The 71,629-nt window shown below is 45.4% G+C and overlaps 1 protein-coding gene across 3 annotated transcripts; it reads left to right on the top strand.

Moving 5' to 3' along the window:
* The first annotated feature begins 11,292 nt into the window (after window positions 1-11,292).
* SCML4 (Scm polycomb group protein like 4) lies at window positions 11,293-53,963 on the top strand. Of its 3 annotated transcripts, XM_060030141.1 has the most exons (7): window positions 11,293-11,422; window positions 13,608-13,808; window positions 16,187-16,318; window positions 18,372-18,566; window positions 38,052-38,339; window positions 47,366-47,511; window positions 50,032-53,963. In XM_060030141.1, the coding sequence occupies exons 1-7, from the start codon at window positions 11,311-11,313 to the stop codon at window positions 50,155-50,157; spliced, it is 1,200 nt and encodes a 399-aa protein (XP_059886124.1). In that variant the 5' UTR covers window positions 11,293-11,310; the 3' UTR covers window positions 50,158-53,963. The 3 variants fall into 3 exon arrangements, with proteins under 3 accessions (XP_059886124.1, XP_059886126.1, XP_059886125.1); XM_060030143.1 differs by lacking the exons at window positions 11,293-11,422; window positions 13,608-13,808; window positions 16,187-16,318; window positions 18,372-18,566 and adding exons at window positions 27,840-28,279; window positions 30,727-30,981 and having other exon boundaries at window positions 50,032-53,960; XM_060030142.1 differs by lacking the exons at window positions 11,293-11,422; window positions 13,608-13,808; window positions 16,187-16,318; window positions 18,372-18,566 and adding an exon at window positions 27,841-28,279 and having other exon boundaries at window positions 50,032-53,960.
* The last annotated feature ends 17,666 nt before the right edge of the window (window positions 53,964-71,629 follow it).

Below are 71,629 nucleotides of genomic sequence, written 5' to 3' on the forward strand. Positions count from 1 at the left end.
TTTTTGTTTTGTACAGTTATTTTCATTTAGATTCACCTGCTTATTTACCACTTAAAAAAATTCTTCATTTCTTTTTGCATTTCATACATTCTACCTGAAATCACTTTCCATTTCCTGTAGTACATCTTTTAGAAGTCCCTTTAATATAGATCCTCTAGTGATGAATTCTCTAGCTTTTGTTGTCTGGAAGTACGTTTATTTCATCTTCACTTTTGGAAAAAAATATTTTTGCTGGGTGTAGAATTCTAGGTTGTTATTTTCCTTGTAGCACATTGAAGGTATTATTCCATTTATCTTCTGGGGCCCATTGTTGTAAAGAACTCAGCTCTCCATCTGGTTCATGTGAGGGTTCCCTGGCAGGTTTTGTATTTTTAAGCTAATTTTAAGATTTTTTTCTTTGTCTTCAGTGTTCTACAATTTCATTCTGTTGTGTCTACTTGTGGATTTCTTTTTTATTCATCTTATTTAGAGTTTGGTGGGCTTCCTGAATCTGTGGATTAGAACTTTCATCAGATCTGGAAAATTCTTAGCCATTCTCTTTTTAAATATAACCTCTGTTCCATTCTTTCTGAAACTCTAATGTTAAAACTTCTCATATTCGCATTGTCTTTTAACCTTCCCTCAATAGTTTTTATCTATTTGTCTCTATGCTACTTTTTGGTGAATTTCTTCTGACATATCTTCTGGCACACTAATTCTTTCTTTAGCTATATTTAGTATGCTGTTAAATCTGTATATTTAGTTTTTAATTTTAGTTATTGTATAGAAGTTAAATTTGGTTCTTTTACATTTTGCTATGCTATTTTTTATAGTTTTCTGTTCTCCAGAGATATTTTCAAACTTGTTCTTTATATCTTTATACATAGTATCACACTTGCTTTTAGAATCTAAGTCTGATAATTGAAATATCTTAAGTATTTTATTTTATTTATTTATTTTATTTTATTTATTTATTTTTGGCTGCATTGGGTCTTTGTTGCTGTGCGCAGGCTTTCTCTAGTTGCGGCAAGCAGAGGCTACTCTTCGCTGTGGTGCGCGGGCTTCTCATAAGAAGAAAGAAGCGGTGGCTTCTCTTATTGTGGAACACAGGCTTTAGTCGCACGCGGGCTTCAGTAGTTGTGGCGCATGAGCTCAGTAGTTGTAGCGCACAGGCTTAGTTGCTCCACGGCATGTAGGATCTTCCCGGACCAGGGCTTGAACCCGTGTCCCCTGTACTTGCAGGTGGATTCTTAACCACTGTGCCACCAGAGAAGCCCAGTTTCTGGGGTTTTACTGCTGTGTGTTTTTATTGCCCATTCTTTTTTTTTTTTTTTTTTTTTTTTGCGGTACGCGGGCCTCTCACTGTTGTGGCCTCTCGCGTTGTGGAGCACAGGCTCCAGACGCGCAGGCTCAGCGGCCATGGCTCACGGACCCAGCCGCTCCGCGGCATGTGGGATCTTCCCGAACCGGGGCACGAACCCGTGTCCCCTGCATCGGCAGGCGGATTCTCAACCACTGCGCCACCAGGGAAGCCCTTATTGCCCATTCTTGCTTTGGTTCCTTGCTTCCTTGTGTGTTTGAGCTGTGTTATTCACTGACTTTGAAAAATTATTTTGGGGACTTCTTTGAGACCTTTCTCCAGAGATGATTTGTGTTTGTTTTTCCAGGTAACCTGGGAGCACTGCCAGATTGGGTAATTTTTTTTTTTTTTTTTTTTTTGCAGTATGTGGGTCTCTCACTGTTGTGGCCTCTCCCATTGCGGAGCACAGGCTCCGGACGCGCAGGCTCAACGGCCATGGCTCCCGGGCCTAGCCGCTCTGCGGCATGTGGGATCTTCCCGGACCGGGGCACGAACCTGTGTCCCCTGCATCGGCAGGCGGACTCTCAACAACTGCGCCACCAGGGAAGCCCAGATTGGGTAATTTTTAAACTAACTTCACAGCCTGAAGTTTTCCTGGTTGCCCAAGTTCTGTGAATTTGAGCTACAAATCTGTGTGAGCTCTGGCTTGTGGCAATATCTTCCCAGGAATTCTGCACACCCCCTCCCCCAGTGTCAAGGCAACTTTCCTTAGAGTCAGTTATGGGTTGGGTAGGGCAGGACAAGTTTATAGCTAGCTTACCCTTACCCTGAGGTTGTAGCCCTTTGGGTGAGCTCTGACCCATGGCAATTCCAAGGCCTAGATTTCACCTATATTTGGGCCCAATTATCCTTTATATATTGTTAGCGCCTCCATACTTTTACTAATCTTACATTTTATCCATTGTTGGTGGTTGTTTTCAGTTGATCCACATAACATAGTTTTCTATATTCCCAGAAACAAAACTCCGAAGAAATTTAGGATGCCACCTTTCTTCTAATCAACATTCAAAATATGGCACTGACACTGGTTTTATCTCAAACTCTTTAATGTTTTCAGAAATAGTCTAATGCAAGGTACATACACACATTACGAGTTGGAATAGAACTTAGAAACCAACAAGCTGGGATTTCGCAGATGGTCCAGTGGTTAAGACTCCATGCTTCCACTGCAGGGGGCACGGGTTCGATCCCTGGTCTGGGAACTAAGATCCTGTATGCTGAGTAGCAAGGCCAAAAAAAAAAAAAAAAAAAAAGCCAACAACCCTACCTACCCGCATTAATGGCTTTGGAAGATGAAGCCCAGAGGCACTGAATGGGTTGCTCAGAGTCCCACGTGAGTCAGGGGCAGAACCAGGATTAGAACCCCAGCCCTCTCTGAGTCCTGTGTTCTCACCACTCCCCTGCAGCTCTTTGGGCAATGTGAAATCATGTCAGTTCTCAGTGTTCATTTTCCAGATGAGGAAATGTGGATGCTCGACTTCTTTTTCACGTCCTCTCCCAGAAGTTCCGCATAGAATGTTTCCTGTCGTATTCTGAAATTTTACTGCTTGAGTATTAGAGGAGGAATGTTTTGAACCTTAGACACAAGCCAGTGTTATGGCTTCCCCAAAGTTAACTAAATGAGCAACAAGTAAAATGCTAATGTTTTAAACTAATGTAATAAAAGTATACTATCAAACAAAGTTTATGTGAATAAATCTAGAAGTTATCTTTGATTTTGCACTTTCTCTAATCACCTTAATTTCACCTCCAAAGTACACCTGAATCCAACCAATTCTTTCTGTTTTCACTACTTTCACCCTAGTTCAGCCACCTATGCGTCTTGCCTGGACCATATGATAACCTCCTCACTAGTATTCTTTTCTCTATTTGCCTCTCCCCATCCATTCTCTGTATAGCAGCCATACTTAATTTTATAAAATAAAAACTGGGTTGTGTCTTTCTCTGCTTAAAATTCTCTAATTGTTTCCATAACTCATAGAATAAAATCCAAACTTTTTAATCTGACTGTACTTATTTACTAGGAGTGCTATAACGAAGTACCACAAACTGGGTGTCTTAAAACAACAGTTCTGGAGGCTAGAAGTCCAAAATCAAGGTGTTGGAAGGGCCATGCTCTCTCTGAAGGTTCTAGGGTAGGATCCTTCCTTGACTCTTCCTAGCTTCTAGTGGTTGCCTGCAATCCTTGGTGTTCCTTGGTTGTAGACATATCACTCCAATTTCTGCCTCCATTGTCACATGGGATTCTCCCTGTGTGTCTGTGTCTGTGTCCAAATTTCCCTCTTCTTATAAGGACACCAGTCATTGGCATTAGGGCCCACTCTAATCCAGTATGGCCTCATCTTAACTTGATTACATCTGCAAATACCCTATTTCCAAGTCAAGTCCCATTCACAGGTACTGGGAGTTAGGACTTGAACAAGTCTTTTTTGAGAGGGACACGATTCAATCTACAACACTGACTTAGAAAACCCTCATGATTGGGCCCTGACCACCTAGCTAACCTCATCTTGCATCCTTCTGCCTCTTGCTCATAATTCCAGCCACTCTGGCTTCCTGGTTCTTTGAAGAAGCCAAGCTTTAGGAGGCTTACACTGATCACTCTGTCTCCTTCGAAAGTTCTTTCCTCAGCCTCCCTCTTTTTTTAAAAAATAATTTTATTTATTTAATTTTTTGCCTCATTGAGTCTTTGTTGCTGCATGTAGGCTTTCTCTAGTTGTGGCGAGCGGGGGCTACTCTTCATTGCGGTGCGCAGGCTTCTCATTGCGGTGGCTTCTCTTGTTGCAGAGCACGGGCTCTAGGCGTGCGGGCTTCAGTAGTTGTGGCATGCAGGATCAGTAGCTGTGGCTCGTGAGCTCTAGAGCTCAGGCTCAGTAGTTGTGTCACACAGGCTTAGTTGCTCCGCAGCAGGTAGGATCTTCCCGCACCAAGGCTAGAACCCGTGTCCCCTGCATTGGCAGGCGGATTCTTAACCACGGAGCCACCAAGGAAGCCCTCAGCCTCCCTCTTGTCATTCAGATCTTGATGTAGGTGTCACCTCCTTATCAGCCTACCCTAGTCACCTGGTCCCTTTTTATCACATCCCCATATTTTACTTCTCAGAGTAGTACTTATCACAATTTGACATTTTTGTTGTGTTTCTTATTTGTTTCCTCCACTATGCTATTACCTCATCAAGAACAATGACCTTATCTTCCCCATTTACAGATGTATCCTCAGCACTTACAACAGTTTCCTGCACACAATAGGTGCTCAATAAATATTTGTTGAGTAAATGACTGCCTCATGGAATGAATTTTTTTCCCTTTTTATACTTAGCTTAAATGATACAACTTGGAAAGGGCAGCTTCTGCCTAAGCAGTACTTAACGTACTGGGAACATTTCTTAAAGGGGATCGTGTGCAATGTGTAAGGTAGGAGAGTGGGTCTTCAAAGATTTGGGAAGATGTGATCCCAAGTGGGTAAGTGTAGAAAATGTAGATGGGTCCTAGAAGAAAGATGGGCAATTTCCCTTTCCTGCCATGGCTACATGAACAAGAAACTTGGAACTCATTTGTATTTCTGGTATTTCTAATAATAATATTATAATACTAGCAGCAATAATGATCAGAAATACTTACTGAGTTCTCACTTTGCACTAGCCCTATGCTAAATGTTTACACTTCATTCTTGTCACATCCTTGTGATGAGAAGGTGCTGTTATCCTTACCTTACAGATGAGGAAAGGTAGGCTCTGAAAGGCTAAGTAGCGAGACTGAGGACAGGGTTAGTGAGGCTCCATTGTATGTGCCTACTGTTATCCTGAACTTATTTTAGTTTTGCATTGCTGTTTCATCCTCTGCTGATGTGCAGGCAGGCTCTACACATCTTCATACTTCCCCCGACCACAGTCTGTATCCTTCATTTACCAACCTCTTCTTGTCAATCTAACAAATATTCTTTAGTCAGTACTTCTGTTTCTCCACACTTGCATATTTCTGGAAAAATACTTGAATTTTACATCAGCTGATCCCTTCTTTTTTAGTGTGCCCTGGCCATACATCTCAGTTTGCAGACAAATCCCCTCCCAACTCTTTGCAGTGATTTTCTAGCAAGCGTCTTAGAGAAGGTCTTCCCCTGAAGACAGCGGGAGCAAGAAACTCTCCAGGCCCATATCTTGGATCTGTGGATGGAAAAGAAAGATGAGCTGATCCCAGATTCCCCAGACCCTTTGGTGGAGACTCCAGCTGGCAGGGGCCGCCTCTACCCCTCTGCTTCACCCCACCATGATGCTTTAAGAAGGCAAAGCACAGCCACTGGCACCCATGCCCTGGATGAGGAGTCGCCATACCCATTTGATCGAGGTTTTGAATTTCAGGTAAAGGTGCCAACTTTGCCAGCATCTGTACAGGCTGTTGGCTTCGAAGGCCAAGGATTAGCTCCTGCATGTCAGAGCAAGGCATCCTGGGCAGCAAATCTTCTTCCAGTCTTATGCAGCCAAGAAAGAGGCCTCTCCTCCCTCCTTCCTCTTTATTTTCCCCATTTATTCTGCCAGATTCTGTTTTGAACATTTTTAAAATAAACTATATTTTAGAACAGTTTTAGGTTTAGAGAAGGGTTGCAAATACACAGAGGATTCTCATATACCCGACACCTAGTTCCTCCTGTAGCTAACATCTTACATTTTTATGGTACATTTGTCACAGCTAGTGAACAAATAACAATACATTATTGTTAAATAAGGTCCATATTTTATTGAAATTCATTAGTTTTCCCCTATTTTGTTCCAGAATACATCCAGGATACCTCATCACATTTAGTCATCATGTCTCCTTAGGCTCCTCTGGGCTGTGAAAATCTCTTAGACTTTTCTTGTTTTTGATGACATTGGCAGTTTTGAGGAGTATTGGTCAAGTATTCTACAAAATGTTCTGCAACTTGGGTTTTTTGAAGTTTATCCCATGATTAGATGGGAGTTATGGATTTTTGGAAAGAAGATCTCAGAGGTAAGGTGCCATTCCCATGACGGCCTGTCAAGGGTGCGAACTATCGACATGGTTTATCACTGTGGGTGGTGATCTGGATCCCCTGGCTGAGGTGGTGTGTGACCAGTTTCTCCACTGTAAAGTTACTATTCCCCCCATTCCCATGCTGTCCTCTTTGGAAGGAAGTCACTTTGTGTGGCCCACACTTAAGGAGGAGGAGTTATACTCCACGATAAAATGTTTGGAATTTTTATACATGGGAGATCTGTCGATTCTCCCCATGTGTTTACTTAGTCAGTCACTCATTTATGTGAGTATGGAGTCATGGATATTCACTGTATACTTTGAATTATAACCCACTACTACCTTCTTTATCTGTTGCTCGTGTTGCTCCAGGTTTGGCCATTGAAAGCTCTTTCAGTTGACTCCCGTGTCCCTATGACCTACCCCTCTCCCTTTGCTAGGTTACCTTACTTTTGATTCATTCTTTATATTAAGCAATGAGATAGAAATTTCAGAATGCTGAGTCAAAGGATATTCCTACTGATGATTTATCCTCTTACCAAAAGGATATTTTTTAAAAGTCATATACCACCCACAGTTGCATGAGATTCCTTCTTTGTTCAAAAGTCCCAGAAGTTGTTTTACAGGTTGAATGAATATGTAAGGTTTTTCCTGCAACCAGCTGACTTATTCTAATCACCTGGGCAGGTGCTTCACCTGGGCAGAAATGATGGGCAGAGGTAACAGCCAACTATATTATTTAATTGCTTCACCTGGGCAGAAATGATGGGCAGAGGTAACAGCCAACTATATTATTTCATTGGCGGTGGGTTCAATGGACAGATTCCCCCTCTAATAAATATTAAAATAGTGAGCAAGTATTAAGGTTAGGCTCATTATGAAGTTTACATGAACAGTAAACAGTGTCTGCTATCTAAGTCTTAGCTGCCGTCCTCCTCTTTCTCATCATCATCATTGTCATTTTCCTCGGGATGGATCACACGGATCTTTGTGTAATTTACTTAGAGGACACAGGGGGGAAAATGACTTACTAATCCTGTTTATTTTCCCCCACCAATACCGTTATCTGTATGTTGGGCATTGAAGGGCTTTAAGCCTGTAAAGGAGGATTTAGCCAAGGTTCTTCCAGAGCCTGTTGACAGCCTTTGGAGACTGTCACCACCAGCCTCTCCATCACAAGCTGTACCTTCCTAGAGATACCACTCCTAGAGAGACCACCAGGGGAACCCTTGGTGCCTGACCTGGGAGAACAGGCAGAGTGGCTGCAGCCCTCCTCACACTCGGCAGATGAGGGAACCGTGCCATAGTCACGGTGACTGAGTCACAGGAAGTTTCCCATCTACTCTGTCCCAGCACTGAAGTTTCTTTTAAATTATTTTTATAATACTTAGTATGGTATTGCTACATGATGAGCCTTTTAATTCTTTCAAATGTTAACTCAAATTAAGATGAACTGTCTATTGTTAATTGCTGCTTCTGATTAGTACAGGATCTCTAGCAAGAGCCCCAGACTCTGCGCACATACAGCGTTGTGTAGCCAACATGCTCACTTTTGGCCTGTCTCCTTTTAAATTCATTGCAATTAATTTAAATTCATTTCCGCACATCCCACTGTGCCCTCAATACTGCTCAGCAGCCACATTCCATTCCCCCCATGGCCTCCCACCCTCCTAGTTCATTAACCCACCCTCCTCTACCCTCACACACAGCTTCCAGCATCACTGAGAAATTAGAAGCCATTGCAAAAGGCCTTCTGTAAGCTCCCACCTCCACATCCACCCAAATCCAGAGCCTCATATTCCTCCTTCCTTCCTACTGCAGTAGATGAAAAGTCCTTTTTTCTGTCTAAGGCCATAACCCAGTTCATTAAATCTTATCCTCTCTCACCTGTTCAGAGACTCAATGCCAGCAGTTCTCCACACACTCCCCTGTATCATCAATTTTTCCCTCTCTACTGGGCTATTTCCACCAGATTAGAACATATTTCCCCCTTCTCAAAAGCAACAACAAAAAATCTTTTAAAAATTAAAAAAAAAATAGGGCTTCTGTGGTGGCGCAGTGGTTAAGAATCCACCTGCCAATGCAGGGGACATGGGTTTGAGCCCTGGTGCAGGAAGATCCCACATGCTGCAGAGCAACTAAGCCTGTGCACCACAACGACTGAGCCTGCACTCTAGAGCCTGCGAGCCACAACTACTGAGCCCACCTGCCACAACTACTGAAGCCCGCATGCCTAGAGCCCGTGCTCTGCACAAGAGAAGCCACTGCAATGAGAAGCCCGCGCACTGCAATGAAGAGTAGCCCCGCGGCTCGTTGCAATTAGAGAAACCCGCGGGCAGCAACAAAGACCCAACGCAGCCAAAAATAAAAATGAAATAAATAAATTTTTTTAAAAAAGTAATTGTGATAAAAACCACATGGCATAAAATTTATCATCATAACCATTTCTAAGTGTACAGTACAGTAGTTTAAGTATATTCACATCGCTGTGCATCCAACTTCCAGAACGTTTTCACCTTGCAAAACTGAAACTCTATACTATATACTCTATACTTATTAAACAACGACTCTCCCTTTCCCCCTCCCTCCATCCCTTAGCAGCCACCATTCTTCTTTCTGTTTAAGTGCATTTGACTACTCTAGGTCCCTCATATAAGTGGAATCATACAGTTGTTGTCTTTTTGTACCTGGCTTATTTCACTTAGCATAATGTCCTCAAGTTTCATCCATGTTGTAGCATGTGTCAGAATTTTCTTCCTTTTTAAGGCTGAATAATATTTCCTTGTATGTATATACCACATTTTGTTTATCCATTCATCTGCTGATGGACATTTGTTGCTTCTACAATGACTATGATGAATAATACTGCTGTGAACATGAGTGTACAGATATCTCTTGGAGACACTGCTTTTAATTCTTTGAGAAGTGGACTTTCTGGGTAATTCTATTTTTAATTTTTTGAGGAATGCACCATTTTACATTCCCACCAATAGTGCACAAGGGTTGCAGTTTCTCCACATCCTCATCAACATGTGTTATTTTTAATTTAAATCTTATTTTTTTTATAGTAGCCATCCTAATGGGTGTGAGGTGGTATCTCATTGTGGGGCAAAAATCTTTCAGTCCTACTTTTCCTGCTGCTGTGGCTAATTGGCCACTCCTTTTTAAGACAGGACTCCTTGCAAAAGTTGGCTTTACTTCCTGATCCAGTGCCTCTCTTCCCACTATATCTTAAGCTTATTCCAATCAGGTTCTCATCTCACCTACTGCACCACAGCCTCTCATGTCGAACCGTTGCTATGTGGCCACTTCTGGTCCTCCACGTCTGACCGAGCATTTGACATGGTTGGTTACTCTCTTCTCCATGAGACACTTTCTTCATCTTGTCCCCGCAGTGCCATGCTCTCCTGCTTTTCTTTCTACCCCACTGGATAGAGTTCCTGGTTTCTTTTGCTGTTCACCCCTCTCTTTCTGACTTCTTCATGTTGGAGTCCTTCAGGGCTCAATGAATGGATCCTCCTCTTCTCCACCTACCCTCAATTCTCTGATGATCTCATTCATTATCATGGCCTTAAATATCAACTCGCTACTTACGATTCCAAAATTAGTTCTCCGTTTAGACTTTCCCCCAGAACTCCGTAGTCCAGTATACATACCTGCCTACTTACCATCTCTTCTTGGATCTAAGCATCTTAAACCTGACATGTCCAAAATCAACCCGACCTTCCCTCGTTGTCTCCACTCTCCCCTCCTCCTTCCCCCACCTGCAAACTCCCTGGCCCAAACCCTCGGAGTCATCCTTGACTTCTTTCTTTTTCTCTCACACACTACATCCAGTGTGTCAGAACGTCCTTCTGGTTCCACCTTCAAAATCTGTCCAGAATCTGTCCCCTTCTCTTCACCTCCACTGCTCTCACCCTGATCCAACCTACCATCGTCGCTCATCTACTCTAGATTAGTGGTCCTCTCACTTTTGCTCCTTTCGTCTCTTCTCAACACAACAGTAAGACAGATTGTTTAAAATGTCAGTTTAGATTCTGTAGTTTCTCTGCTCAGAAGAGCTCAGAGCAAAAGTCAAAGAACTTACGGTGTCTTGCAGAGCCCCGTGGTTTTACCACGTCTCCAATCTCACTCTTGCCTCCTTAATGTGGCACAAACACTCCAGGCATGCTCTGCCTCAGGACCTTTGCAGTTGGTATTCTCATTCACTGGAATGTTTTCCCCTTAAACACTGGTATGACTTGAATGAATGAATGTAGAATGGTTGGATAACTAGCAGTAGGAATACTATTTCTCCATGACTACTATTATTATTACATCCTAAAAATCCAGGAATCCAGTTAGGATATGGATGGGGATTGCATATACATTAACAACAGAATGTACACCCTTGCTACTCAAAGTGTGGTCCATAGACCAGCAGCATCAGCCTTTGATGGTCTCCACTGCAGGAAATAAACCCTGAGAAGCATGTCACCTTTTGGAAGAATGGCTCCTGCTGTCTCTTCTAGCAGGACCCAGTGATCTTTGTGAACAGAAAACTCAGCAGAGTGAGCAAAGCTTCAGGATTGGTCACTGGGTGGCTGTCAGGAAAGAGCTGTCCACAGGAACCTCAGGAGCACAGGGGCTCAGGCTGGGAACTGTCCCCGACCCTGCATCCTGCACTCAGGAGGCTTATAGGCTGCAATTCCTCACACCTCTGTGTGTCCCACACCCTCTGCCTGACACAGTCATTTCCTGGGTGGCTCCACTGTAAGGACGGGGTGCAGAGCTGACCTCTAGGTGTGACCCAAACTTGAATCTTGATCATGAACTTGAATCTGAAGTTCAGCCCCCAAAGCTACACAATAGAAAGGTGTGGAAGAATGACAGAGTAGCAGTGGTTAACTGAGCCCAGGAAGGATCCTGGGAAAGTACAGAGAGCATCTCCAGATTTTCATTGACTCCCTGGGTTCTCTCTTGCAGCTCAAGTCTCGGGTTCTCATGACGCCTTTAGCCCTCTCACCCCCGCGGAGCACGCCGGAGCCCGACCTCAGCTCCATCCCTCAGGATGCAGCCACCATACCCAGCTTGGCAGCGCCACAGGCTCTCACAGGTAGGTGAGGCGAATGAACTCCAAGGCTGGGATGGCCTGCCCGCCAGCTAAAGTTACTTTGTGAACTAGAGAGCTGCCACTGAGGTCGCTCAAATGAAGGATTCAGTGTGTCAGTTGGACAGTAGGTAGGATGACCAAATTCTCTGAGAACAGGAGTTTAGTGTCTCACAGCTTGGATTATTTAAAATTGATTTTCAATACATCTTGGATTCAGCTGGTTGCTGTGGGTGGGTGGAGGCTAGAAAGAGCGGTTGGTGGCCCAGACTATCTTCAGAGCTGCGTTTACTTTGCACCAACAGCGAGCCTGCTCACCTTGAAGAGTTTCTATCCCTGTGTTTGTACTTCCAGATCTCCTAAGGATCCTAATGCCCCTCAATCCCACCCAGTGCCTTCCAGTCCAGTTCAGGGTGGAGCTCGGCCCAGTCTCCCTCATGGGGCGTCCACCAACCAACAGTTCCATCTTAAAAGTAACAGCAGTCGGATGGTGTCTCTCTCTCTCTCTCTCTCTCACACACACACACACACACACACACACACACACACACACACACACACATATACACATACACATCCATAGTTCCCCCTCATCACAAACCATCCGCAGCCCCATCCCACTTAAATCCCTCAGTGCCCTAATGCTGTTAGGTAAAGACCAAATTTTGTAGTATGGCCAACAAGGCCCTGCTCTTAGTTTTTAGGGCCCATCATAGGATCGTAGCATATTCTCTTTCTTTCTTCTGGAATGATCTTTCCTCTAGGGTCAACCTATTCCTCCCTTGCACCTCAGCTCAGGTACCTCCCTCCAGAAAGTGTTCACTAACTTTCCTGCCAAGGTTCCCAGGACGGGCTCTCCTAGCATCTCCCTAATGTTTCTTGCAGCCAAGGTCACATATCACTTCCTGTAATTCTCTGAGTAGGTCTGTCTCCCCTTCTGGGCCCTAAGTTCTCTGAAGTCAGGGATTATGTAGATTTTCTCTGTAGGGCCTAGCACACTGCCTGGCATGAAGGTCCCTTAGCAATTAGATTTTCCTTAATCATGTGGGATTAGTTGAAGAAGGAAGCCTGGTAGAGTGAAAAGAGCACAGGCCATGACATCAGAAAGATGTTAGTTAAAATCCCTATTGCACCATTAATTACACTTTCTGAGCAGCCACTAACCACTTTTAACCTCAGTTTCTTCTTTAGTAGAGGAAGTAATAATATTTAATTCTCAGGCTTATCTTGAGAATCAAACAAGATAAAGGATATACAGTGCCTGGAATATAGTAGGTGCTCAATAAAAACTAATTTTCTTCAACTTTGTTGTTACTGTTTAATCCTTCCAAAGTCCTAATGGTCTCCTCTTACAGTCCCTCTTTAACGCTTCTCTGCACTAGTGGCCCCCAGGGTAAGATGCTCATACCTGGGCTGGGGGCAGGGGGAGACATAAGAGGAGCCATTAACATGTGGAAGAAAATATGACACCTACTATTAATATTTCTTTTTATCTCATCCTTTAAAATTTTCTATTTTTTGGTTACATCTTTCAAATGTATGTAATACATTAATACGGTTGAGAATGTATATAATCTATAAATAAATAAACACATGTTAGGGCATGTGGTAAAAATTTTTTTACCAATGGGGTATATTACTTTAAAAGTGTGGGGACCATTGGTTGGGCTCACCTAAATGGACTGCTGAGTGTTCATTATCCTGAGATTGTAAGTAGAATCCTCTTTAGAATGTCATCGAATATATAGTCTTTGGAGTAATTAGCAACATGTTGATTTTTTTTAATTACTGAAGGTTAACAAAAAAAATGGCAAACATTATATATAGCTTGATAGCTTCCTGGGAGGAGAAGGGAAGATTTTGTGTATGTTCCCAGCACATAAATCCATTTATATACATGGTCCACAATTGTCCATAATCGTCTACAATTCAGATTTGAGTACATCAGAGAGGACATGCCTATTTCTTCCCAACCAGGAGGCCTTTCTGAGAGCAAGCCCTGGCAGCTGGAGGTGATTGAGTCTATTGCCTCTTTTACTTCTTAAGTTGGGAAGAACTGGTCCCACTTTGGCCTTTGCTTTCCCAAGACCAGGGCCAAGGGGACATGGCTGAGGCCTCCCCAGTGTGCACGGGAGCCACCCCTGGCCTGATGTGCTTCGATGCTGAGGGCTTTGTGGGTCTGTTTCCACAGTCTGCCTCTACATCAACAAGCAAGCCAACGCAGGGCCGTACCTGGAGAGGAGGAAGGTACAGCAGCTCCCCGAGCACTTTGGGCCCGAGAGGCCGTCGGCTGTCCTGCAGCAGGCCGTGCAAGCGTGCATCAACTGTGCCCACCAGCAGAAGCTGGTCTTCTCCCTGGTCAAGCAGGGCTACGGTGGTGAGATGGTGTCAGGTAAAGCCCTGGAGCAGGCTGTATGAGGAGGGCCATGGGTGTGTCTCCAAAGAGGAAAATAGCTGTAATCAGGCTTGGGGGACTGTGGCCAGGGTCTGTCCCCATCGTCTGGGCTCCAGGGTCCTTAAGTGAGCCTGTGTGCTGAAGGTGTCTCTTGGGACTTGAGGAGAAGATACTTCCAGATCTGGATAAGAAGACTGGACATCTGAATCCTCTCCCTTGACTTGCCTTTTTCACCTCCCACTTCCAACCCATCAATAAATCCTATTGTTCTAACTGCAGAATATATCCAGAATCCTTTCAGAATCAACTTCAAAATATCTCCAGAATCCTTTCACGATTCTGGTTCTTTCAAAATCTAGGTCAGATCATGCCCCTCCTTTTCTCCAAACCCTCAATGGCTCCCATGTCACTCTGAGAAAAAGCCCACATCCTTACAAGGGCCTCCAAGTCCTATGTGACCTGGTCCTGGGAACTTCCTTGATCTCCTGGCCACTTCTATTGAGTCCCAAACTCTGCTCTGGCCACAGTGGCTTCATTCCTGTGTCCTCCAACCATGCTCCTCCTGCCTCAGGGCCTTTGCACCTGCTGTTCTCTCTTTATGGAATGCTCTTTCCCCAACTGTCCACGTGACTTGCTCCTGGAGTTCCTTCAGATTCCTACTCAAATGCCACCTTATCAAAAAGCCCTTCCCTGACCACATGTCTAACACATCAGCCCTTGTCACTATTTATTCTCCCTTCCTCTGCTTTATTCCTTATTCATAGCACTTAACACCATGCAGGGAAGTGGGGAAAGTTCATGGTCTAAACCCCACCTCACAGGACACTTTTTTTTTTTAAACAAGAGCCTTCAGGGTCAATCCCATCTCCCATTGTCACCACCCTCCTCCATTTTCCACCCCAACCCAACAGCATCCAGAGGGAGTGGAAACTGTCACCACAAGTCTGAGGCAGAATTGGGAGCTCTGCCCCCTTCAAATGTTTCCCCTCAGAGGCTCTGTCTGTCTTACCCGAGGCTCTCCACATGCACAGTGGTTGTTACCACCTGCCCTTAAGCCCTGGAGCTCCAGGCCTTTGCAAGATGCTTTGACTCCAGGGGACAGCCTGGTGTCTTCTCTAGCCCAGCATCGTAGACACAGCCTCCATATCACCAGGGAAAAGGGATACAATTCCCCAGCCACAGGGCAGTGCAGGTGACCCTGCTGGCCGACTAAGAAAGGGTCGGGGAGAGGGGCCTTTAATGTGGCTACGCCCTGGAAAACCAAAGCATAAGTGTTTTATTTAACTCCAGATTGATCCCGAGGGCTTGCAGATGGGGAGGTTTTTCCAACACAGCTTTACCAGCTCTGATTGATTCAGCCCTCCTTCTGGAGCTCCCTGTGAGCAGGAAGCTGGGTCTGACTTGCTGGTAATTGATTAAAATAGAACTTGGCAAGGTCTGGGTGCATGTGTCTGACCCAGGGTGACTTTTAAGAGACTTCAGCAGATGTGCGGAGAGACAGGACAAAGAAGTACTGCACCAAAGAGGCCAGGAGGAGAGTCCTGCTGTCAGGCCTCTGAGAGCTCCTTGGCTGTCCTCTCTGAGAGCCAGGTTCTTGACCCTGCACTGCCCTCTGAGGTTGAAGGCCTTGTCCGTTTCCTTGCTAAACAGCAGGGCTCAGGACGCAGACCCAGTGCTAAGAGAAAGCTCCTCCTGTACCGTGTGTCCCCACTCTTGAGCAAATCCCGTCTGAGCCCTTTGTGGCCCCTGCCCCCCAAGCTGGGAGAGCTGACCCCGTTCTCCCTGCTCTCCTGCTCGGCTTTTCTGCGGCCTCAGGGGCCTCGGTGCTGGGGAGGAGGCTCTGCAGTGCCTGGCACCAATGCATGAGCGGGCAGAGCCCTGCCGAGTTTCCCTTGGCTGAAGCATTCCCAGGAAGGCTGGAGCTGAGGACTTGGTCATGGAGAATGCAGTAGCGCTGAGGGGCCTCCTCATGCCACCTCCTTAGGTTGTGAGGTGGCAAGGTGGGCGTCCACGTTTCTGATGGTGATGTGGCAGCCCAGCAAGGTGGTGCTAGCCCCAAGGTGGTTTAGGGAGGGACTCAGGAGGAAGACTCAGACTCTCCCACTCTCCACCTAGAACCTGATCCTTAGGGCACTGCTTTCTAAACATCCCCATGGCACAACATGTAGAAAATGGTGAACACTGGTGCTGGTACCATGGGCTAAGGGAATTTAACCTGCTGTGGCTGGGCCTTGGGCCACCCCAAAGGCTGAGGGGGAGTAGTATCTCAGTACCCATGACCCATTCCTAGCACACCTGTTGGGACGCTCTGCCTTAGTCACACTCTCCCAGAGGGGTAGATTTCGTGATCTCACAAATTCCATGTCTGCTTCCAGGAGGTGGAATTTTCCTGCTATGTGACCATCCAGGCACCTCTGGGAATGTATACACACTGATTTATGGCACAGGCCTGATGACCCAGACCTTCCTGCTGTGGGTTCAGTTTCCAGCACACCTACTCTTTCAAGGTATCGGAGGCAAGCAGCAGTGCCCACCTAAGAGGGAATTTCCAGAGTGTTCGAGTGGCCAGGATGACCCCCTCACTGAGCATCTAAGCAGCTCTTTGCTGGCTCTCCTAATCTGGGTCACCTGGAGTATTAAAGTGACAGGCAAGTGCCACTTATAGGCCTCATGAGCTGGAAAAAAACGCTCTAGGCCTTCTCCTCAGTTTCCTCATCCATATTATGGAGTCATAACCTTTTCTCCACTGTCCTCACAGGACAGTCAGAAGGCCTAAATGAGGTGATAGGTGTGAAAGCTCTTGTCAAACTATAAAAAGCTACACAAAAGAAATAGATTGTTTTGATTTCTAATTTAAATGGGTGTGGAGTTGTTTTGTTGTCTTTTCGCTCTGAAATCAAAACTAGCTCTGGTCGCCCTGCCCCTGCCCTTACAGTGTGCTAGCCTTTGAGAGACACAGTATAAAAATCCAGGCTGCCCTCCAGGTGCCGGTGCTGAGGGCAGAGCCCAGGTGGGAGCAGAATGTCCTGCTGGGCATCTTCTCATGTGTTCTGCACCCTGGAGCTGCTGTGCGGGCTTCATGCAGCAGCAGAGGGCTGTGAGGAGGATTACAAAAAGAAACATGCTCTGGGCTGGAAGAACCAGGTGTTTCTCCTAAATTCTGGTCACCCTAGAGAAAATGAGTTTGATCTAGCATCACTGTGGAGACATTATTGTTCTTTTATAAAGACTCCTCCCCTTTAGGCTGAATGAACCCTGAACGCTGTGGTGCTGCGTTAAGGGCTGGAGGCCTCAGCATGAACTCAGGTTTATTTGAATATACCTATATGTCTAGATCTAGACATATCTATCTAGACCTACCTATTGATCTAGATCTATCTATCTAGAGTTGCTTAAAATAAATGAGAGTATGTCATAGGGACACAGGAGTCAGTCTGTAAGATCCCAAAGACAAAAACTGGAATAATTTAGCAATAAGATACATAATATAGTATTGGACAACCCACAACACAAAATAAATATATATATTTTAAACTTTTATTTATTTATTTTTGGCCATACCATGTGGCCTGTGGAATCTTAGTTCCCCAACCAGGGACCGAACCCAGGCCCTCGGCAGTGAGAGGGCTGAGTCCCAACCACTGGACCGCCAGGGAATTCCCCCAGAATAAATATACTGAGTCTGCACTGATATTGATGAATAAACAAATAAATAAATGGAGGAAATGGGACAAGTCTTCCTTTATAGAAGAATTCCAAATGATATAGAGACTCTTCCCTCTCCAGGAGGTAGAGCTTAATCCCTCCACTGCCCTTAACTGTGGGTAGGACCTTGTGACTTATTTCCCAGGAACAGAATACAAAGAATACAGTGGAGGGCTTTCCTGGTGGCGCAGTGGTTGAGAGTCCGCCTGCCGATGCAGGGGACATGGGATCGTGTCCCGGTCCAGGAAGATCCCACATGCTGCGGAGCGGCTGGGCCCGTGAGCCATGGCCGCTGAGCCTGCACGTCCAGAGCCTGTGCTCCACAACGGGAGAGGCCACAACAGTGAGAGGCCCGCGTACCGCAAAAAAAAAAAGAATACAGTGGAGAAATGTGGCAAACACTGTCTTGGCCAGGAGATAAAGGTTAACATCCCAGTGATGAACTGTGGCTATCATGTACCACCCCCCACTGACTCTGTGGTCTTCCTCCTCAAAACCCCATAACCCCGGTAAAATCATAAGAAAAACATCAGACAAACCAGATCGCGGGACGTTTTACAAAATACCTGACCAGTACTCTTCAAGACTGTCAAGATCACGAAAAACAAGAAAAGACTGTGAAACAGTCACAGACCCGAGGAGACCGAGTTCACACAACAGCTACACCCGATGTGGTCTCCTGAATGAGATCCTGGAACTGAAATAGGACATTAGTGTAAACACAGGTGAAATTCCAATACAACTTAGTTGAAAACAAAACAAAACTGAACAAACCAAAACCTCTTCCCCAGGGCTGACGGGCTGACGGCTTTCTCCAGAGCCCCGCTCTAAGTCGCTGTCTCTGTACTCTTCCAGTCTCCGCATCCTTTGACGGGAAGCAGCACCTGCGGAGTCTGCCCGTGGTGAACAGTATTGGGTACGTCCTCCGCTTCCTTGCCAAGCTGTGCCGAAGCCTCCTGTGTGACGACCTCTTCAGCCACCAGCCGTTCCCCAGGGGCACCAGCGCCTCCGAGGAAGCCCCTGAGAGCCAGGAAGACAGGATGGAGTCAGGTAGGGTTTGCCCTTGTCTGTCTTCCTGGGCCTGCAGGTGGTTCCAGGTGTCCCCACCCTCCCGGGGCAGGTGAGGCTGCCACTAAGGGGGCTCCTGGGAGCTCTGCTGCTGGAAGCTCACGGGCTGCTCCTCTGGGCACCCGGGGAACAGTCAAGGCTGACCAGGACCAAGGACACCCCGACGGTCCCTGCCCAGGCTGCAGTGGGAAGAGATGGCTCCAGCTACTGAGAGCTGACATTATAGCTTCTAGGCCTATGTTATTAGAATTTAGACAATGAGACCGCATCACATGCAATGAGTGATTTTTTTCCTCTCTTCTAATTAAGACTCTTGAGCCTTTATTCATCATCGTTGAGTAATTGAAGGACTACTAGCCTAAGGAACAAAGAAATCCTGAAGAAACAAGGGCTAACGAATTGATTACGTTGGTCCTGTCTGGGGGCCTCAGATTCCTATCCAGGTCAATAAAATGTGTAACAGAGTGTCTATCGTGGCAGGAATTTGACCTGCCCATAAATCACATATGTCCTTCAGTGAGAGTGTTTCTCTCTCGTCACAGGATAGAAAGTGACCCAGGGGCTGAATGCCTTTTGTATCACCAGCCCCAGAATAGCTCAGCATAGGGAAGTGGCCAGTGGGAAGTACAGCAAGACCACATGGGCAAACTTGCCACACTGTTGTCTGCCCAATGGGCTGCTCCTTCCTTCCCCACTTAGCGGCCCTGAGTTATGGATTTGCAAGGAGTTGAACATGAGTCCAGGTTCTAGATTCCAGGTTCCCAAGGATGAGCAGGCATGTTGCCTTTTTTCTTTCTCTGGAAGCAGTGTTGTTGATACATAAAGAACACATAGACAGTGAAATGGAATCTAACCATTATCTCATTCTGCAAACACTTGCTGAATCTTTTCTGTTCCAAGCACCATGTGAGACCCTGTCTTGGAATAAGGCAAATATGTATGTGAGCTTAGGAAAGTTTTTGAGGTATTGAGTAACCAGTATGAATAATGAAAAACTTACATTTGCAGGTATGTGCTCACAGACAGGCTTAGAGCATTCAACAAAACGATACTTATAATAGGAGTGGCTGTGTTTTAAGCCTAGGAGGACATCAGGGAAGGATAAAGTTAGATTCTAAGCATAGATTTTTCTCACATCCTGTCAAGAGCCTTGTCTACAGTTTTACTTTAAACTCTCAGAGACCTGGGAAACAGGAAGAAATCTGGCCTTTACAAAGAAATGTACCTAATTAAATATAGTTTGTGTGAGCAGATGCTATATACTTCTGTGTTTTTCTTGATGCCTCTATATGTGTGAGCTTGGGAAAGTCTTCTCATGTCTCTGGGCCTCAGTTTCCTGTGTGAAATGATGGGCTGAGTTGCTCATGTATAATGTTCTGGTTCTGACAGTCAAGAATCTGGCCTCTCTTGTAAACCTTAGTTGACTCAGAAACATATTGTAAAGCTCACGTATCTTCCAGTGAATCTTGCAATGAAAATAGCAGATGATGATCTGATTTCACTTCGCACACCCTAAAGTCATTGTTACATTGAACAAGCAATGACCCATGGACATAATCATAAAGCCACGTAATTCATGTCTCCCATTCTCCTTTAAATGAAAGTCTCCTGTGAGACCACTTCTTCCCTGTCCATGGATGAAATTTAGGGCAAATCTCGTGACTTTTCTGGCTCCTTTCAGATAACAAAACACTCTCTAGTAAATGATTAATATGTCCAGGTCAGTGTGATCATCCAACTTTAAATTTCACTCAAAGATGGAACTACTCCCCATTCCCAGCTCAGCCCTGCTTCAGGCCAGTTGCCTGCAGCAGTAAAGGAGGGCACGGTTGGCTTCTCTCCACCTCCTGCCCAACCCTATGTTTTTGCCCCTTCCTTATCTAGCTAATAATGATTCCCGATCCTTCCTGATCAGAGTGAGGGAAGGAGGAGACGCTAGAGGTAGGAGAGTTTTTACTTGACTAATCCCGCTGTGAGCTGGCATCAGCCTCCCTGGTTCTGGCAGGTGTTTCAAGCTGATTCTGCAGCCTGTGGGCTCTTGCATGGGTCCTTTGGTGATCCTACCATCTCTCATCTGCACGTTCCTTGACATGGACAAAGGTAACTCTTCTCTGGCTGGTCACTTACGGTTCTTCCCACAGCCTCAAGGCATCTGTGGGTACATCTCTAACTTCTTTCTGCTGAGGCCCCCTTGTGCCTCCAGACAGTCCTATGGAAAGGATCTAAGATAATCTCACTTCAGATCTCTCTTCTGATGGCCCGCATCTGGTCCCTTAGAAACACCCTTTGCCCAAACAAACTCAGGGCGTGCAGGCTGATCTCAGCAGACACCTCTCCTTTGTCCTGCCATCACAGCAGCCAGACTTTTTGGTTTCTCATGGAAATCAAGCAGTAATCCATTGTGTCTGTTGAGCTCCAGGGACAGATATCAAGCTATTCACACGGCCACATTGAAGCTCTTGGATCACGTGGGGTAGTTCTCTCCACAGTTCATCTTCTATTCAACCTGCTTTTCAACCTCTACAATTTCTTTTGCAGGCTGCATGTGGGTGGTCATCTACACAGGTAGAACTGGCTTCCCACCACCTCTTTTTGCTAGAGCTCCACACTTCTCTCTGCTATGGGGAGACTATTGTCTTGCAGCTTCAGCAAAACTGAAACTAAAATCGTTTCATTTTAACTTCCTGTCCCAGGAACCCCCCTTCAGCTTTCCTTAAGTGATCACTGAGGAAACCTTTGCCTTGGTTTCCTCCTTATTCTTTCTCCTTCCAAGCTCACCATGCTGAGTGCAGTTCCTGTCTTTTTCCTGGGAAAAGTGTCGTGCAGCCGCCTCACTTCTTCCCTGGGCTGAGGCCGGTATTTCCGCCTGCAAGCTGGTTTCTTTCCTAGTTGGCTTGGCTTTGGGAGTAATGACTCCAGTTGTCTTCATGAGCCCTTCCCTAGCCTGTGGCTGCTTTGAAAAAATGAATTGCTCCAGTTCTTGTGGAAATTGTTCCCCGTGCCCTGGGTGCTACAGAACCAAGTGCTGTGTGTTTCTTGTGTCTGGGGCCCCAGGGAGGGTGGAGGAAGCAGCTACGGCACAGTAAGCTTTGAGCAGCCCCCTGGCGCACACCTCTCCTACCTGTTTGCCATGGAGCCTAGGATGACACCACTAAAGAGTTTGCCTTTAGGGCTTCCCTGGTGGCGCAGTGGTTGAGAGTCCGCCTGCCGATGCAGGGGACACGGGTTCGTGCCCTGGTCCGGGAAGATCCCACATGCCGCGGAGCGGCTGGGACCGTGAGCCATGGCCGCTGAGCCTGCGCGTCCGGAGCCTGTGCTCCACAACGGGAGAGGCCACAGCAGTGAGAGGTCCAGGTACCGCAAAAAAAAAAAGGAGTTTGCCTTTAGACTAAGACATTGCCTCTTTAGGATTGCCTTGTCAAAGTTCCCTTAAAGGATAACATATCAAGTTATTATTACCTTGGATGAGGAATTAGTTTATTACCCACTTTCCCATGATTATGGCAAGAAAGGCAGGTGTACTTATAAGCGAAGGGGTGGAGGTCTTCATTGATTTTAGGCTTCACATCCATCCGTAGGACCACGTCATTCCTAAACAAGATTGTACAGTCTTGAACTCATTTGAACCAGATCCTGCTCTGCCCCAAGGTTGTTCAGTCAAAGCTGGAGTGTTCCAGGTTTGGTGCCACACAGTTAGAGGGTTTGTCAACACTCATTAGGACATTTCCAAAAGACAGTTAATCAGACAGTAAGAAAATGCAAAGCCATGACACATAAGGAACTATATAAAAAAATGGATGATTTGGGGAAGACAGAAGACAAATTTTCTGTTCCAGGATATGACAGCAGGTCATGTGGATTTGGTCTTTGTGGCCCTGAAGATAGATTTAATTAAACCTCACGTCTTGCCACTCAAACTCGGGTCAGGAGCACTGTAGTAACCTGAGAAAGGAAAAGCTCAGTGGCCCTCCCTCACTCCTTCACAACAGATCCCAGGTGTTTTGAAGACACTTAAAGTTGGAGAAGCCTGGGTTTCAGGAATACTCTCCCACGTAGAGGACTTGGCACCTGAATAACCAGGAGGAACTCTCAGAAGACAGCTCCCTCAGGGTTCAGGTGGGGTTGACATTGTAAAGAACTTTGAAAAGCCAAAGCCATTCAGAAGTAGAAGGAGCTGCTTGGATGGAGAGAGCTCCTCATTACTGGTGACAAGTGCAGATGTCCACATGTCAGGGCCATTAGGGTGAACTCTGGCAACCCAGAGGAGTAAGATCAAGATGTCGCCTCTGGTCCCTTCCAAGCTGAGAGACGGCTGGAGGTGGCAGAGGAAGGCCGCGGACAGCAGGAGGTGAGAGGCCCTAGAAGCCCTGGGGAGTGGGTCCCCCAAAGGGGAAGATGAGGATACTGAGACAGAAGGGCTCACATTAGAGCAGAGAGAGGGCTTCTTCCAAATCTCTTCCTCAGACCTTTGAAATATAAACTCTGTCACCAAATGATCTTTCTCCTGCATTCAGGGAAAACCAGGTTTCAGACCCACTCAGCTGCCTGAATTCAGTCTGGAAGGTAGAGTTCTTGGCTTGAGACCAAGAATTTTAGCCATTTTCCTCCGAATCTATTAACTGACAGCCAAATGTTCATGTTTTCAGAAGAAGAGCAGTTCCCTGGATGCTTTAGGAGAATGGAAGCAAAAACATGGATTTGATAACATTTGTGGTTCTGTCAGAAGTCCTGAGATGATCATGGGGAAATTTTACCTTATCTTTGAATGTTGGGGAGAAAAAAGGTCTCAATTATAAGTAAGCTTTAGCCAGATGCTTCTCAAACTTTAATATGCCCTGGTACCACCCAGGCATCTTGATAAAATGTGGATTCTGGCTCAGGAGGGCTGGAGTGGGGGCCTGAGAGTCTGGTTTCTAACAGGCTTCCAGGTGATGTCCGTGCTGCTGCTGGTTGGGGACCACACTTTGAATGAGAAAGTGTGTGCTGACGGAGTCCTGCTCCCAGAGGTAAATTTATTTCAGGTTTTCAGTAAAATACGTCTCTCCGTGCTAGGATGGTGCCAAACCTGTAAAAGCATTGCTGCTGAGGATGACCTGGTGCCCCGTGGAGGTGTCTGTGGGCTGGAGAAGAAGAGAGGGGCGTGAGGGGGCAGAGTAGTCAGGCACGGTGGCACATGTGCAAATCCAGGTGAGAAAGAGGAGGTTTGCAGTGCTGGGGAAGAGAGTGAAAGAAAGGAAAGAATGATGACGGGCAAATTTCCTGGTGTGGCCTGACCACCACCGGCAGCAGGGTCTCTGTTGCCCTCTAAGCTTCTCCGAATTCCTAGAAGACCCTAGGGATCTGTTCTCTCAGACCCTTGTTTACATACCCTCCCTGCCTTATACTGCTAGAATCTGGGTCCAGACCTCGTCTCCCTGCTAGGTAGACTTGAGGGCAGGGACGTGCAGTCCCCAGCAGAGCCTGAGATGTAACAAGTCCACAGTAAATATTTACTGTTTCGAATTCTATGCGACACAACAGAACAAGCTGTCTGCTCACCAAGCATTGGGGAGATCTTCTTTGGAAACCACAAATGTGGTAGCTGAACTCTTTTGCAAGATCTAGTTTAGTGATTGGCTTCCTGCCTTTTGAAGGTTTGACATGATGGGAACAAATTGTTTACTTTTTGTTGAGTAGCTTTTCTTGATACACAGACGGTGGGGGTGGGAGATGAGAAAGGACATTTGTTCTTGAGACTTGATGTTTTCTTCCTTGGCTGGTGGTCTTGGAGCCAGGCACCAGAAAACTATTGGAGTAACAGACACACACGGTACGTTCTGCTGTGGTTGAACCTTCATACCCAGCATCTAGAAATCAAATCTGCTTCCTTGTTAAACTACAAATTTGTCTAATGTAATAGCTCTACAAAGAATGACTATCCAGAGCTTATCTCTCTTTCCAAAAGGTTGTTTATTTCTAAAAGGAAATAGAGCTTATCAAGTGGCATGAGTTCTATTATACAGGAATATCCATATGATCAGTTGGCAAACATTTTCTGAGCTCCCTCTACGTGTGATACCTGCAGAGCTGAGGCCACTTGTTCAGAGCCACACAGAAAGGCGGCAGCAGGGTGGAAGCTGAGCCTAGGTTTTCTCCTCCCTGGCCCTTTGCTTTTCCTCCCAAGCCTATCAGTAGGGCCCCATTACCCAGCACTTGCTGGGGTGTGTGTGTGTCCTGTTCTCTGGCTCAGAAGCCTGACCGCACAAAATGGATGTTCACAAGTGGCTTGTGGTACCCCTGTGTCACTTCTTCTAGCAAAGATGTAAAAGAACAAAACAAACACAAATGCCCACTTAGCAAAATCTAGGCAGAAACTGCACTCCAGGGACATCAATTATCTTTTCTTCTTCTGGGTTAATATCTTGGCCCCAAGGAGTGTCTCTTCCTTATCTTTGTGCCCTAGCTACATCGTTGCTAGACGACATCCACAGGACAGGCAGAGCCTATCATCCTAGACACCAGGAGAACTTTCTCATCCCTACAAAACCCACACAAAGTGGCCTACTCCACCGACACTAGGTGTGGTTTGACCTGGTATTTTAAATAATATATGAAATGATGGGGGAAAAAAGAAATGAAGGAAGGCATGTGCAGGCCAATGATTAGAATATTGCAGAGCTATGCTCACCCTGTCATAGCCACGGGCCATGTGAACAAAATGAGCCATCTGGTTCTCAAGCCATGCATTGGAAAGGGGGTCATTTGGAAGGAGAACAAAGTATCAGTGTCAAGCTCAGTTCTTAAGAATCTTTGCAGAAAGTTTTGATGGAAAGATGAAAAGAAGAACGTCCGCAAGTTCGGCAGCAAATACAAAAGGCCTTCCTATATTTTCGGACAGGTAGGTCCAGGAGAAGCCCAGCCAGAGCTCTTACAGCATGGAATAGGGAGTGTTTGCCAGTGTAGAATTCCTGATCTTAGCTCTGCCTGTGTGCCAATATGAGTTCATTTAGGAAAATCTGTTTATCATATTTTTAGTGATATCATTCATTAAAGTATAATATCTGTACCTATTTTAAAACATTGAGCTAAAAAACAAAACAAAACAAAACAAAAAACGTTGAGCTAAAAGGGAAAAATGTAACTTCTAAGGAAAACACTGGGTTTTGTAGAATTTGAAATAGATTTTCACAATGCTCAGTAATTTATTAGATCCCTTTGTGCTGTAATGATTTGGTTCTCTTTTGAATCCTGTAGATATTGAGGAAGCACAAGGATTCAATAATTATTGGTTAAATGAATGAATGAATGAATGTTCCAATTAAGTTGTTGGAACCTCCTAAGGTCCTTTAAATATGGGATAAATAGGCTACTATTGAATCATGGTGACCAATTTGGTAATATTTTAATAGAAAGTATATACATTAAAATGACACAAAAAGAAATGAAGATAATGCTCCGCTTGGCCAAGATCACAGATAAAGTCATTTTGTGGATTAAAGATGCCAACACCAAAGACTTGAGGAACAGAATGATGATGGTGGTAGATCCCCAGTAGGCTTTCTACTGTTTGGGAGAGCTCCTTCTAGGAGGGAGTGTGGAGGAGAAAAAGAGGCTGCCAAAAAACAGGCGGTATGAACCTTTCCTTCCTACAAGGCTGGTCTCAGGAATTCTCTGAAAGACAGCCCTACCCCTGCCCCCCATGTCTCTCTTCAAATAAAGAAATCTACTGGAAATCTTCCCCTTTGTTCAATGAAACTGTCCTTAATGTGACATCCCTACCCATCAATCCCCCATGAGCCACTCTTGAACCGGGGACGATGCTGGGGACAGCTGAGGCAGGTGCGCAAGGCCCTCTGTGTTTCTGGCAGGCTTGTCCAAAGAGGCTCCTGCCTTGATGGAAGAGTAGATGTTAGGGAATGGGCAAGGTCTGTAAGGAGATCCAAGGAGATGGTGACCAAGGTCTCTGGTTTATACATCAGAACACTGAAAGCACAAGGACTGATGGAAACAAAGGATCAAGTATATGAGATTTGGCCATCCCAAAATCTCCAGGGCCCAGAGGAGCTGTAATTGGAGACTCTATCCTTGGGCTGCTCCTCTGGACTAATACCCTGAGCCCCTGTGGTGGGTCCTAAGGTAATATCTGCAAGTTATCCACACCAGTATCTACTGACCGTGCATCAGAACTGGGTTAAATTGGCAAACCATGCCAAGAGGAATTGAAGCAACTTTGGAAACCAGTAGCCTTCTAAGATAAACTCCATGAGCTTTCTCCTATTAGTTGGTAGTTTCTGGGTCTCAGACATAAGTAGCAAACCCTTTGATTTTGGGGGAAAAAAAAATCCCATGAACTTCCTGACAGAGAATTAGATATTCTATAGCAGATACATCCTAGCTGCTACCGAATTAATAGTTACAACTTCCAACCTAGATATGCAGAGTCAAGAGGAATTAAACAAATTCCCCTTTCCCACCTGTATTATTTATCTATTGCTGTGTGACAAATTACCCCAAAACTTAGTGGCTTAAAATAACATTTATTATCTCACAGTTTCTGTGGCTCAGGAATTCAGGTGCAGCTTAACTTGGTCCCCTGGCTCTGGGTCTTTCACAAGGCTGCAAGCATCCCAGAGTTCAACTAGGGCAGGATCTACTTCCTAGCTCATTCATATGGTTGTTGGCAGGATTCCATTTCCCACAAGCCATTGGTTCCTTGCCATATAGGCCTCTCCACAGAGCTTCTCACACCATGGCAGCCTGCTTCATCCACTTGAGAAATACGGGAAAGCCTTCCTAAAAATTAGGATGTCCGTTTAGAACCAAAAGTTATATGGTGTTCTCTATTCCAGGGACTCCAACATTTTCCTGATTAAGGGTCACTTTAAATTTCCCCAGAGTTCTATGAAAGACCAAAAAGAGGGGGGGGGGCTATTGAGGAAACAGGGCTTGACCGTGGGAGGTCCCACACTCTCACCCTCCCCCGCCTTCTGGGAACTCATTCCCTTAAGCCTTGGGGTAGAGGCTTGGCAAAGCCGCAAAGAAAAGACCACAGGGATGGTGGTTAGGGAACCTGCTCTCCTCTGGAGACTGAAGGGGCATTCACTATTCTCAAACGGCTGACACTGGGCAAAATTGCCTTTGGGCAAAATTTCCACAAGAGGAAATCTTAAAGACAAAGTCTCAGGCAAACCGGCAACATTGGAAAGGATTAAAGAAGTTCAGGTGTCAGGGGGAAAGTGTAAATGTACTTAAATGGACCCAAGAGGAGTTATAAGGTTGATTCTGAGGGCTGAGTGATCTGTACTTAGAGACGAGCTTGAAGAGAAAATCTATACTGGCCAGAGACCAAGTTAATGGAAAATTTAATTGAAGAGAACGAAAGGCTAAGCCTCATAGGTGGTGTGGCCTGGTGCCCTTTGAACCAGGAAGGCTGGGACAAGAGGCCACAGGGGGCCCTAAGGGAAAACGTGATGAGCTTATCTGAGCCAGAACAAGGGGCGGGACCGAGCCGGAGTAAAAGAAACCTGCAGACCTCCACAAGAACCGCAGTGAAAGGCGGCAGGAGGGCAGAGAGGAAATCTGCTTGTTTCGGACACCGAGGAGTCCCGCCGAGGGCCTCCCTGCCGCCCACAGCTGAGCACGCGCTGGGCGCTGGCGGCGGTGCTGGCGAGAAGCGTGCATGCAGCTGCCTGGTGGCGGAGACCCAACCACTCAAGGTAGGAAGTGAAGCCCAGGTCCGGCTCTGAGCAGGGGAGGGGCAGCTCCACTGGGACCTGCTAGAGTCTCCTGGCCCTTCTCCCTCCTGCCCCCTTCCTCTTTCTGTTTCTCTCCTTGCAGGTCTCTTTCCCTGCATTCCTGAACTCACTGGCTGTGCTCCTTAGGTGGTGGCACCTGGTTAAGCAGGGGGAATAGTTATTCCACGGTTATTCACGTGGCGGTGTTATCAGGCCGACTCTGTTACTTCCTTTTCTCATCTGGGGTTCAGGGCTAGGGATCCGTGGTGCCGCTATCTCTTTAAACAGCAGAGCCAAGGCGCTCACACACGGAGCCCTCTGGACACTGGTCCAGTGGTCTGACCTTCTTGTCAGCCTGAGCAGGGTCACGTGGCCTGCTGGGCTAGGCAGACCCGCTGGCAATCAATCCCAAGAGAGGCAATGGCTTTCAGCCTGGGGGAAGGTAGCAGAGCTGATTGTAGAAAGGGTTCACTCTGTGCAGCTGCTCCTTCAGCTGGGACGTTGTGACTGATATGAGGAAAGGGGAGTGGAGGGTGAGAGAGTGTGTGTGTGTGTATGAGAGAGAGAGAGAGAGAACTGTTTAGTGCTCGGAAGAACAGTGTCTGAGACTCTGGGATTTAGGGTTATTATTGCACTCAGAGAGATTACTTGAGAATAATTTTGCAGATGGTGGTGTTGTCGCTTTTCAGGGCTTCATTTGGTTAAAGAATCCAAGTAAAGTGCCATTTAAAATTCTTTAAATAAATTAAATAGTCCAAGCTCACTTAACTGTGAGCAGTTGGCTCTTGTGTCCTACCTGAAAAGGGGCCAACACCCCCTGAACTAAACCTCCGGCAGCAGTGTCTGGAGTCTCATCTATGGGGGCCCCTCTTTCCTCCCTGGACCGCTGTCGCTGCTTTGGGACTTTCTCTTTCTCTCTCTGGCTCTTGGCTTTCTCCTTCCCGTCCCTCTGCCTCTTCCTCTTCTCTTTGGAGTTTCTGCACTTTCCAGGTGCTCAGCTGACCCTCCAGAACTGCAGGAGGATGGGCTGTGCTGGGCGTCCCCCAGGCCTCTGCAGGGGTGTGGGTGGAGGGAGGAGTCCACACACTCCTGACTCAGACCCTAGAGCTTTGTTCTCCAAACAAGGAGGCTTAGACCTGGTTCAGGTTCAGGAGCAAAGGGGTATCCTTTGAGGCTTGAGTGGGTTTGAAGTCTTCTAGAGTATTTTTTAGCCTAATAGGCAGGCTTTATATGGAGCAGCTGGGGAAACCATAGTCCACAAGCAGATTAGCTATGGTGAAAAAGGCACGTCAGCCTCTTTTGAATGTTCCTAAGACACCAAACCTTGAAAACGTGGCAGCCTTCTTTGAATGTGCCATTTGTGCCTGTGCCTTTCTACGTAAGCATGCCCTTGTGATCGTATGAAAGCAGATTAATCCTTTTTCTGGAGGAAAGATTTAATGATTTATAAGTGGCATCCTTAGTGTCTTGGATAGAGGCAGGGGGTTATAGAAGAGAAGCACATAAAATGCTTCTTGTTTACCCTGCTTTGCTGAGCTGGTGTGCACAACGATGAAACGGCCTTAAATAGAGGCTGGGCTGGATCCTCTTGTTTAATGAGAGGTGCCAGGGTGACAAGGTAGCTCGTTTCAGATGAGAAGGGATTTTCTAAGAATCCAGGAAAAAAGACTGGGAACGTCTTAATCTGTCAGCCCTGTGGTTTAACACAAGTCTGTGTGCGGGAATCGGATCCACGCAGGGCACTCTCCGCAGATGATCCCAGGTCTGCTGGCCCCATCTGGTGTTCACTCACCAGTCAGCCACAAAACTGCTTGAAAAGTGTAGTTCTCTCCTCAAGGAGATTTGGTCCTTTTTGTTTTTGTTTTTTACCAACTTTAAATAGTGGTTTTGGGTAACAAACAATTCACGAGCCACACTTTATTAAATTCATCTTACCTGTATGTTGGATGACTTAATGGTTTTAATAGTATAAAGGGTAGGTACCCAGCAGTCATCGTTTTAACTGAAGCAAGAGGAATTGGGGTTAGGTGTAAGGAAGACATTTCAGGCAATGAGGTTTGTGGCACAATGACCTAACTGTGAGGAGATTGTAAGATCTCTTTGGGGGAAGCTTTTAAATAAGAGGCTCAGTTATTTAATTTATTTTCCGCTCCAAATAACACCCTGCCTGAAAAGAGAAGTTGAGGCAAGCTCAAGGCATTCCACCATTAATTTACCACCTTCACAATTTTTGCTATGTCTGACTAAAACCGATAGAAGTGTTTACTCAAGATATTCATTTCTTTTAACCGTAGCCTTTAGTCATCTTAAGCAGTGATACCTTATCAGTGAAATCATAGTTTGATGAGCTAACTATATTTTATTGCTGTGCACTAAAATATATGACTGTAATAAAATAACGTTCACCTGTTTTTGTGTCCTCCAAAAAGATACATGTTCAAGTCCTAACTGCAGATACCTGTGAAAGGGACCTTCTTTGGAAATAGGGTCTATGCAGAGGTAATCAAGTTGAGGTCACACTGGATTACGGGCGCTAATCCAACGACTGATGTCCTTATAAGAGGGAAATTTGGACCCAGACACAGACAAAAAGGGAGAACGCCATGTGACCACAGAGGCAGAAATTGGAGTGGTGTGTCTGCAGCCAAGGAACACCACGGATCATTGACTATCACCAGAAGCAGGTAGAGGCAAAAAAGGATCTTCTAGAGCCTGCAGAGAGCATGGCCCTGACGACACCTTGATTTCAGAACTGTAGCCTCCAGAAGTGGGAGAGAATATATTTCTGTTGTTTTAAGTCACCAAATCTGTGGGAATTTCTGCAGCCTTAGGAAACTAATACACCTAAGTGCCGCCGAGAATCATCCCCTGGTGGGCCAGCGCAGCACATTTTAACACTCGGGGAAATGCTGAGCCGGGTGCTCTGTGAAGGTCCTTTTCAGTCCTGGGGTTGAATAATGATGGCCTTCATTGTATCAGCCATTTTTACTCTCAGGTATGATGTAAGTGTCAGCACCCCTATTTATAAAGGTGAGGAAAAGGCTGCGTTAATCGGGTTTGAGCAGATGCATCTGTCAATTCTGAATGGCACCCTGATGTGTGCACCTGAACGTGCTAATCACTCCCAGGCTTCCTGGGAGCTACAGGCTGTGCAGGACCGCGGCTGGGGCTTAGTGATCTGTTTCCATGGCTGTCCACCTGGCCGCCTTTGGAATCACTGTCACATCCTTTGCTGGGTAGAGGGCTATTGCTTGACGCTCTCTCAAGTCGGTTTTACTTTCTGATGAATTCATTTGGATCATAGCCCAGAAGCTGGCTTTTATTACCTTTGATCTCACCCATGGTTGTCTGTAGTTTTTAAACCAATAAGGTCCATATTCCCTTGTTCCCCATTTCCACATGTTGTCATAGGGGAACAATGTTCCATCTGCATCTCTATTTTCCAGCTGTAGTGCAGATTGGTGAATATCTGCATTCCCTACCTTAGACTATCAGACTTCCATAGGCATATTTAATTTAGATTTAATATATTTAATAAACAGAATAAATGTTTTAGATTTTTTTCATTGTTTACCGTGCATCTACATGAAGAATTTATATTTAGTTCTTTATAATCTGAATTTTAACACGTCTTCTGTGTAACAGCAGCCTCACTGCCCAAATGTCTACTTAATGTTTATTGAGAGCCTTCTGAATGCCAAGCACCATGCCAGACACTGGGGACACAAAAAGGATTAGTATCCCAGACTATGGAAACTTTTCAATGAAGGGAATATAATGGCAGGCTTCCTGCTCACTTGCTTGGAATGTGCTGGCCCATAGTAGGTGCTCAAAAAATGTTAGTCTTCCTCTTCCTCACTCCATTCAAGAAGCAGCCTAGTATCTAGCTCCATAGCCAGGTCCTTCCTGCTGATGTCTTCTGACCAGGAGGGAAGATGCAATAGAGGCCATCTAGGGGAAGGTGCAGAGTTCCAGGTTCCTGAAGACATCGTTCAGCACTGCATTAGCCACAAAGCATGAGGCACAGAGCATGCATGCCTACCCTTTGCTGCTCAGTTTTCCTGTGTCCAAGTGGCCAAAGCAGTGTTGGATTTGACTGTACAACACTCTCAAAAATGTGTTTACAGCCAAACACTGGGCCTCCACAATGAGTTTTTAAAAGCAGCTTTATGGAGATATAATTCATACATCATACAATTCACCCATTTAAAGTGTATTATTCAATGGTTTTTAATATATGTGCAACTATCACCCCAGTCAACCCCGATTCCCCCAACCTCCAAATCCTAAGCAACCACTAATTTACTTTTATCTCTATAGATTTGCCTATCCTGGACATTTCATACAAATGGAATCATTTGATATGTGGTCTTTTGTGGCTCAGTTTCTTTACTTAGCATAACATTTCAAGGCTCATTCACACTGTAGCACGGATCAGTACTTCATTCCTTTTTATGCCTGAAATTATTCCATTGTATGCATATGCCATGTTTTGTTTATATATTCATCAGTTGACAGTTTTTTGAGTTATTTCCACATTTTGGCTATTATGAATAGTGTTTCTGTAAACATTCATATATAAATTTTTATGTGGAAATTTCATTTCTCTTGGGAATATATATATATATATATATATATATATATATATATATACATACATATATATACATATATATATATCCATACACACACATACATACACACACACCTAGGAGTAGAATTGCTGGGTTGTATGGTGAATTTATTTTTAACCATTTGAGGAAGAGCCAGACTGTTTTCCAAAGAGGCTGCATCATTTTACATTCCCACCAGCAGTGTGTGAGGGTTCCAATTTCTCTACAGTATCACCAACACTTGCTATCATCTGACTTTTTGATTATAACCATCCTAGTGAGTGTGAAGTGGTTCCTCATTGTGGTTTTGATTTGCATTCCCCAATGACTAATGATTTAGAACAAGTTTTCATGTGCTTATTGGCTATCTGTCTATCTTCTTTGGGAAAATGTCCATTCAAGCCCATTTTAAAATTGGGTTATTTGTCTTTTGATTGTTGAGTTGTAAGAGTTTTTTTTAATATACTCTGGATATGAATTCTTTATCAGAGGTATGATTTGCAAGTAATTTCTCACATTCTGTGGGTTTTCTTTTCACTTTCTTGATAGTGTCTTTCAAAATGCAAAAGTTTTAAATTTTGATAAATTCAATATGTCTATTTTTTCTTTTGTTGCTCATGCCTTTGATGTCAAATCTAATAATACCTTGTCAAACCCAAGGTCGTAAAGATTTACCCCTATATTTCCTTCTAAGAGTTTTATAAATTTTTGCTCTTACATTTAGGTCTTTGATCCATTTCAAGTTAATTTTTGTGTATGGTATGAAGTAAGGGTCCAACTTCATTGTTTTGCATGCAGATATCCAGTTGTCCAAGCATCAGTTGTTGAAAAGACTATTCTTTTCCTATTGAATGATCTTGGCACCTTCATTGAAAATCAGTTGAACATGACACATAGGTTTATTTCTGGACTCTCAACTCTATTCCATTGTTCTATATGTCTCTCCTTAAGTCAGTACCACACTGTCTTTGTTACCATTGCTTTGTAGTAAATTTTGAAATTGGGAAGTGTGACTACTCTACTTTATTCTTCTTTTTCCATGATTGTTTTGGCTATTTATGGTTCCTTGAAAATCCATATGACTTTTAGAATCAGCTTGTCAATTTCTACAAAGAAGTCAGCTGAGATTCTGACAAGAATTGCATTCAATCCATAGATGAATTTAGGGTGTAAGATGGTAATAATCTTAATAATATTAAGTCCTCTGATTCATAAACATGGAATTTTTTCCAATTAAGTATTTAGATCTTCTTTAATTTCTTTCAATAATGTTTTGTAGTTTTTAGAGCATAAGTTTTACACTGCTTTTGTTAAATTTATTCCTCAGTATTTTATTCTTTTTAATACTATTATAAATTGAATTCTTCCCCAATTTCATTTTCATATTGTTTAATGCAAATGTATAAAAGTACAATTGATATTTGCATATTAATTTTGTATCCTGTAACTTTACTGAATTCATTTATTAATTCCAATTAATAAAAGTGTGTTATTGGATTCCTTCGAATTTTTTACATACAAGAGATAGTTTTACTTCTTCCTTCCCAAATTAGATGCTTACCTACTTGCCCTGGCTGGAACCTCCAATACAATGTGGAATAGAAGTAGCAAGAATAGAGACATCTTTGTGTTGTTCCTGATCTTAGGAAGAAGAGCATCCGGTCTTTCACCATTAACTACGATGTTAAGTGTAGGTTTTTTTATGGATGCCCTTTTTCAGCCTGAGGAAGTTCCCTTCTATTCCTAGTGTGTTGAGTGTTTTTCTCATGAAACAATGTTGGATTTTTTCAAACGCTTTTTCTGCATCTATTGAGATAATCACATGATCTTTGTTTTTTATTGTATCGATATCACATATTACATTAATTGATTTTCAGATGTTAAAGCAACCCTGCATTCCTGAAACAAATCCTACTTGATCATGATGTATAAGTCATTTTGTATGTTAAGGATTTGTTTTGCTAGTATATTGTTGAGAATTTTTGCATTCTTATTAATGAGACATTGATCTGTAGTTCTCTTGTGATGACTTTGTCTAGTTTTGGTATCAGGGTATTAGTGTTCTCATAGAATGAGTTGGGAAGTATTCCCTCCTTATATTAGTCTGCCTGGCTGCCATAACAGAATACCACATACTAGGTAGCTTTAACAACAGAATTTATTTTCTCACAATTCTAGAGGCTAAAAGTCTGAGATCAAGGTGTCATCAGGGTTAGTTTCTGGTGATACTTCTCTTCCTGGCTAGTGGACAGCCACTTTCTGTGTCTTCACATTGCCTCATCTCTGTACATGTGTGTGAAGAGGGAGAGAGCTCTCTCATGTCTCTTCCTTTTCTTGTCAGTACTTTCTTTTTAACCAGTCCTATCAGGTTGAGGTCTTACCCTTAAGACCTTACTTAACCTCTATTTCCTCCTTATGGACCCTCTCTCCAAATATAGTTGCAATGGGGGCTAGGGCTTCAACATATGAACATTTGAGGGGGACACAATTCAGTCCATAGCACTCTTTTTTTTACTTTTTGGAAGAATTTGTGAAGAATTGGTTTTAATTTTTCTTTAAATACTTGGTAGAATTCACCTATGAAGCCATCCGAGCCTGGGATTTCTTTGTTTTTTGATGACTAATTTAATCTCTTTAATTGTTATAGGTCTATTCAGATTGTCTATTTCTTTTTGTCAGTTTTGATAGTTTGTCCATTTCTTCTAAGTTACCTAACTGATTGGCATAGAATTGTTTGTAATATTTCTTAATAATCCATTTTATTTCTGTGAGATTGGTTTTAATGTCATCTCTTTCATTTCTGATTCTAGCAATTTGAGTCTTCTCTCTTTTTTTCTCAGCCAATCTAGCTAAAAGTTTGCCAATTTTGTTGATCTTTTCGAAGAGCCAGCTTTTGGTTTCTTTGATTTTTCTCTATTTTTCTATTCTCTTTAATTTTCACTCTAATCTTTATTATTTTCTTCCTTCTGCTTGCTTTAAGTTTAGTTTGCCCTTTTCCTCCCAGTATCTTAATGAGGAAGATTAGGTTATTAATTTGAGAATGTTCTTCTTTTTAAATATAAGTATTTACAGTTACAAATTTTCTCTAGGCACTGCTTTAGCTGCATTCCATATGCAATGGTTTTTATTTCCAGGCAAGCTCCATATGCATCCCCATCTATGAGAAGACCTGCTAGTTCCCCTAATAAAATCTATTCTTAATCTTTCAATATCTATGTTGTGCGAGGAATCCATACATGAAGAAGACATCTGGATCTTGTGGCCCAAATGTGTTTACTCATTGCCAACATTGGAGGATCCCTTGGTTTTTGTTATTCTAATGCCTTTGGGGAATGTCTGTATCTGTTTTGATCATGTGTAGTATATAGATGATTGTTAATGGGGCTAGACAGATATGGTCTTGTCTGGGGTGGGAGGGACTGAAGAAAAGGAATTACTAGAATATTTTTCTTCCTCTTTCTATCCCTATAATTCCTCTGGACTTTGTTCTTCAAAACAAAACAAAGCAAAACACCCCACACCATTTGGCCACAGGTATAGCTCGCAGAGTTCAACAGGCTGCAAGAATGAGCTTCAAAAGTGTAGAAAGTCCTGATCTACTTGGGTGGGGGAGCTGATGATGAGGTTGGCAGAGCCTCCAGGTCCTCTACTCCCCCTGCACTTTAGATTGGTTCTTTCTCTCTCATCTGCAGGGTTTGGGGAAGACCATGGGGCCATCCAGATCAGCATTTGTGTCCCTAGTTTGTTAGCTTTGGTGGAAGGTTAGTGCCCTTGTGTGTACTGGAACTAAAAGTGTGGGGAGGAAGCACCATCACACCTGTGTCAGAGCCCAGGCCAATCATCAAAAAATCTACAAACGATAAATGCTGGCGAGGGTGTGGAGAAAAGGGAACCCTCTTGCACTGTCGGTGGGAATGTAAATTGATAGAGCCACTATGGAGAACAGTATGGAGGTTCCTTAAAAAACTAAACATAGAACTACCATATGACCCAGCAATCCCACTACTGGGCATATCCCCTGAGAAAACCATAATTCAAAAAGAGTCATGTACCACAATGTTCATTGCAGCACTATTTACAATACCCAGGACATTGAAGCAACCTAAGTGTCCATCGACAGATGAATGGATAAAGAAGATGTGGCACATATATACAATGGAATATTACTCAGCCATAAAAAGAAATGAAATTGAGTTATTTGTAGTGAGGTGGATGGACCTAGAGTCTGTCATACAGAGTGAAGTAAGTCAGAAAGAGAAAAACAAATACTGGATGCTAACACATATAAAGGGAATCTAAAAAAAAAAAGGTTCTGATGAACCTAGAGTTAGGACAGGAATAAAGATGCAGACATAGATAATGGACATGAGGACAAGGGGAGGGGGAAGGGTAAGCTGGGACGAAGTGAGAGAGTAGCATTGACATGTACACACAACTAAATGTAAAACAGATAGCTTCGGGAAGCAGCTGCATCACACGGGGACATCAACTCAGTGCTTTGTGACCACCTAGAGGGGTGGGATAGGGAAGGTGGGAGGGAGACGCAAGAGGGAGGGGATATGGGGATATATGTATACATATAGCTGATTCACTTTGTTATAAAGCAGAAAGTAACACACCATTGTAAAGCAACTATACTCCAATAAAGATGTTAAAAAAAAAAAAAAAAAACCCAGGCCAAAGTTGTTACTCCTAACTCTGGGACACTGTGACTCTGGCTTGATCTCTCCCAGGAATCATGGGCCAGGTGCAGGAGGCAGTGGTGATGGGCAAGAAAAGACGGAGCAGGGAGATTCTGCCAAGCTGGCAGAAACTCTTGGAGGAGCAGAGCCATGGAGGGAGAAAGACCTTTGTTTGAATTTTATTTACAAGTCATCAATAACCAAGATAATCACATTTTCCTCAGAACATGGAGGGTCATATGTCCCAATCCCTACTAAAATATGCTTCGTTGGTGAGGTGTCAATCTGCTGAGAGGTGAACTATTTGGGATTATGCCGTGGTATCCATTCCTTCTCATCTGCCATCCCCACAGATAGCGGCACCTGTGCTGCTGGGGAAAGGTTTTCCAAGACCCAGCACCAGGTGTCTTCTTGAACTGCTCTCTGATCTCTGCTTCTCTGCTCTGCCTTCTTGCTTAGCAAAAACAGTCACCACTGAGGAGTGCCTGGTGAACCCTGCGAGCATGAGCCGCTACAGCGTGGACTCCTCCTCCGCCTTTAGCCACAGGGGATCCCTACCCACCTCCTCTTCGTTGTACTGCAAGAGGCAGAACTCTGGAGACGGCCACCTTGGGGGAGGCTCAGCCACCACAGTCGGTGGTCCCCATACCAGCCCCATGTCCTCTGGAGGCCCCTCAGCACCTGGGCTGAGGCCCCCTGGCTCCAGCCCCAAGAGAAACGGGACCTCTCTTGAAGGAAACAGATGTGGTAATGTAATGCGTGCACTGCCTTCCCCATGACCTAACCTCCTCTGCCCTTGCCCTGGGACCACCAAATGTAGGGAGGCCGGGGGACTGTAGCGGTTTGAACACGGCAACACTGGGAAATTAGAAGTTTCCACAAATCCCTTCATGGATTTTTGTTGTTCTTGAGGGCAGCTGACTTCAACCTTTGACCATAAGCTAAGAAAATGGTGTATTAGAGTAAGTTAGGCTGTAGGAATAAGTAGAATCCAAAATGTACAGTGGCTCAAATACAATAGAAGTTTTTTATCCAGGAGTCCAAAGTGGGTGTTCCTACTTGGTGTGTGTATCCCAACGCAGGGACCCAGGATCTGTCCATTTCATGACTTTCCTGTCCCCTATGGCCCCCATGCCCCACGCATCTAGTGGTAGAAACAGAAGGAACAAACGAGGAAGATGAACATGTTTCCCTAGAGCCTGGAAGTGATGCCCGTCTCTTCTACTCACGTTTCATTGGCAAGAGCTGGCCATTTTACCACACTTAACTCTGGGGGAATCTGAGAGGTGTAGAGTAGCTCTGTGCCCGGAAGAAGAAGAACCAGAAGTTGCTAAAGACTTTTCTCTTGCACAGTGGTTGACTCTTGCAGGGTACAAACACGTGGGCAGACCAGAGTTAAGTAAAATTCCCACAATGCTGGTTATTTATTTATTTTTTTTGTCCCGTAAGTTTTTTTGTTTTGGTTTGGTTTTCCATTTATTTATTTATTTAGGCTGCACCGGGTCTTAGTTGTGGCATGTGAACTCTTAGTTGTGGCATGCATGTGGGATCTAGTTCCCCAACCAGGGATCGAACCCAGACCCCCTGTGTTGGGAGCCCGCAGTCTAACCCACTGGACCACTAGGAAGGGCCTCCCACAATACTGGTTATGATGCTACTTCTGTCTCACCCATTAAAGTTAGCTTATTGGAATGCAGTGTAGGAAGGTACTGTCATTCTAGGGGTAGGTTGATGTCCATTTTGATTTATGTTATTAAAAAAAATCATTTTCAATTCAGTATTTGAGTATGAATAGAGCATAGTGGATAATCACATGGACTATGGAGCCCGATGGCCTGGGCTGGAATCCTGGATCTGCCATTTTCTGACTGTGTGACCTTTTGCAAGTCTGAACTTCTTTGTGCCTCAGTTTCCTCACCTGTGAAATTGGAATAATAATAATAGCACCTACTTCATAGGTTTGTTGAGAGGATTAAATAAATTCATGTGTATTTAGTCCAAGGCCTAAGAGTTAGTAAGAGCTCAATAAACATCAGCAATGACAGATCGCGTGAACACACCCCTCGACAGATCACAGCCCATCAACTCTACACCTGAGAACCCTAAAGAAAGGAGACCAGAGGCCCGGGAGTCAGGGAGTCTTCATCTTGCCCCTCTGGTGCCTCCTGCGGGCTGGCTGTCTTCTCTGGCATTTCTGTTCTGAGCCTTGGCTCGTCCACTGGTAGCCCTGACAGCCACAGTGGTGAGCTATCGCGTATGATCCCAGATCCTCCACACACTCCCCTCAAAGAGCCTCACCGTCACAGATGCGCCTCTGTGGGCCGAGGAGAGGAGGCAGTTTTGAGGGGCAAGGCGCTCTTCCCTCAGCCATGGGGGCTCTTGCCAAACATGGATGGCCCTGCTCCCCAACATTGTCATGCAGGGCCGTCGGCCAGGCAGGTTTGAGTGGGCAGAGCCCATTTTCCAAAGGGGAGAGACGTTGTTGCATCTGATTTCTAAGAACAAGAGAAGGGAACAAAACCCGCATCATAAAGTAAATGCACAAACCCGCATCATAAAGTAAATGAGGGGCAGCAGTTATTTCCTAGGTTTATCCCCAGAGTTAGTGTAATATCAGACATATAGTAGGCGTTCAGGAAACATTCTTTCTCTCTACCCCATTCCACTCCCCACATGGAGCCCAGTGCCCTCACATTGCCCCTGCTTGTCAAAGCCCTCATCCTGGGGTCCCTCTGCCCGTCACACATCTCCTTCTCTCAACCTCTTCTCCTCAGTGCAATTCCCAGCTGCATGAGGTGGTGATCACAGGACACCAGGCTGATGGAATGGCCTCGTAAACCTAAGAGTATTGCCATTCTTTAAAAAGGAGGTATTTACTCTCCTATTTAAGTTGGTGAAATCTTAGACCCTATGTCTTAAGTGTAGGATTTCAAGTAGTAAGCGGAAGGCACGATTTGAATGGAGAGAACTTCTACCACTCCATCTGTCACTGAAGAGTTGTCTGCCCCATCCCAGCCCATCTGGTGGCCCAGATGAGGGGAATCCAGGACCCTTCAAAGGGGTCTCAGGTATTTAGCTCCCTCCCCCTTTCTCTTTCTGCCTCCTCCCAACAGAGTCCTGGGACGAACTCCCATCCCAACTCCAACAGCCCCCCTGTCCTTCCTTTTCATCTCTGCTTCAGCCCTTTGTTCTCCTGGAATTAGGTCCTCATCTACTGTCTGAGTAATCTAGCCAAAGGGAAGCCCAGACCCTTGCTCAGAACAAGCTCTGAGAGAGCCCTCTCTGTCAGAGCCCTAGATGCACCCCAGGAGAGCCCCACTAGCTCAGGACTTCTGCCTCTCAGGATCTGGGGTGAGACCAGAGAAATGGAGCCCACCAGTGCCTGCTGCCTTCCACTCCAAGCAAGCCACTGACCGTGGCCAGGAAGATGTAAGCAGAAGTGGAAAAAAGATTGGGTCGGCAACTGGCAGTTTCAATCACTGCTGATTAGAAATGTTCCTTCCCTCCTGTTTCCTCCTGTGGCACTTTGTCTCCTCATCTCTAGTACTTCCTCTCTTTTGTCCCATAGTAGGAGCGAGACTCTCAGCTTCATGAGGTCTCTCACTCATATTTGAATCCTCTGCAGCCCCAGGAAAGGGGCCTGTTTGAGGCATATCCTAAATAGCTATTTATTGAGCACCTACTGTGGGCCAGACACTTTCCACACAATATTTCTGACTTATTATAAGTTATATCTTATAATTTATTATTATAGCAAGTATATATTATTATTGTAGGTATTATTATATTCCGTTTACATATACAGCAATTGAAGATCAAGTCAGTCAAGTGTTTAGTCAGGATTTGACTTCAACTGACTCCAAAGGTGGCTTTCAAAATTATCCCAGGGATTTTCAAACCATGCAAAATGGGCTTCAAGGGGTCCCTCAGAGGTTCTAGGGCATAGGAGAGAGGGGATGGGAGCAGATGGTACTCCAACACTGCCCTCTTTAACCAGGGCCTCTTCACATTAGAAGAGTGGGGTTCTACATTTGTGTAGTTTGAACAAAGTTTGCACAGCTAAACGCATTTGGAAACCATGGAGATAAACCATGCTGAATTGAGTGGCAGTATTTTAAAGTAGGAGAGAAAACCCCTGGCCTCCTTACCCATTTGTCACCTAGCTGCCAGTCCAGGTGCCAGCTGCAGGCCCTCTGGAGGGCTGTTAAGTTTTCCCTCCACCCAAAGAAGTGCTCAGTATTGCTCTGAAATTGCATCCCAAGTGAAAGCAGTTGGTGTTAAGAAACCATATCTCTTTAAGGGGGTTTGACCTAAGTCATAAACCTGGAAGGGACATAGAAATGTCCTTTGTGTCCTCCTCCATGGTGCTAATCAAAATGGTTTAAAACCGCAGAAGCCAGAAAGTGGCATGAGGCTGCACAGGACAGTAGGTATCGATGACGTGACAAACTTCTCAGTCCTCTCTCTCATGTGAATACCTACCCTGGCCTCCTGTTGTCTTTTTTTTTTTTTAAATGTGCAACTCTTTTATTTAAAAAATTATAAAATATTATTAAAGGACATAAAAATGAATAAATCAATAGTTAAATTATACCCATCAATTGACCCAATATCATGATGGTACTAATGCTACCCAAATTACTGTGTATATTCCATTAAATATGTTCATGTCCTATGACCCAATAATACTTCTAGGAACATAACCTATAAAAACTTCCTCAGAGACATGTGCAAGGAAATTTTTTGCAGCGCTGTTTGTAATTCCTCCTGCTGTCTTGCTACATCATGCCCATCGCCTCTGTCAGTGGACTCTGAAGGGATGTATTCAAAGGACACGTTTCCCTGTTTTTTTGCTGATACTCAGGTGAAAATCTGAGAGCTCTCCTCTGTCTTTCATCCAAGATATAATCACTAAGAGCTATAAAGAGGTTTTAGGGCTTCCCTGGTGGCGCAGTGGTTGAGAGTCTGCCTGCCGATGCGGGGGACGCGGGTTCGTGCCCCGGTCCGGGAAGATCCCACATGCCGCGGAGCAGCTGGGCCCGTGAGCCATGGCCGCTGAGCCTGCGCGTCCGGAGCCTGTGCTCCGCAGTGGGAGAGGCCACAACAGTGAGAGGCCTGCGTACCGCAAAAAAAATAATAATAAAAATAAAAATTTTTTTTAAAAAGAGGTTTTAGATAACAAAAGCTTCCTGACATTTGCATTAACAGGAGATGCTGTAGCATTCCCAACCACAAGTATGTCCAAGCTTCAGAATTGAAGTGACTCTGACATTGTTATTACCACTCATATGCTTTCCATGGGTTGGAGTTTGATTCCATAGGGTATGGTGTTGGGTGACGGATAGAGAACAATTCAGCAAGAGAAAGAAGAATGGGGACAGCGCTCGATGTGGGGGGCGGGGAATGAGTGAAGGTGCGGCACGGCTTATTCATTCCAAGGAAAGAGAAGAGTTTGTGCAGGGACGCCAAGGGAAATCATGCTGGGAAATTTGGGGTTCAAGTCAAGCAGACTGAGCTTTCTTTACTCTGTGGAAACCAGACATGGCTGAACAGGGAAGTGAGCTGATGACCACAGAATTTAGGAAGACAAATCTATTGGCCATTATGGAATGATACATAATAATAAGAATAGCAACTATTTTTGATTAATTCTTACCGTTTAATGCTTCACATTATCCTATTTAATCCTCACAACATGGTAGGTGTTTGACAGGTGAGGCAACTAAGACTCAAAGAGATGTTGGTCAGTCCTGGCCAGAAGATACCTATGGAGCACAATATGCCAGGGCCTCTTCTGAGGTCCAAGGATGGAGCTGTGAGCAAGACAGATGTGGGCCCTGCTCGCTGACAGCGTCCAATTCCAGAGAGGCAAACGTTAACAAATGTTAACAAATGATTCTGAGGGGCCCCTTTTGGAGACTGATGGGCTTCCTTCCAAGACGCTTCTTGTCAGGCTCCAGCCCAAAGCCATATAGTCACTTGACTCCTACAATACTTTTGAGAAACAAGCTGAAGAAACGGAGGCTCGTAGAGAATAGAATGATCAGGTCCAGGAAGGGGCTCAAAACCTGGCCATTGGCTCTGCATTCACTGTGCTTTGCACACAGACACACTGATGAGGCTTCAGATGTGTGAGAAAGGCGCTCTCTCGTGTTGCCCGGGACAGCCTGTGGTGTGAAGGGACCTTGGAGATCCTTCCTAACTCCTTATTTCACACCAAAGAAGCACAGAGACGCTTGCACAGAGGGTGGGTGGTAAGGGCTTCTAACTCCCAGCTCATTGTTCCTTCCATTCTTCCACATGACTCTATTGTTAGCTAAAAAGTTTCCTCTGAATTATGAATGAACAAAAGGAAATTATGCATGTGCTTGTGGGTCTGTGTGAGACAGAGAGCGACTCACAGGCAGCAGCACGAGTACCGGGGCTGTGAAGATATCCGGGGTTGCTTTAGACAGATTCACAGTCAGTCTATTCCTGGTGGATGTGAGTTCAGCGTTAGAAACAGCCACCACCATCCTTCATTCTACATCCATTCACAGCTGGGTCTTACTATACACACGTCTCCCGCATCGCCCAGGGAACAGACCCGACCACGTACGAAGTTCTCGGCGCTGGAGAATGCCACCTCCCATAAAGGCGGTTGGCAAGCGCTTTGCGTGCTCTGTTCCTTTAGGAGCAAGATATTTTCACCTCTATCATGTCTGACTGCTGTCCAGTCACATCTGCCTGGCCTGGCTGTGTCAGGCCAGACCCATCTGTCTTCCTGACACCTTCGCAGCAGCTGGAGGGGCTAGTGTGTTTATTATCTTTGTGTGAGCACAGGCCATTGCAAAGGCTCTTCCAACCTGCTAGAAAGTTCCCTCTCTTCCTCCTAGAGCTAATTCATGTGCTTTGGATCCTGAGCAGGTCCCGAGGTGTGACAGCTTCCCGCTGCTGTCTTGTGTGACTGTGAGGCACCTCAGAGAGCAAAAGTGAAAATGCCCACAGCTAGTACCAGGTGCCAGGAGCGGAGCCACTTCCCCTCCACATTCATCACCTGGAGAGCTTCCCCATAAAGACAAGCCAGACCACCTTGCTCAACTCCATGGCTGTGGCTCATGGGGAAAGTATTTCCCTGGCCTTTTGCTCAAAGGACCTTAGGCTCCCATGGATGGTGTTGTGAGTCGGTCTGGTGGTTTTCCTTCCTGTCAAACACAGGAAATTAGATTTGACCTCCGCTCTGATCACTCTAAAATCATTCTTGGCACTGAAGACTTCCCGCCTTTGTAATCAGAGCATCTATTATCACCCTGATTATCGCCGACGCTCCGATGGGGCAGGCTCCAAAGGCAAATGCGATTTCCGTGGTTCCTCTTCCCCATGTTGAGTGCAGATGTCTTTAAATGCAGTGAAATCATCTCTAATAAGCATGTGTCGGCATTCAGATGGCCCCAGGGTGTATTAACAGTTTCCCGCCAAAATGCACCACCCCAGCCCGCGCCAAATCACCTTAGGGGACCCTTCCAGGTCCAACAAGGAAAAGGCAGGGAAAATCTCAAAGTAAATCCAATTCTCAACCAAACTATTATGTATTTAGGACAGACTTCAAATGTGATGCTGTACTTTTCTCAGCACTACTGGAGAACCGTGCACTTACCAAGTACATTGAAAAGAGGAGGAAAAAAGGAGACAGCAGAAAACCACTGCACCCTGAGATTAAAGAAGGGAAATGGAAGTGAAGGCTTCCCAACTTCTAACTTAGATTTATTCTGTAGGGAAGCTGCTTCATTGTTCAGAGCCTGAAAATAGGATTAAGGATTACTCGCACAAAGCTTTTGTGTAAGTTACTTATACTGTTTCTGCAAAGTATATTGAGTCATTTTACATTCATTGAACCCATATTACAAATATATTTGCATGGAGCTGTGGAGAGTCAATGATTATAAACTCTGTAATGAGAGGATCCCATTTTTCACCAAACACTTTGCCCAGGACCTGGTACACAAGAGACACTCAGTAGATGTCTGTGGATGAATAGGGGGAAGATGCAAAAGATAATCCTCGAGAAATTAAAACTAACTGGAGGTTCCAGGCAAGCACATGCATAATGGTAATACAAGGCAGATGTGGAAAGCATCTTTAAGAAAAGCGCAAACAAAAATTTGGGAGTTAAAGGTAGAGGAAGATGACATCCAGATGGCAGGACACGGAAATGCTGCCTGTGAAGGGGTCTACCTGGGCTTTGATGGCTGGTAGAGCTTCTTTGGAAAGGAGGGAAGGTAAACACCTTCTAGAGAGAAGCAAAAGCACTAGCTAAGGTGGAGACTGGAAGCTGGAGGAACTTTCGGTCAGAACCAGTATGCCCAGATGGGAGTGTGCAGAAGGGCAGGGAGGCGGGCAGGGAGGCAGGCAGGGTGCCTCCTTCCCTCTGTGGACCACCTGATGCAGGTCAACCATAAGGCCAGCCCCAATCCCACTTGCATCCTCACAGCTGCCCTTCCAGGTGGAGAGCATTGCCATTTTACAGCTAGCGACGGGCAGCTCCAGGATTTGTCCCTAGGTTTCTCTGGCACCAAAGCTCTTCCTCTCTATCCAGGCAGGAAAGATGTTCTTGAGACCAAAGAGAGCCCTTGATCTTGTGCTAGAGTACGGACTTGGTGCACGGGCGAGGGGCATCCACAAGGGGCACTAGGGAGAGTGTGAAGACGTGACAGTTTTTGCTCTAGAAGGAATAAAGCGTGAGGTGAGGACATCTGCTAGAAAACCTTTGTAGAGGGTCAGGTAAGAAGTTCCCGGATTGGGGCAGCAGGGATGGAAGAGAGGAGACCAGTGTGATAGGCATCCTTCTAATAGCTTCAGAATAATTAAATGCGGGGAGCAAATAAGGGACAGGAGGTAGAGATATCACTGAGGTTTGAGAAACATGAGAGATAGGAGAGGATGCTGGTTCTAGGGAAAGAGGATGAATTCGTTTGGGATATACAAAACAAGTCACCCCCTAAATATTGCCTAAATATTGATTCACTACTCTCTCCTCCTTCATATGTCCTGCACCTTTTAATCTGCCATGTGGGAAAAGCATTTATGCAGCAATGCAACTCATGCCACAATCACTGACCAGGGACCAGCTGTGGACCAGGCACAGAATTAGGCTCCTGTTGTCAAGGAATCCCTCATCTAGTGGGAGGTTGGAGTGCGTGCTCTGACAGACCTGAGGGCTGGCGAGGTGCTCAGTGTAGGCGGTGAGTCTTCTTTCTGCACATGCAGAGCAGGGCATGGACCTCTCACAGACAGGGCTTCTGAGACCCAGGACAAGCACAAAATGCCCCTCCATTCCGCTGCGTCCTTCTTGTCTCAGGGTGACACCAGTGGAGGCGGAAAGGACCTGAAGTCGTTTTGGCATCACAGCACTGCAGAGGTCTATTTGGAGCTTCATGGAACCTGGTTACAGCAGGCCCGGGGCCCACTGAGACAGGACTGATCAGGAGGGGTCTTTAAAACTCTAACATGGGTCAGCATTTCAACCTGCTGGAGGAGATCCGTTTTCCAACGCTCTATTCCCTGGGAGAGCGGAGAACCTCTGTGTAGAGGGGGAGGCTGCTGCCCTTAGGAGTGGCCTCCGGTGCTCCAGGCTCCTGCCAAGAGCAGGCACTTCTGGCCTTTCTCTGTCGCAGGAGGTCACTCGGGCCACCGCCTTGGACTCGAGGGCCAGGTGGGGACAGGAGGCACCAGGTAGGTGCCAAGGCCCGAGGCCTGCTGTCTCATGGCCTCCCTCTCTGTGCTCTACCTTCCAGCCTCAAGCCCTTCTCCGGACAGGCAGGACACCCGGCGGCCAAGGAGCAGGAACCCCTCTACCTGGTCCGTGGAGGATGTGGTCTGGTTCGTGAAAGACGCAGACCCGCAGGCTCTGGGGCCCCACGTGGAGCTCTTCCGGAAGCATGTACGCGCAGTGGTGGGCCTGGGGGCGGTCAGGGGGCTGCGGGGGGCTGTGCACTGTGCCCGGGGGCACCACTCAAGGGAGGCCAGACGGAACCACAGGGTTCTCAGAGCAGAACAACCACCTAGTTTCTTTGTCCCATCCGTTCCCTCACTTTGGCCTTTATCAGGAGTGCCTGTTTTCCTGCCCATCCATCCGTCTGTCTGTGCATCCGTCTGTGCATAAACAAACGTTTATAGCCCACCTACAATATGCCAACAGACAGTGCCTATTCCTAAGCTGCTTTGAGGATTAAATGAGAAAATGCACATAAAGTGTTCAGCACAGCGCCTAGCTCGTAGATGGCCTTTGATTAGCAGGCCATCTACATATTTGCATAATTATTTAGGAGATTCTAAAATATATAAAGATGGTAATTTTTTTAAAAAAGGTAAGAATTAGTACTTTACCTGCCAAGCTTTCTATGTCAGTTATCGACTGTTGCTATAACCTGTCACCACAAACGTAGTAGCTTAAAACCACACAAGTTTATTATCTTACAGTTCAGTGGGTCAGGAGTCTGACAGGGGTCTCACCGGGCTAAGACCAAGGTGTCGGTGGGGCTGACATTCTTTCTGGACGCTCTAGGGAGAACTCATTTCCTTCCCTTTTCAGCACTGAGATCCGCCCTCATTCTTGGCTCCTACCTCGCTGTCCTCATCCTCAGAGCCAACAACATCAAGCTGAGTCCTTCCCAGACTGCCAACTCTTTGGTTTTTTCTTCTGATTTCTTCCTCCACTTCGAAGGGCCCTGTGATTGCACTGTCTCCTCCCTCCCCAATAATCCAGGATACGCTTCCTATTTTAAAGGCAGCTGATTAGGAGCCTTCATTCCATCTGCAGCCTTAATTCCCCTTTGCCAGGTAACCTAACATATTCCCAGGTTTCAGGGATTAGGACGTAGCAAGGACCGCAGAGGGGTTATGTTTAGACAGATCTGGGTGGGAGGACTCTGGCTTCCTTCCAGCATGACAGGAGGCAGTGGAAGTCTAGGAAGTGGGGGAAAGAGAGAACATTCGGCAGTGAGGCCCCGGGGAGGGCCCGCAGATGAGCTCTGAGTGACGCAGGGTAGGTGCTTCATCAGTGCTGGCTGAGTGGCTGGCTGGATAGAGGAATGAGAGGGGCTGCTCTATGAGTCCTGTACTGTGCCTCTTCTCCCCACCTGAGCACCCAGAATCTCTACCCTTGGTCTCTAGTAATCTGAAAATAGCACTATAGGTGAAGGAGGAAACCCAGCCTTACTAGGGAGTGATACAGTGTGGTAGTACAGGCGGAATGATTGGCTACAGCAGTGAAAAATGTGGTACCTACTGGTATGCTCTCGGGGTTCTTATACATGTAGCATAGATGACCTTTACAGTGTCCCTCCCACCTTCCCACCTGCATTAGGTGTTCTTTTTTTTACATTTTTATTTATTTATTTTTTGAACTTATTTATTTTATGTATGTATTCTTTTGGCTGCACTGGGTCTTCATTGCAGTTCAACATGCAGTCTGGAGGGTTACCATTTTCAGAGACAAATGGGAGCAATATCGGGACCTCAGAGGATTGGCATTCCCTTAGTAATTATTTGTGCTAAACCCTCAGATGAAGCAGGTGCATTATTTAGTTGTATGCCACCTAGTATTATTGACAGGGCCAAAAAAACACCTGAAATCCCTTATAGAGTGTTGTTAGCAATTTGGTAATCAGCGAAAGGCAGGTGAGTGTCCCACGAAAAGAAACCAGAGATTAGGATGATGGATGGAAGTCAGGGCCTTATACCAGCACCTGGAATGGAAAGGTAACTACTAGTTTCAGGGTCTAATGGGATGATACTTTGCCGTAGTCAGTCCAGGCTGCTGTAACAAAGTACCACAGACTGGCTGGCTTATGAACAACAGCGATTTATTTCTCAGTTCTGGATGCTGGCAGTCCAAGATCAGGTTGCCATCAAGGTCTGCTTTTGGTGAGACCCTTCTTCCAGGTTTCGGACTGCCATCTTCCCATTGCATGAGGACACTAATCCCATTCACGAGGGCTCCACCCTCATGACCTAATTACTTCCCAAAGTCTCTCCTCCAAATACCACCACTTGGAGGTTAGGATTTCAGCATATGAATTTGGGGAGGGGGGAGGGGGGGCACATGCAGTCCATTGAACACTTCTTTCTTGTTTAGCCCTAGATTGGATGAAGAGATAAACGTATGTGGGATATTGGGAGTATGGCTGGGACTATGTTAGATTCCTTCAATCAGGAGAGAGCAGGAATATGAAAGATCCAGTGTATCAAACGACCCCAGGGAGACTATGGGAAGAGGAGCACATAGTATTTGTAGGCTTTCGTTTATTTTCTTAAGGTCTTGCCTTGGGACTAAGAGAATATGCATCTAAGTCAATCCATATTCCCTTACTTTACTCCCTGACCATACTCTAACTGTGGCCACTATTTGATTACTTTGACCACTTTCTGGGTTTTCTTTTTTCTGATTCTGTTCCACCAGGAGATTGATGGCAATGCCCTCCTGTTGCTGAAGAGTGACATGATCATGAAATACTTGGGCCTAAAGCTGGGACCTGCACTGAAACTCTGCTACCATATCGATAAACTGAAGCAAGCCAAGTTCTGAAGGTGTTTAAAAGATAGAAGCAAAATCCAGACAACAGATCTCCAGATCCTCTTCTGCCTTAACAACATTTGCCACCATCACAAAGATTCTCTCCTGAAAAAGAACAGCCACAAAGACTTGGTCTTTTTATAAAACTCGTGCATCTTGACCTTTTAAAAAATTCAACATGGCCCTTTTGAAAGGTTCTTCTAGGTTAATGATTTGCCAAAAAATTACAAAGAAGCCTGTTATTTTTAACATTTCTGGTAGGTTGGTTGCTCTTAGGGTGGGTACTGTTTTTATAATGAGAATGTGGAGAACTGAATGCTATCACCCAAGGAGGACACTGGAGACGTCCAAGGATGTGAGAAGAACCTTTGTCCCTGCAGGCTCTGCGGGGACGCCCACCGCAGCACTACCTGTCTTTAGCTCTGACTTGGGGACCCTATCATTGTGAGCCTTGCTTAATTCAGCTCTGGAAGCTGTCTTCTGAGGATAAATGCCTCACCTTGCACTATCTGGAAAACTTGAATTCTTTCACTCTCTGAAAGAGAAGGAAAAAAAAAAGTCTTTTCTATTCCTAGTTATCTGAAGTACTGTGTTGCCCCACTAGAGGGCAGACTGCTAATGTATTTTCCGGACCCTCACTTCAGCAGCCTGATATTCAATACCCAGTGGATGGATTAGGGTTTCTGTGAACAAGACCTAGCCTACACAGACACAGGGAATTTATTCCACAGTCAGCACCACAGATTGCAACTTGGGAAGAAACCGTCTTCTAGAAGGTTCTAGTTCATATCCAATCATTACTGACTGACTGAGGTGCACCAGCAGCAAAGTCAAGAATTTGGAAGCACGTTCTTCCCAGATGGGGCTTTGGAGTTCCTTCCCTTCCAGCGTCATTACTGAGGTGTCGATGTATTGGCATGCCGCAGAGCTTAGTGACATTTAGCCATGGTGTTTCTTTAAAAAAGAAGAAAGATGTCTCTACTAAGCTTTGAAATGGGAGAGTGTTGATTTCTAGTTACATCGTGGGATTATATAGTTGTATGTGTGGCTAATTTTAATAATAATAGCATGTACACAGACATGCTATTATTGGGTTTAATTCAATTTACAAATAGGTTTTCCTTTCTCACCGTGGAGTAATAGAAAAAAATTGATTTCTACCCTTTTGCAGCTGTGTCCAGGGACGGACAATGAATCCACAATTTACTAGGCAGAAGGGCAGCCTTGTCTCCATTCTTCTTTTGATCCTTTTCCTTTCTCTCTCTCCCTGTCTCTTTTTTCCTTCCTCTCTCACTGAATAGGAAACGTATCTTCAAAATGAATTTGCCTTTGCCGTGGGCGTGTCCTCTTCCTTAAAAAACGTCCGTAGTGCTGTAAGGGAGGAGATGAATACTAGACTTTGTGATCTCTGGGAGGGGGAAGATCAAGGGCCACTCAGGGCCTCCCTTGGCCCAAATGCAAATCAGAAAAGGCACACCATCCTCGGGATGCAGCCTGGACGGGCGTCTTGGCCGGTGAGTGGAGCAGGGTGGGATTGCAGCCTTCTCACCCCTCCACCAGGTGACCTTGTGCAGGACAAGACCTGTACAAACTTGAGGGCAGCCCTGGGTAGATCTGTGTATTGATCCTCTATAAATCAGTTAGAACTTGGACAAGGATCATAAGAAACATTCCAAGCCATGCTCTTAGACCCACTTGATGAGTGGTATTTGAGAAAGCACATCAGAGCAAAATCCTTTTTAGACACGCAAATGGTGGCGGACTTAAAGCGTGACAGAAAAGGGATAAAGCAGAGTGTCCTAAAACTGCCCATGGAACTGAGCTTGCGTTATCAGGCTGTGGGAGAGCTGAATGTCTTGGTCCCGGCACCTGACAGAACTACCCTGAATCAGGCCTTGGGACAGCATCTTCAAGATTTTGAAACAATAAATGGACTCTGTCCCTCAAAGTTTGTAAATCGTGAAGTGCTCACTGCTGATCTGGAGTTAGATAGTTGCCCTCAAAAAACCATGGGTAGGGCTTCCCTGGTGGCGCAGTGGTTGAGAGTCCACCTGCCGATGCAGGGGACGCGGGTTCGTGCCCCGGTCCGGGAGGATCCCACATGCCGCAGAGCGGCTGGGCCCGTGAGCCATGGCTGCTGAGCCTGCGCGTCCAGAGCCTGTGCTCCGCAACGGGAGAGGCCACAACAGTGAGAGACCCGCGTACCGCAAAAAGCAAAAAACAAAACCATGGGTAGTGTATATATTCAGAACGGCCAGTGTGAAAACAGTGAGATCCAGAAAATCCCACGACAGCCTATGTTCCTCACTCCACCATTTTTGCTCAATTCTCTGAAACTTGTGGTGCCTCTTGCATCAACATATACCTCATATAGAGATTTTCAAAACTTTCTACCATTCTTAGTAGTGCCTCCCTCGGTACAAACACATCAACATTGGTGCCGCCAAATCAAAATCATCTGCAAACAATGTCAAGGAGATACTCGGAGTCGTTTTCAGGGAAGAGAGATTTTCCCATCTCAAGTCTAGGAGAAAACTGGGTCCACGTTCATGTGGAACTGCTCTCACAGAGATGCTATCTCATTTTGCATTAAACTTTAAGCAGGACAGATTGCTGAAACCATGATATTTAAGGTTTGACTTTTTAAAAATCTCATTACTCTTGAAATGAATGCTGTCACGTCAGAGAATAACCTAAGGAGGAAATTCTTCCTTTCCTGTTTTTGCACTGAAATGCAGTTAGCCGACCAAATTATTGTTGCAATACTGCAATTAAATTAATTTTCACCCCTTTCAAAAATCTTGTCAAACCAGGCAGTTCAATAGCTCAGCAAATGTAAAACATACCAGGCCATCTCCTCTAAACGGACCTTAGGCAGAGTCATGCCACGTGTGTCATTCTCATCTGAATGGGAGCTTATTTGGGGGCCCTTGAACTTGTACAGATGTGTTACTTGTTATTCCATGGCAGTAGATTTGCTCCAGGTTGTGGTAAACAATGATATAGTTTTGCATAATTTCAAATTAGTGTGTGTGTGTGTGCTCATGTCGCAAACATTTCCAATTACACTTGTCTGTTAAACACGTTTAAAAAAAAATCTAGAGACAGTTCTGTTGCCTAAGGCATTTAAAATATTTTATGAGGCACATTATTCCCTTTGTGAAGACTTCAGGTAAAAGAAGTGCATTTCATCTCTCTCTGTGTGTGTGTGTGTGTGTGTGTGTGTGTGTTTCCTGACACTGTAGTGGGAAGAGCCTTTGAAAGTGGCTGGGAGTGTATCAGCTTTTGCATTTGCTTCGTTTCAAATGCCTTCCCAGCTTTGTAGCCCTGAGGCAGAACCCTCTCTAAGCTGTTACTGCCAAGTATACCCTCTAACACCAACAGGGTGTGCCCTGGAGGCAGCTGGGGGACAGTGCTGGGGTTCTGGGCCTGCCCAGGTCAGGTGCTAACTGGACTCACCAAGCCAGCCCAGGCTCTACTCCGTGTGACTAAGGGGACAGGCCTCGCCTGGGAGCCCAGTGGGCTGGTTTAGTGCCCACCAGAGCTATACAGCGCTTCCATCATTTCTCTTCGGCAGGGCTGCCTCGTATTTTCCTTTACAGCAGGAGAAAGGAGTGGGGAGCTCCTCAGGAAAACCAAATAGGGTATTAAAATACACTGGGAAGGAATACTGCGTGAGAAGGAAACAGTAAAGAAGGGAAGATAAAAATAACTGTCCTAGGAAGACGATAAGAGAGCACCTCTTCTAACAGGCCCAACCCTCTGAGCTACAGTAACCTATTTTTGTATTTATGTGCTGCATGGAAGATTTCTTATTTTATTTAAATTAAAAGTATGTTTTTTATTACTTTCTGAGATTGTTTTAGGAGAATTTTGTCATGGCTCTGAAGATGATTGGAAGTGCCCAGAAGTGACCAGGGACTTGAAGTTAGTCATTGTCAGAAGGTCTGGAAAGATGGAGATACTCTGGTTTCTAAGAAACTAGCCAGGTTTCCATACGTGTGAGTGGGAGGTGAGTGCTGTGTGACATTCGCTCTGATCTGGTGCTTTTTCAACTCTTCTCCAATGGCTTAAGAGGAGGAGGAGGAGGAGATGGGACTCACGTTTTTTTCCTTAAACCTCAGATAACAAGACAGGCAATTGGGAAGGAGGAGATGATTTCTCAAAACTGCAATATTTTGTTAAGGAGAGGGATGAACACCTGTCCGTGGTCTTGGTTTATTTTTTGTTACAAACTCACTCCAAGAACTAGGTAGCTGCCCAGCTCTGCTGTGGTCTTGCCACGTGCCAAGTTCCCCATGGCATGAGATGACCGTGCTGAGAAGCCCAGCGGTGAGCCCAGCAGATGGTCTGCCGTCTAGAGGTACAAAGAGTCCTGTTCCCATCTTGTGATGTCACCCCAGTGGCTACTTTCACAGGACTCCCGGCCGTGCTGCCCCGGGAAGAGGGCTGGGAGCCTCAGCTTCCAGGGTGCCCTTCCCTCCAACCATTATCCTAATCGAAGACGATTCCTTCATGGACAATTGGAAGCTGGATTTTTGGAAATCTAGCATTTACTTGAAAGAGAATCGTTCTTATTTATTGCCACCAGTTAAATATTATGGAAACATGTCTGCTAACAATTTGCTTTGTGTAATTTGTTCTAATGCTAATAAGCAACAGCTGGGACACTTCCTGTGGTAAATTCCTCTGTGGTTACAGTGGTATCATCACACATGGACTTCACCAAATCACTGTACTTGAGAAGAACGCTCACTCTGGCTCTCCTAGGCTGCAGGAAATTCCCCTAACTTAGAAGCAGTTCTGGGCAAAAGCGTATTTTTAGAGGAGGATTTGCGTTTCTTTGCTCCCTGCTTTTCTAAACAGGGCCCCAGACCTGTGCTCTTAAAATCCTACATAGAGAGCCTGGGGTTCTCCTCACGCTCAGCATTGAGCTTGATTTCCTCCAGAGGAAAAACAGCCAGCAGAGCTAAAGAATGACCCTTTCCTCCAGGTCAACGTGCTGTACGCATAGTTGATATGGGGCACAAGAAGGGTGGAGACGAGTCCGAGGGCCAAGAGCTGCTCAGCAGTTGGTTAAGTAATGATAGCCGACAGTGTGGGCATCTTTCCGTCCAAAGGGTCTAAATATACCATTCGGACTTGCTCTGGGCTGCCAACCCACCATTCTCTGCTCTGTAGCTCGACCACATGACCTGAGCCTTCGAGTTGGTTCCCTCTATTAGACGCTTGTTGTAAGGGCCAACACAAACGTCTTCTATTGATTGGATCCTACTTTGGAACACAACCAAAGCCTTGCTTCTCCAAACAGCTCACTATGAGACAGCAGACCCACACTGGGTGTCATTTTACAGTAAGCATATGTGACCGAAGGCTACCTCCATCATAAATGTAGCATCCTCCAACCTTAGGCAGCCTCCACCTCCCCATCCAGTGCTGGGACGCCTTCCCCACAGCCTGACCGCTTCTCATTAGGGGGAGTTGACTCCCATAGGAAGTGGCTTATTTCTCTGTTGGACAGCTCTGGTTGTGAAAACGTTATTTCTCAGGGAGACACAGATGTCTGTGAATCAGACACAGACGTTTGAGATGAAGCCAACTTTGCAATCTTTCTCTTTTTTAACAGAGCTTGTCCATGCAGTAACCACACCTATAATACAAATTGACATTGGCGAATAGATCCCGGCTCCACTACATTAGCGTAGAGGAGCAGACACTGAATATCAATGTGGGACTCAGATAGGTCATAGCCATCAGATTCATCAGCCCTGTCATGAAAAACTATCGAAATTCCTGTGGTCTCACACACACACAAAAAGGGTGTCCTGGGAGAATCTTTAGTGTAGTTGTAAATCTGGCTGTGGTCACATAAGCATGTGAGTTACAAAAGTTTGCATGAATGAATCTATAAGTCCATGCGCCTCATTAACTGGAAAAGACACTACGAGACGTGGAAGCCCTATCTCTTAATTGTACTCACTGGTGATATAATAAACTAAGGAAGCTGAAGCTTTTAGTTTAGACAAAAACAAGTTATAATTGATGATAGAAAAGTAAATATGGTCGGTTGTGAATTTATGCAAGAGGTATGCAGTTTATGACACCAAGCCCATGTGGATTTCCTGCTTGTGTGTGCACGCCCCCGTGAGTGTGTATTTGTGAGTTAGTGCAATAAGAGGTGGGAACTGGGGAAGGTTAGAGAAGGGATTGCAAAGGGAGCTTTTGCTTTCTAGAGCACTCTTATTCAGAAGAGCTATCTAGCAATGATTTAGAAATCAGATCCCAAAGTACACATAACATGTAGTTTACGTAGTTTGCTTAGATAAAATTCTGGATTATGGAGCAGATTCTCGATGAAAATAAGTAGCTACAATTATATCTAGCACCTTGCACAGCGGCACCTGCCATATATTGTAAAAGGCACCTCATGAATATTAATTCACTGAATGAACAAATGCTTGACTAGTTTCGTATTTTATTCAAAAAGCCACTAGTTTCTTTTTGAACCCCATATCTTTACTGAAAGGAGAAGTGCCGAAGGGACAGGCCAAAAGAAGAGATAAGGCGTTTTGTTTCCTCTGATTCCCCAAACGCTCAAGGAGGTCAACCCCGTAGTCACTGACTTGCATTTCACTCCTCTTTTTGTCTTAGCCTCTCTCGTGTTCTACTGCAAGCATCAGAGAATAACAATAGATTCCTTACAGCTTTACTTCTAAGACATCTTTTCCTTTTCCTACTCAATGCTCGGTGCCTCTCAGCATGAGTAGGGGGGTCTCGGTGGGCTGGGTGCCTCTCAGCATGAGTAGGGTCTCGGTGGGCTGGTTAACTGCTCAAGGACAGCAAGCACCTCCAGGAGGAAGAGAGCACCTTCCCTGAGCCCTGCACTCGCAGTACCTTGCTCACCTTGGAGAGGGCAGGTCAGTGGAGCTGGGTCTTCCCCGCAAGCCACTCTGTCGTCATGCTGATGGTAGCCCGCCTGGGAGTAGACGTGGGTAGAAGAAAAGCTTCCCCTGTCCTTTTCACTCTTTACCCATCTCCACCCTTGAGAGCAGATTTGGAGAGATCAGGGGCTTCTCTTTTTTCCACAGAAGGTTACATAAGAGCATTGAGAATAGAATATTGTGACTGATTTTTTTTTTCACAACCACACCAAAACTTAGAGTGTTTCACCTTCAAAGAAATCACCTCAAAAGTCTGAGCACATGTTCCAAAGATGTTGTCATTGCTCAGAATATTTCCACTGCATCTCTTTTGGGGTCATTGTTAGATGCTAGAACCCATTCTTTTCAAAGTGGAAAACCCATCGTCGTCACTCGAGGGTGGATTTTTTTTTCTTTTTGGAGTCAAAGGCACTGGGGTCATGTCTGGTGAGCAGCACAGGTAATCCACTTGAGATGTAAAGCAGTGTTTCTCCATACTCATTAGTTTGTCTTTTCCTTGTGTGTTTTCTTACTGGGTACAGATGGTTTGAGCAGTAACAGCCACAGCTCATTTGTTAACTTGACTGTATTAGGCAGGTGTCAGTATAAGGAGCTGCAATGCAGAGACTGATTTGAAGGGCAGCGTCACTTGGATGAACATTCAACGTGTTCATTTTAAAGCTCACTTACAGTTCGTTGCTGTATCTTTAGGCATTGTAAGCTGAGGATATTGTGAGTGTACCTAGAACTCTAGAATAGCAGAGGAATTGGGAGGAAGAAGCCTTAGGGGACACCTGGACAGCTCACCTCCAGGGTAAAGTCTTCTCCACACCGTCTCCCGCTGGTTGCACACTACTGGGGCAGCAGATTGTGGTGCAATACAAAGAAACAAGCTCTCCGAGTTACTGCCTCCCCCGCACCCCCATCTCCTCATCTGGAAAAGGAGAGGCACCCAGATGACCTTCAGAGGCATGTACAGCTCAGTTACTTTCAGCAGGGGCCGGTGGGACTGTTGGCTCCTCGGCCTTCTGTTTTATCATTTCCAGCTTCTGCCTCTCCTCCTGTCTGGCCTCGTCTAGATGTTTTCTCATCCTCTTCTCTCATTGGCCCATAGCTCCTCCTCAAAGCCACAGAAGCATCACTTTGCTATCCTTTCTCATTAGTTTTTACTTTCCATTTAATTCTTTCTTCCTGTCTCCATGTTTCTTTTGTCTCCTCTTTTCTGTTTTTCTCCGTTCCACTACCTCCAATGCCTTGTGGGAAGGAGAGGAGGTGGAGAGATAAATAAAGAATTAACAAGTAGCCTCTTCCCTTCCTGGCCGGGCTGTCCCGACCCTTGCCTGCTCCCACTGTCCCATCATCACCCGCCTACAGCATTCCTCAGCTCTGTTGTGCTTCCGGCCCGAACTCCACTTGTTCATTCCATTCCTCCAGGTCCTGCCCTCTCAGCCTGTCCTTGATTTCAGGAACAAGAGTCCTGTCCCTTTTGATTGCTTCATTCTGAGACTCGCCCTGATGTCTCACTCATAGGCCTCATCAGCCTTCCTCAAGCATAGGCCCCAATGCCCATCCCACCAGGTGTCCCTCCTCATTCGGCCCCGAAGGTCAAGGGCCCAGTGACCTGGAGCCGATGTGACAAACCTCTTCAGAAGCATGAGTTGTTTCTGCCAGCCATGCTGGCTCTTGCAATCTGCATGGAGTCACTCTGCCCTCCAGTAGCAATTCTGATCATGGCACAGTTGTTGTTGTTTTTCTTTGTAAAGTGATTTTATTAATTTAAATTCTTTTTTAAATTGGTGTATAGTTGATTTACAATGTTGTGTTAGTTTCAGGTGTACAGCAAAGTGAGTCAGTTATACATATACACATATCCACTGTTTTTTAGGTTCTTTTCCCATATAGGTCATTACAAAGTGTTGAGTAGAGTTCCCTGTGCTATACAGTTGGTTCTTATTAGGTATCTATTTCATAGGTAGTAGTGTATCCATAGTTCTTTATAGAACATGTAGCTTTGTCCAGACCCGCTGAGCACTGACTGTGCCTCTCAGTGACCAAAGCCAGACCAGTGTCTCAGTTTAAATGAGGAGGGCCAGCTGGGATCAAAGACGAGACACAATGACCTACATGAGAAGCACTTCTGGGGTGAGGGTTTGTTTCTAGACATTTATAAGTCTGCTGAGACGTGTGCAATGTTAAGTGGCTTGTGTCTGGGTAGGGGAAGATGATGACATATTTCCCAAACAAAAATGTGATTTGGAGGAGGGAGAAAGGCAGCAAAATTCTGGAACGGGAATGCTCTGTTCCTGGCCTTTATCCAGCACCATCACATCCCCTCGAGGTCTTTCTAGAAGTCAAACTTGTTTCCTCCACAGGAACTGAAAGTGTTTCTGCCCAAGTGTGAGAGAGTTTGGAGAACTTTGATTTCTTTCATTCTCCACTGTGTTCTAAGCCACAATACTTAATTTGCTGTCATCTTCCAGCTATATCCTTGATCACATCAGGATTAAAAGAATGAGCTTGGGCTTCCCTGGTGGCGCAGTAGTTGAGAGTCCGCCTGCCGATGCAGAGGACACGGGTTCATGCCCCGGTCCAGGAAGATCCCACATGCCGCGGAGTGGCTGGGCCCGTGAGCCGTGGCCGCTGAGCCTGCGCGTGCGGAGCCTGTGCTCCGCAATGGGAGAGGCCACAACAGTGAGAGGCCCGCATACCAAAAAAAAAAAAAAAAAAAAAAAGAACGAGCTTGTCTCATCTCATCCTCCGGAAATTTTGAAATAGCAGTTGTTTTATATAGCATATATTTTCATTTATAGTTATTGATTAATTAGACTGTTTCTCTCCTGTAGATAAGTAGAAGTAATTTTATTAATATAAAGATTTTATACTATAAGTACATTTGTAGGTAAATTTACTTTTTATTCTAAACACACATGAAAACTAAATAGATGAAATAAAATCATTTCATATTCTGTTGAGATTTTTTTCTTCACATTAACAGTGAAAACTTTTTGCTAAGTGCCACTGTAACATCATGAAGTGTCATGAGGCCAAAAGGTTTGTGTTTTACTAGCGATGCTAGGCTGTGATTATGACAAGGCTCTCGCTAAATAATGAGGAATTCCGAGTAAGTGGAAATCCATGTGTGCTAAGCTCTCGAGGTTGAATGATGATGATTGAAATGTTGTGCCTTTTGTTTTATAAGTTGAGGGGTTTATTTTCAGATTCTTTCTTTCAACTCAGCCTTAGTTAATCTCATGTTTCCACCTCTTTATTCTACATCTTGCTCCCAGTATGCCCACGCGGGAGACTCTGCTGTCTTTCCACCTGGGAGACGAGCAGCTGCATGCTTTCCCTGGTTAAGTTCTGTCTTTAAAGAAGGTACAAATACGTCATCCCCTCATCTCGGTAAGAGAGAAATAGGGTTGACTACGTCCCTTTTCTCTACCTAGATGGTCTCCCCTCCCTTCTAATTAAAGACTGTAAAAGGTTGCATGTGCACACGTATTCATTCGTGTGCTTATGATTAGATTTGGGGATTTGAAACAAAGGTCATCCAGTGAAAGTTTTTGCATCATTTGCTTGTGCCGAGGCATGTATGCAAGAAGGGCCTGGTGTGTGTGCTGCAGATACGGTAATTACTTGAAAATCCATTGTGCTTTCACTCTTTATGGACAGAAGGTAATTCTGGAGCATTACTTCAACTCCCTGCTTTATTTAGAAGTGCTCAAGGAATGTGGAGCTTCGATTAGGCAATGTGTAGTTTTGGGGTCTGACTTTTTTATTTTTTAAATACTAATGGATCTAATCTTGCAGACCAGAAATCAATGAATAGAACTCATTGTATGGGGAACAACATTTACACTGGAGAGAAAGCAGTAAATTCTGTCACCTGGGGAAAGAGGCCGCTCCTTAATTTTTGCTCTTTGCCGGCATGATGCAATCAGTGTTTCCCGATGTTAGGAGAATCCTCTCACCTCAAAATGTTCCTATGTAATTGTGTCACATAATGGGAAATTGTAACAGGCAATTTGGTTCTGTAATTCAGTTTGCAAAGCACGCAAACATAAGATAACTAGGTTAAATGCAAATAGGCATTACACTAAGGTACAAAAACAGGTGGGGAGAAAAGATGCTGTGTCCATAACTTAGAAACGACATGAATTTCATTCCTCATGTGCCTCAAAGTGTAGCACTTATTATTTATCCTCTACTTTAATTTCATCACATACCATTCATACAGATGCATTATCTGTATGTTTTTTTACTGCACATATTTATAATTTGTCTCTTATTTGTAATAAACAGGCTCCAGCGAAGCACGTTCAGGAGTGAGGTGATGTGCTCATTTTTTACGATGTACAGTGCAAACAGACTATTAACAAATAGACCATTATATATGACACCATATCAAAGTGTGCTTTAAAGTTTTCAAAGCCTTTTGGTTATTGTCTGTAACTTTTTCCTTGGTGCCAATTCTTTCATTATTTAGAGGTCTGGGGTTTTTTTGGGGTTTTTTTTGTTTTTGTTTTTCAGTATGCGGGCCTTTCACTACTGTGGCCTCTCCTGTTGTGGAGCACAGGCTCCGGACACGCAGGCCCAGTGGCCATGGCTCATGGGTCCAGCCGCTCCACGGCATGTGGGATCTTCCCAGACCGGGGCACGAACCCGTGTCCCCTGCATCGGCAGGCAGACACTCAACCACTGCGCCACCAGGGGAGCCCCTAGAGGTCTGTTTTTAATGTATTCCCTTAAACAGTGACTGTTTAGTCAGACATATTACGTATCTGTTACATAGTCAGATATGTACAGTTTCATTAAATAAACACTACTGGCCTTAATGATTTTAATATTTTCAGGTGCTTTTTTCCATTTTTGATGCAGTTTTCTTTTTTTTTTCCTAGTACAGTGTATCATGGACCTGGGACTGAGTCAATAAAATTTCTCAATCTTAAGATTCCAAGACAATGCAGTGTTTTCTGTTCAGGCTGTAAAAAGCATTTCTGTATTTTTATTAAATAATGGAACTTACGAGCCTCTGTATACTTTGTCTGATCAATGTTTTAATGTTCATTATTATTTCATTAGAACTAATTCCTATAAGAAGATAACAAGGAAAAGTCTTTCAAATGAACTCTTTTGACAGCCAAGACCCCAAAGGCCTGATTCACAGCTGCCTGGGAGGCCCCTCCCACTGGCTGCCTGCAGTCCAGCCCCTGCGGTGGTCAGCCCAGCCCCACAATGGCTCACTACACTTCGTGTCTCCTTGACCTTCCTATTCCATCCCATGACTACACAGGGGCAGCCCCGGGGCAGGGAAGGAGCACCTGATTCGATCAGAGCCCCCAGGTAAGGGTCCACCCAGGCTTATCTCGGACTGGGACCTCCTTCCAGGTCAGTAATCAGGGACAGGAGGGCTGCCTCCTGTGACAGAAGGATTAACATAAATTGCAGTGCTTGGAAATCTCCTCAAACAGTGGCCTTTGAATCTGGAATCCTTGTTCCAGGCTGTTTACTCCCATCAGTTGGTTGTAACTCTAGCTGTTTGGGGGTCGTGACTGCTCCTGAGTTTTGTTTGTTTGTTAGTTCTAAATAGATCTTTATTAGAGTATAATCGCTTCACAGTACTGTGTTAGTTTCTGTTGCACAACAAAGCGAATCAGCCATATGCATACACATGTCCCCATATCCCCTCCCTCTTGAGCCTCCCTCCTACCCTCTCTATCCCACCCGTCTAGGTCATCACAAAGCACCAAGATGATCTCCCTGTGCTATGCAGCTGCTTCCCACTAGCTATCTATTTAACATTCGGTAGTGTATATATGTCCCACTAGCTATCTATTTAACATTCGGTAGTGTATATACGAATTTGCCCCAAATTCGCCCTCCCACCCCATGTCATCAAGTCCATTTTCTATGTCTACCTCTTTATTCCTGCCCTGCAACTAGGTTCATCAGTACCTTTTTTTTTTTTAAGATTCCATATATATGCGTTAGTGTACGGTATTTGTTTTTCTCTTTCTGACTTACTTCACTCTGTATGACAGACTCTAGGTCTATCCACCTCACTACAAATAACTCAATTTCGTTTCTTTTTATGGCTGAGTAATATTCCTTTGTATATATGCGCCACATCTTCTTCATCCATTCATCTGTCGATGGGCACTTAGGTTGCTTCCATGTCCTGGCTATTGTAAATAGTGCTGCAGTGAACATTGTGGTATATGACCCTTTTTGAATTATGGTTGTCTCAGGGTATATGCCCAGTAGTGGGATTGCTGTGTCATATGGTAATTCTATTTTTAGTTTCTTAAGGAACCTCCATACTGATTTCCATAGTGGTTGTATCAATTTACATTCCCACCAACAGTGCAGGAGTGTTCCCTTTTCACCACACCCTTTCCAGCATTTACCATTTCTAGATTTTTTGATAATGGTCATTCTGACCCGCGTGAGGTGATACCTCATTGTAGTTTTGATTTGCATTTCTCTAATAATTAGTGATGTTGAGCATCTTTTCATGTGCCTCTTGGCCATCTGTATGTCTTCCTTGGTGAAATGTCTATTTAGGTCTTCTGCCCATTTTTTAACTGGATTGTTTGGGTTTTTTTTGATATTGAGCTCCATGAGCTGTTTGTATATTTTGGAGATTAATCCTTTGTCTGTTGTTTCATTTGCAAATATTTTCTCCCATTCTGAGGGTTGTGTTTTTGTCTTGTTTATGGTTTCCTTTGCTGTGCAAAAGCTTTTAATTAAGTCCCATTTGTTTATATTTCTGTTACTATAGAAGGTGGATCAAAAAAGATCTTGCTGTGGTTTATTGCAAAGAGTGTTTTTCCTATGTTTTCCTCTAAGAGGTTTTTATAATGTCTGGTCTTTAAGTCTTTAAGCCATTTGGAGTTTATTTTTGTGTATGGTGTTAGGTAGTGCTCTAATTTCATTCTTTTACATGTAGCTGTCCAGTTTTCCCAGCACCACTTATTGAAGAGACTGTCTTTTCTCCATTGTATGTTCTTGCCTCCTTTGTTGTAAATTAGGTGCCCATATGTGTGTGGGTTTATCTCTGGGCATTCTATACTGTACCATTGATCTATATTTCTGATTTTGTGCCAGTACCATACTGTCTTGATTACTATAGCTTTGTGGTATTGTTTGAAGTCAGGAAGCCTGATTCCTCCAACTCCATTTTTCTTTCTCAAGATTGCTTTGGCTATTTGGGGTCTTTTGTGTTTTCATACAAGTTGTAAAATTTTTTGTTCTAATTCTGTGAAGAATGCCAGTGGTAGTTTGATAGGGATTGCACTGAATCTGTAGATTGCTTTGGGTAGTATAGTCATTTTCACAATATTGATTCTTCCAAACCAAGAACATGGTATATTTCTCCATCTGTTTATTTCATCTTTGATTTCTTTCATCAGTGTTTTATAGTTTTCTGAGTACAAGCCTTTCACCTCCTCAGGCAGGTTTATTCCTAGATATTTTATTCTTTTTGTTGCAATGGTAAATGGGAGTAGTGAAAGAGATACTACTCCATTGTAGGAACGTAAAGCACCATCACACGCGTTGAGCACCGACACATCTTGCCTTCTGATCTCTAAGAACTTCCATTCATTTTAGTGCTCAGTGAACTTGCACATTTTCCCATTATCCCTTTCATAAAAAAATCATTTTTTAAGCAGAATTGCTTTTCTCCTTGAACTCTTCACCAAGGTTGATCCAATATCCATCTAGGAGTAGCTCCTAACTTATTGTTAACCTATTAGTGAAAGCAATAAAAAACTATTGAGACGCAAGGGCTATTTAGATGAGAAATATTTCTGTAGAATCCCCCGGGATTGGGAGGTGAAGGAGCAGTGGATCTGACAGTAGCTCTGTTGCCGGTTTCAGACTAACAGGTTTGGCAATGATGTTTTGTTAGCAGCAGTTAATCAGCGAATCCCATTACTTAATAAGGTTATCATTCTTAGCAAAAGCTGCAAATTACAGTTTCTTTCTCTCCAGGCTGAAGATAACACCCTTAAAAATTTGCACCTACAAGTAGTATGTCGTTAGTGGAAACCCAGTGCACAGAAGCCCACTGAAAATGCCATTTGTGTGCAAATGAAGTAGATATTTTATCCAAATATTTTACAGTCATGCTAGCCTTTCGCTTCCCTTCTCCCCCACTGTTTGACGCTGGCGTGGACTGTAAATCAGGAAGAGGTAGGAAGCTGCTCCTTTGTTCATCACCAGCTGAAGGAACACACTCTCATGTCCACCGAGAGTAAATTCACAGGCTTGTAAAAGCCTCGCTAAGTCAAAGCCAGTTCCAGGTCCGTCTGCTCATCAGCCTTGGAGGAGAATTTCCAGTGATTTAGTGATCCAGGAGATCCACTTTCCTTCAACAAAACCACCTCCATTAACGTCCCTCAGCTCTCACTTCAAGTCTCTCGTCCAGGGCACTCAGAGTAGCTCTGAGCTCCGCCACCCTACCCTTGACTCTTGCCGGTGTTTAAATCCCATGGCCCCATCTGCCAAATTTCCTGTGCATGAGTTCATACATGCTCACCCATCCCTTTCCCCGTGGGGCCTGGGAACCTCAGAGAAGGACCACGTGGTGCTGAACATGCTGGCGTCTGCTTTGACCTCCTACCAAGATGGCGTCATGTCCCCTGTGGAAGGGGAGGTGGTGTAATGGTGAGTGTGTCATGCAGCTGGTGGGAGTGCTATGACAGCCCCTCAGAGAAGGAGGCAAAGGCAGCCATTCCCTCCACGCAAAATACAGGACTGGAGGTGCTCGGCCGAAGCCGTTGGGAGCCAGGAGAGTAGGCAGTGGAGACCTTCTTTCAGCATCACCTCCAGAGGGGCAGGGCTGTGTCTGAGCACCATGCCGACACTCCCAGGTGTAACCCAGCAGACCTGCCATTCCCTCTCCACACTGCTCCACTTTGCAGTTCAGCTGTTTTGTTTTGTTTGGTTGGTTTTTTCCTTTTGGCTCAAAAAGCTCCAGAGGGGACGAATTTGAGAATTTTTCTGGTGTGTGGTGTGTGGTATGTGGTACATGGTGTGTGTGTGTGCGTGTGTGTGTGTGGTGTGTGTTTTGTGTACGCACGGAGTCTCTCTGCCTCGTTCCAGTAGTGGATGACATTTTCCCTCCCACCCTTTCTCCTCTCACCCACCCCTTCCCACGCATCCTCTGGTCCCTAGCATTTCTTGGAGCTGCGTGAGATTTCCCCCGGGAAGGACTTTGTGTTTTCTGGCTGAATTATTCTTTATACGTCTCCAGTCCAACGCTTTCCCCTTTTGCTTGCACCTCTTCATCCTTCCTCCACTTGGCTCTTGAAGCCTTTTTTCTTGGCGTTTTATTTCCTCCTCAGCCTTCTCCACCCCGACCCCAGTGAGACCGTCTATGGGCTCGTCTCACAGCCTTACATTTTCCACCCGCAAACGCTCTTCCAAGGGCCTCAGTGACTTGTGAACATTCCTTCCAAACTTGTCGCCTGGAAACAGGATGGCAGATGAAAGATTTCTTCATTAAAATTAGACACTTTAAAGAGGCATCCAGTAAAAGCTCTGAGAGTCCCAATGGGCCTCCAACTCGCAGAGTTGGTGCGGAGGCCGGGAGGGGGCCTGGGCTTCAGGGAAGGCCAGGACCAAGCGCGCAGGGTCTTACCCACCACCCCCCCACGGCCCCCCCCCGCCCCACTTCTGACACAGACTCCCTCCCACTCCCCGGGCAGGGAGGTTTTGAGGTTTGGGGCTCTTGCCTCGCTTCCTACCCATTGCTCGTACTGTGACTGCTGCTGAAACAGCTCGTGTGTGAGATGCCTGGAGGTCCCGATGACCCGTGGTTCTCAGAGAACTGACTATGATTTATGACTTGAGAAGCTGGTCGAACCTCTGGATGTAATTCCATGCTGTGATTTCTCATTTGGGCTCCTAACGTTTGATTACGCAGCTGGGCGGCGGCCCCTCTAAGAGGCCAGTTCCCAGCCCAGCAGAGTGCGATCCAGGCCTGCAGCAAACTCCCGGGCTGGGCCTTAGGAAACTCAGGGCCTGGGAGAGCGGCTGTGGAGCTCCGGCTGCAGCAGGCGAGGTGGCGGCACCAAGCCGGTTCCTGCTCCGCGCCAGGAGCCGGGCTCGGCCCTGGGTGCTTCACGCACGACAAACATCTTGCTCATTTCTCCACCACCCTTGCTCCGTGGGCACCTGAAGGGCAAGGTGAGCACATGGAGGACCCCTGTCCTCCGTGAGGCCTTTGGTTCTCCGTGAGGACCGAGGCCGGGTCATCGAGTCTGGTGATCAGGGCCTCTGTCCCAGGCAAGGACCAGCTCTCAGGCCCAGGCCTCAGCCTAATTAGAACCTTTTCCTTCTTTCAGGGACTTTGTGAATAAGCCTCTCAAAAGTTACCTAGGGGCTTCCCTGGTGGCGCAGCTGTTGAGAGTCCGCCTGCCGATGCAGGGGACACGGGTTCGTGCCCCGGTCCGGGAGGATCCCACATGCCGCGGAGCGGCTGGGCCGGTGAGCCATGGCCGCTGAGCCTGCGCGTCCGGAGCCTGTGCTCTGCAACGGGAGAGGCCACAACAGTGAGAGGCCCGCGTACCGAAAAAAAAAAAAAAAAAACCAGTTACTGAGACACCAAGCACAAAAATAGATGGCGATTTTGGTTTTTGTCACCTGGCCCTCCGAAGGAAGCCAAGGATAAAGTCCCTTCTCAGTAGAAGCACACTCACACACTCGTATACACACGCGACTCTCTTTCACACTTACACACTCACACACACAGCACTCGCAGCAGATGTGCCCCATGCTTTACTGTAGACCCGGGTTGTATGTAACTTCCAAGCAAACTCTTAGGATTGACGTTCCAGCCAGCGCGCTGAATCCCGCGGCACCAGTGAGCGAGCCACATCAGTCGAGTCCTTCGTGTCCGGCCTACAGTCCGCCCTCATCCGTTCAGCCTCTGCAGAGTCACGGCCACGCGTGCACACATTGCTCCTGCCAGCAGACGTTCGCCGGGTCCCGGACGCCGTGGTGTGTGAGCACGGTCCTCCTGAAGCAGGGACTGTGTGTCCTCATTTAGCTCCGCTGAGACCTGCCCCTGGCAATCAACCTGTAGGCAGCAAGGACTTGGGGTGCACGTCAGGGGGCAGATCTCGAAGAGTATGTGGACCAGCCTTCAAGGCCTCACACGTCGTCTCCAGGCAAAGGGAAGCTGTTTTCCTCTGTCCAATGAGAGGGGCCTGCTTCTGCTGGCCTGGAGAACTAAGGAGAACTGGGGGTGAGGATTCCCAGGCTCTTCCAATCAATCAATGTCCCTATCCCAAGTCTCGGCGTCCCACTCTGTCACTTTTAGGGCCATGAAGTTGCCGCAGGAGACCTAAGGCTGCACATTCAGTGTCTTGCACAGCTCTGCCTCTATTATTATCAGATGCCGGGGCTGATTTTCAGCACAGTTTGTGCCGTGGATGCAGGAGATGAGCGTTAAGGGCTGTCACAGAGGCCCCCTGGCTTTCCCAGCATGCTCTAAGTGGGCAGTAAACTGTCCCAAACATTTTTTTTAATCAAGTGTTACAATGCCATCAAAAGCAGCCAGAACCTACCGCAATCCTTACCATTGTAATTACCCCATTTCACCAGTCAAGAGCCACAGCCCATGCATATCCCAGCGGCTCCCAAACTTTGGTGCATATAAGAGTCACCTGGTAAACTTTAAAAACTGCTGACACCTGGCTTCCACCTAGAGACAGTTTGATTTAATTGGTACGGGGTGGGGCCCAAGCGTGGGGTTATTTGAAAGATCCCCACATGATTTTAATGTGCAGCAATTTGGAAACTACGGGCGTATCCCAGTCCCTTGACTTGCACCTCCACTGCAGCGCAGGTGAAAGCGTTAGTGCCACCACTGCACGGGTGGGTTGTTCCCAGTCCACTCACTACCAGAACCAGGGTCTAGTGCCTTCAGACCAGTGGGCTATTCAACTCCCAAATCATATTCTGAGGATCTGATCTCTAGGACCTCACTTGGAACTGTCTCTACCCAGAATCTCTAGAAAACAGAGGCTGAGCAAAAGGTTATATGTTAAGACTTTATTGAGAAACAAGATTCTAGGGAAGCAGAACTGAAGATAAGAAAGAGTCAGGGGAAGAGAGAGTGCAAACCTCAGGAGGTGCGTTACCAAGCTGGTCATGGCTCCACGAGAAACCGATTGCTCCGTCCTGCAGAGAGACCACATGACACGACCCATCCTCAGACAGTCCCTCCCAGGGGAAGAAGGGAGACGATTGCCCCTCCAGCTCCCATCTTCCGTTGGTCCTTGCGTGCCAGTTACCATTTCCAGATGTGTCTGTATGGGCACCAGTGGGTCTCATGGTATCCTGCATCTCAGAAGGTGAGAGTCAAGAGATATGCGGCATGGCGTGTGGGAGAGGCACTGTGACTATTGCTGTGAGACACACCACCCTAAAACTCAATGACTTAGAGCAACAATCATTTGCTCACAATACCATAGGTAAGCATCTTGGGCTGGGTACACTGCAGTGGTTCTTCCCTTGGTCTTGCCAGGGGTTACTCCCTAACCACAGGCATCTGGTGGCTCGCCTGGGGCTCACCTAGGGCTGAATGGTCCTAGACGGCTACACTCACACGTCCAGCTGCTTGCCGATGGCAGGGCCTCTCTCCGTACCTGGTCATTCACCCTCAAGGGGGCCGGCCTGGGCTTCCCGATGTGGCAGGATTGTGTTCTAAGAAGGGGAGACAAGAGGCTGCATGGTCTCTTAGGGCTGAGGCTCAGAAGTTACACAGGTCCTTCCTTCCTATTAGTCAAAGGAGCCGCGAGGGCAGCCCAGATTCAAGGAAGGGAAGATAGGCCTCTTGATGGGAAGGACAGGACAGGCACACAGCAATGGGCATGCGCACGGCAGTGGAAGGGATCATTGTAGCCCTCTTTACGAAGGGTGCACCGCGAGCGTGGTGGCTTCAAGCCTGCCACCGGCCCCGGGCCCAGGGCAATGTGGAGGCACACTGACAGAGCAGCACAAGTTGTAGTTAGAGCCACTCCAACTCCAGCCCAAATCCAAGGAGAAGGTGTGGATCTGGTTGGCTAGTGCCTGAATCTCTATCTTAGAGAGCACTGTGGTAATGTCTAATAAAGTTGAAGACTTGCCTACACTACAACATCAAAATTCCCTTTCTAGAAATTCTCACAGGTGTTCACAAGGAGGCCAAATATATTTACAGCAGCATTTGCTTGAAATAGCAAAACATTAGAACAACCTAAAAACCTATCAACAAGGGAATGGATAAATGAACTCTGATCTATTCATTCAGGGGGATACTATACAATAACTAAAACGATACAGGCGTGTCAACACAAATAAACGCCAGAAATACAATGGTGAATGCAAACCAAGTTGAAGGAGTTTTTATATAGTTAGAGCAAATCTTTAAAAATACAAAAATGATACCTTATATTGTTTAAGTATGCAAATGTACATAGAAAAACACGTATGGGAGAGATACTCTGAACCTCAGGTTTTCCGCAGGGCAGAGGAAAAGGATGTGGGGGTGGGGAGGATGTAAAAACACTGCCACATTTTGTTTATTAAAACAAAAGGCATCTGAAGTAAACATACAAATGAGAACTTTTGTTATATGTGGGCCTTGGGCTCATGGATTTTTGTACAATTTTCGATACATATTGTGTATTTGAAATATATCACAATAAATAAAAGCAAATATTCTTAAAAGACACCAAGAGGCCTCAATTCTGGCCTGGGTTCAAGTTCTAAACTTGCCCTTTGATAGAACTAAGTCTGGAGATACACACCAAAATGTAAATGGTGCTTTTCTCTGGGTGATGGGATTTTAGATTACCTTTATTTCCTTAATTTTCATTGCATGTTTTTAGTATTATTTATATTTTTTATTCTCAGAAACATGTAAGACATTAAAGGAAAAAAAAACTTGTTCTTTGGCCTTAGACAAATCACTAAACTTTAAAGCCACATTATGCCTCACAAGAAAAAAAAAATGGAGGGACACACTACAAAACACCTAACCAGTACTCAACACTGTCAAGGTCATAAAAGCGAAAGAAAAGTGGGAAACTGTCATAGACCAGAGGAGACTAGGGAGACATAAGAACCAAACACAACATGATGTCCTGCCTCGGATTCTGGGACAGAAAAAGGACACTAGTTGAAGAACTCTTGAAATCTGAATAAAGTCTGGAATTTAGCTAACATCGATGTGCCAGTGTTGGTTTCTTAGTTTTGACATGGGTACCATGGTTATGTGAGGTGTTAACAGCGGGAGAAACTGGGTGAAGGCTATACGAGAACTTTGTGTACTATCTTTGCAACTTTCTTGTAAATCTAAATTTGTTCTGAAATAAAACATTTATGCAGAAAAACTATCTCCCTTCAAGTCAGGAAGAGTGGTAGGATGAGCTCAGAATGCTAATCAGCACTGGGAAAAAACAAAAAGAAATAAAACATATTAGGATCAAAAAGGAGAAACTAAAACTGGTGTTATTTGATATGATTGTTTACACAAAAAATTCAGAAAAACAGGCAAACTATTAGAACTA

The sequence above is a fragment of the Delphinus delphis genome, chromosome 14 (assembly GCF_949987515.2).
Source record: "Delphinus delphis chromosome 14, mDelDel1.2, whole genome shotgun sequence".
Taxonomy (NCBI): Eukaryota; Metazoa; Chordata; class Mammalia; order Artiodactyla; family Delphinidae; genus Delphinus; species Delphinus delphis.

Excerpts from the sequence above, each read along its gene's own strand:
- SCML4 (XM_060030141.1), top strand. The coding sequence starts at position 11,311 with ATGACGCCTTTAGCCCTCTCACCCCCGCGGAGCACGCCGGAGCCCGAC. Across the intron at positions 13,809-16,186 it reads CGGTGGTGAGATGGTGTCAG|GAGGTGGAATTTTCCTGCTA; the intron begins GTAAAGCCCTGG and ends GTCTGCTTCCAG. Across the intron at positions 47,512-50,031 it reads TGGAGCTCTTCCGGAAGCAT|GAGATTGATGGCAATGCCCT; the intron begins GTACGCGCAGTG and ends CTGTTCCACCAG.